The 72089-nt window shown below is 49.2% G+C and overlaps 1 protein-coding gene across 1 annotated transcript; it reads left to right on the top strand.

Annotated features, from left to right (window-relative positions):
• The first annotated feature begins 40034 nt into the window (after positions 1 to 40034).
• Positions 40035 to 43898, top strand: LOC142302774 (E3 ubiquitin/ISG15 ligase TRIM25-like). The gene has a single exon (XM_075343885.1). The coding sequence runs from the start codon at positions 40047 to 40049 to the stop codon at positions 41646 to 41648; it is 1602 nt and encodes a 533-aa protein (XP_075200000.1). The 5' UTR covers positions 40035 to 40046; the 3' UTR covers positions 41649 to 43898.
• The last annotated feature ends 28191 nt before the right edge of the window (positions 43899 to 72089 follow it).

The following is a 72089-nucleotide window of genomic DNA, read 5'->3' as shown; positions in this document are numbered from 1 at the left end:
TCCCTCCTAACAATGTCCCATGCATGCTGCCCCCTCCTCACAATGTCCCATGCATGCTGCCCCCTCCTCACAATGTCCCATGCATGCTGCCCCCTCCTCACAGTGTCCCATGCATGCTGCCCACTCCTCACAATGTCCCATGCATGCTGCTCCCTCCTAACAATGTCCCATGCATGCTGCCCCCTCCTCACAATGTCCCATGCATGCTGCCCCCTCCTCACAGTGTCCCATACATGCTGCCCCCTCCTCACAATGTCCCATGCATGCTGCCCCCTCCTCACAGTGTCCCATGCATGCTGCCCCCTCACAGTGTCCCATGCATGCTGCCCCCTCCTCACAGTGTCCCATGCATGCTGCCCCCTCCTCACAGTGTCCCATGCATGCTGCCCCCTCCTCACAGTGTCCCATGCATGCTGCCCCCTCCTCAGTGTCCCATGCATGCTGCCCCCTCCTCACAGTGTCCCGTGCATGCTGCCCCTCTCCATGAGCTCCTGATGCTGCCTTCCTCTTTTCCATAATGACATCTCCATGCTGCCCCACTCATCATACTAAGACCACCACACTAGCGCTTATGCTGAGACACACACACACACACACACACACACACACACACACACACACACACACACACACACACACACACTACCCCACTCTTGATATTGACTCCCCCTACATTGTTCCACTCCATACTGAGCCCACACATGCTGCCCCTTCTCCATAATGAGCTCCCAATGCTGCCCCCCTCTTATTCTGAGTCCTTACACTCCCCCCCATCGATATTGTCATTGCTCTATCCCTCAACCCTTGTCCTCTGTCTCTAGCATTGGCCCCTCTCTCCCATTCCCCCAGCAGCAGCCTCTCTCCCCCCGCCTCCAGCAGCAGCCTCTCCCCCAGCATCAGCCTCTCTCCCCCCAGCCTCCCCCAGCATCAGCCTCTCTCCCCCCAGCCTCCCTCAGCATCAGCCTCCCTGCTCCCAGCTTACCCCAGCATCAGCCTCTCCTCCCAGCCTCCCCCAGCATGAGCCTCCTCCAGCATCAGCCTCTCTCCTCCCAGCCTCCCCCAGCATGAGCCTCCTCCAGCATCAGCCTCTCTCCTCCCAGCCTCCCCCAGCATGAGCTTCCTCCAGCATCAGCCTCTCTCCTCCCAGCCTCCCCCAGCATCAGCCTCCCTGCTCCCAGCATCAGCCTCCCTCCTCCCAGCCTCCCCCAGCATCAGCCTCCTTCCTCCCAGCCCCCCTCCTCCAAGCCTCCCCCAGCATCAGCCTCCCAGCCTCCCTGAGCATCAGCCTCCCTCCTCCAAGCCTCCCCCTCCCAGCCTCCCCCAGCATCAGCCTCCCTCCTCCCAGCCTCCCCCAGCATCAGCCTCCCTCCTCCCAGCCTCCCCCAGCATCAGCCTCCCTTCTCCCAGCCTCCCCCAGCATCAGCCTCCCTTTTCCCAGCCTCCCCCAGCATCAGCCTCCCTCAGCATCAGCCTCCCCCAGCATCAGCCTCCCAGCCTCCCCCAGCATCAGCCTCCCGCCTCCCCCAGCATCAGCCTCTCTCCTCCCAGCCTCCCCCAGCATCAGCCTCTCGCCTCCCCCAGCATCAGCCTCTCTCCTCCAAGCCTCCCCCAGCATCAGCCTCCCTCCTCCCAGCCTCCCCCAGCATCAGCCTCTCGCCCCCCCCAGCATCAGCCTCTCTCCTCCCAGCCTCCCACAGCATCAGCCTCTCTCCTCCCAGCCTCCCACAGCATCAGCCTCTCTCCTCCCAGCCTCCCACAGCATCAGCCTCTCTCCTCCCTCAGCATCAGCCTCCCTCCTCCCAGCCTCCCCCAGCATCAGCCTCCCTCCTCCCAGCCTCCCCCAGCATCAGCCTCCCTCCTCCCAGCCTCCCCCAGCATCAGCCTCCCTCCTCCCAGCCTCCCCCAGCATCAGCCTCCCTTCTCCCAGCCTCCCCCAGCATCAGCCTCCCTTCTCCCAGCCTCCCCCAGCATCAGCCTCCCTTCTCCCAGCCTCCCCCAGCATCAGCCTCCCTCAGCATCAGCCTCCCTCAGCATCAGCCTCCCTCCTCATCAGCCTCCCTCCTCATCAGCCTGCCTCCTCCAAGCCTCCCCCTCCCAGCCTCCCCAAGCATCAGCCTCCCTCCTCCCAGCCTCCCCCAGCCTCAGCCTCCCTCCTCCCAGCCTCAGCCTCCCTCCTCCCAGCCTCCCCCAGCATCAGCCTCCCTCCTCCCAGCCTCCCCCAGCATCAGCCTTCCTCCTCCCAGCCTCCCCCAGCATCAGCCTCCCTCCTCCCTCAGCATCAGCCCCCCTCCTCTAAGCCTCCCTCAGCATCAGCTTCCCTCCTCCAAGCCTCACCCTCCCAGTTTCCCCCAGCATCAGCCTCTCTCCTCCCAGCCTCCCCCAGCATCAGCCTCCCTTCTCCCAGCCTCCCCCAGCATCAGCCTCCCTTCTCCCAGCATCAGCCTCCCCCAGCCTCAGCCTCCCTCCTCCCCCAGCCTCAGCCTCAGCCTCCCTCCTCCCCCAGCCTCAGCCTCCCTCCTCCCTCAGCCTCCCTCCTCCAAGTCTCCCTCAGCATCAGCTTCCCTCCTCCAAGCCTCACCCTTCCCCTCCCAGCCTCCCCCAGCATCAGCCTCCCTCAGCATCAGCCTCCCCCAGAATCAGCCTCTCTTCTCCCAGCCTCCCCCCCAGCTTCAGCCTCTCTCTCCCCCCAGCCTCAGCCTCTCTCTCCCCCCAGCCTTAGCCTCTCTCTCCCCCCAGCCTTAGCCTCTCTCTCCCCCCAGCCTCCCCCCCAGCCTCAGCCTCTCTCTCCCCCCAGCCTTAGCCTCTGTCTCCCCCCAGCCTCCCCCCCAGCCTCAGCCTCTCTCCCCCCAGCCTCAGCCTCCCTCTCTTCCCAGACTCCCCCCAGCCTCAGCCTCTTTCTCTTCCCAGCCTCTCTCTCTTCCCAGCCTCCCACCAGCCTCAGCCTCTCTCTCTTCCCAGCCTCCCCCCAGCCTCAGCCTCTCTCTTCCCAGCCTCCCCCCAGTCTCAGTCTCTCTCTCCCCCCAGTCTCAGTCTCTCTCTCTTCCCAGCCTCAGCCTCTCTCTCTTCCCAGCCTCCCCTCAGCCTCTCTCTTCCCAGCCTCAGCCTCTCTCTCTCTTCCCAGCCTCCCCCCAGCCTCTCTCTCTCTTCCCAGCCTCCCCCCAGCCTCTCTCTCTCTTCCCAGCCTCCCTCTCTTCCCAGCCTCCCCCCAGCCTCTCTCTCTTCCCAGCCTCCCCCAGCCTCAGCCTCTCTCCCCCCAGCCTCCCCTTGCATGATTACAGTGGACAAAAAGAGGCATCGCAATTTGCAACGATCATCAACTAACCTGTAAGGAGCCCATACATTCTAGGCTCTGCCTTACCTGCTCCGGTGCCCGCCGCCCTGCTCTGGCTGGCTCCTCTTCTGGCTGGCTCCAGCTGCAGACGCGTCCTCCTCCGCGGCGTGTGTCATCTGCAGGATTGGACGCTGCAGCATGGGGCAGTGAGCTGACTGTCGCGCCCGCGCGCCTCTGACCCCGGAAGTGCAGGCCATGGAACTTCCGGGGTTAGTCAGCTCACTATGCCTGGCGCCCGCCATGTATTTAAATAGACAGCAGAAGTGCGCCTGTCCTCCCTTCCCCCCCCCCGGAACACAGCCGAGTGTAACGGAGGGAGGGACGGGGGGCGGGGATGTAAAAAAAAAAAAATTTATTTATATATATATATATATATATATATATATATATATATATATATATATATATATATATATATATATATATATATTTTTTTTTTATTTTTTTTTTTTTTTTGCTGCCAGAAAGTGCCGCCCCCCGCAACGTGCCGCCCTAGGCACGGGACCACGGGTGCCTAGTGGCAAATACGGCCCTGGTCATGACCACATTTTTTAATTAAAAATGTATTTTCCTCCTCTAAAACCAGGGTGCGTGTTATAGTCTGAAAAATACTGTATCAGCAAAGCCAAAACATGCAAATTTTAGCACAAAACCAATACGTATATATCGTATCCAAACATAACCTGAGACTTTACCTTTTCTATTATGTATCTATTGTCCTGTATTGGGCTGGGGTCACACTCATGCACGAGAATAATTATGTTAACGTCACTCTTATCAAACTCAGATCCGATATTGATTGCAGTGTCAGCTTCATTTGATCTGATTCTCACATGCAAAAATCGTAGCACAGGTGAGAGAACGGAGGACAAATTTTCTCCACGTTTTCCATTCTGTGAATCCGCAAATATTGGACTGCACTCACATGTCATCCGAGTGCAGACCAATGATTTCCACGCACCCATGGACTAGAATGGGTGCTAGCCATCCGAATTGCTCTGCAAATCGCAGCATGCTCTGAAGTTTTTCATGCTGCTCGGCACTGCCCTATAATATAACATCCGTTTAAGTGCTATCCAATAAAACATCGGAAAGCACTCGGAAATGTTATACAGTGGTGTGAGCGAGCCCATATAGTACTACGCACATATTCTACTATTAAAATCATCATTTAATATTAGCAATATAATATTAAAATCATCAGTAGATAAAAGGAATTCCACTTATAATTTTTATCTGGTGCATGATAAAAAAATGTACCTAATCTGACAGAGCGGTAAAGTGGTTGTTGCAGATTTTGAATGATTTTATTTTCCCTAAAGGGTTTGTCTGGGACTAAAGGTCCAGTCGCACTTAACGAGATTGTTAACGAGATCGTTACTACGTCACAGTTTCCGGATCGTTGTTAAATCGTTGGTGAGATGTCACACAGTCATTTTCCCAACGACTTTAGTAACGATGCAGCGACCTGTATAACGATCTCGTTGGTCGTTGGGACCCTGTCACACAGCAGCTATGTAACAATTCCGTCCTTGAATAGGGGTGTAGTGTTTGACACTGTAAGCCACGTAGGCGTGCATATGAGTTGCCTTTTCCACACCCCTCCGCTCCGATTGGTGGTCAATACTGCATTCTGATTAGGCGGCCGGCCTAGAAGGCAACTTTGTATCGCTTCGTCCTTTGTCCCTTTTTGAGCCTTGCTTTGAGGATAGAACCTGCGACTCCACGCGGATTCATTCGTACTTTGTTCCTGGTTGCTTGCTTGCTTTTCGGATCAAAGCAGCATCTGCACCCGGATTCATCCCTCTTTCGTTCCCGAGTGTTTGCTTAATGTTCTCAGCGCCAACCAATTGGTGCAGAAGGGACACGGAAAAGGTGACGCAACTACACACACTTTAAGTTCTCATCTAGGTCGTTAACGAGATCGTTGGTAGGTGTCAAACATACAGATCCATCCTGACCAGCAGGACTCCCAACGAGCAAAAAACGGCTCAGTACATTCAGCAACGACCAACGATCTCACAGCAGGGGGCGGATCGTTGGTACGTGTCAACCATAACGAGATCGCCGGTGAAGTCTTTGTTTCGTCACAAAAACTGTGACGTAGCAACGATGTCGTTAGCGATCTCGTTATGTGTAAAGTGGCCTTAAAGGTATTGGTTCCCACAAGAAGGGCCAGCACACACGGCGAGTAAAATGTAGCGAGTGGAATGCATTAAAAAAAAAATCGCATTCCACCTGGACCTATGTTACTCTATGGGGCAGCTCCCAAGAGAGATTTTTTTTTTCTCAGCCCTAATCAACCGTTAAAACAGTCGCAGCATTCTGCAGGTGGAATCCAATTCGGTATCATTCTCACCCGTACAAGTCTATAGTGTAATGCGAGTGCAGTGCGAGAATCGCATCAGCTGACAACGGAAGAGATGTGGAGATTACTCCCACCCTCTCCTCCGGAGCTCCCGCCCTCTCCTCAGAGACTGTGCTGTGATCGCAGGATCGAAGTACAGTGGCATGACACTCGCATAACACTCGGCCTACACTCCAGCAGTGCGGGAGCCGAGTGTTATGCGATTGTGTCGCATTAATGCTGGTGTGGCCCCAGCATTAGGCCGGTTTCAGACGTCTGTGTTTTATCAGGTACAAGCCACGCGCATGGTTATGGTCACACATGTGACATCTGTGTTTGCATACGTGTGACACGTACCGGAGAAAACATATCTTTAAAATAAACAGATGTTCTATATTCATCTGTATCCAGCGATGATGTCTTCGGCTCTGCTGCCTCCCACTTCTGACCCCTGCTAATTATATTCATTGATTATTCACTGCACTAAGGAGCAGGAAGCCGGAACGTCGCGGGGACAGCATCGCCAGGTACATCGCCAGTGACAGGTGAGTATCCAGCAGTATGAGTCCAGGAGGTCATCGGAGTTCCCAATGAACTCTCATGAACCCCTGGAAGTCACCGTCGTGACACACGCTGTAGCGCGGGTGTCATCAGGAGGTTATCAGGGTTCATTGGGAACTCGATGACCTCCTGGACGTCACTGCACTGCACACTGCTGGCAGGATACTCACCTGTCCCCAGCAATGATGTCCCCAGTGATGCTGTCCTCGGCGATGCTGTCTCCAGCGCTGTCCCTGTGGTGCTCCGGCTTCCAGCTCCTCAGTGCAGTGAATAATATAATCAATGACAGCGGGGGTCAGGAGCAGGAGACAGCAGAGCTGAAGACAGCATCGCTGGAGGTGAATATAGAACATCTTTTTATTTCACAGACCGTGTTTTCTCCAGTACGTGTACATCAGTGTGTGATCCGTGTGACACCCGTGCTGCCGGAGACAAAACGGACATATGTGCGTGCAGGGAATAGCGGGGCCACACGGTCCGTGTGAAAACACAGCCGTATGAGTAACACAATAGGATAACATGGGTACGTGTGGCATCCATGTTAAAAACGGATGTCACATGTACCTGCAACATGGACGTGTGAAACCGGCCTTAGTGTTACTCGCGTTCTGGACACACCGTATTTTCATTGCTTCCAAAACACTGCGTTTTACAATACAAGTAAAGAGAATGGTATTAATAGAAATCTTATGTCCACTCTGCTTATTTTTTATGCTGAATAAACTGACCTGTGATGTGTCTTTCCAAGCAGCAGCATTTAAATTTCTCTTGCGGAAAATCAGCAGCAAAAAAAGACACACGTGCACTGGATCTGGGGAGGGTGAGCAAAATGCAGTTTAAAAACTGCAGCTGGAGGACCAGGGTTTTCCACAACTGCAAAACTCCTTGAATATAAGGGTCTGAAAGACAATATCCCCGTTGCTCATCTTATACCTGGAGCTTCAGCCACAGGAGCTGGAACACCACATCTCCATACGCTGTATTGAGGCAGCTCAGATCACATGAACTTCAAGGGAACCTGTCAGGTGCAATAAGCACCCAGAACCACAAGCAGTTCTGTGTGTATATTGTTAATCCATGCATAATGGTGGTGTCACACACAGCGACGGCGACAACGACATCGCTGCTACGTCACCATTTTCTGTGATGTTGCAGCGACGTCCCGTCGCTGTCGCTGTGTGTGACATCCAGCAACGAGCTGGGCCCTGCTGTGAGGTCGCCGCTCGTTGCTGAATGTCCTACTTCATTTTTTGCTCGTCGCTCTCCTGCTGTGAAGCACACATCGCTGTGTGTGACAGCGAGAGAGTGACGAACTGAAGCCAGCAGGGAGCAGGAGCCGGCGTCTGGCAGCTGCGGTAAGCTGTAACCAAGGTAAACATCGGGTAACCAAGAAGCCCTTTCCTTGGTTACCCTGCTCCCTGCACTCCTCGCCAGAGTACACATCGGGTTAATTACCCGATGTGTACTCCAGCTACATGAGCAGGGAGCCGGCACTGGCAGCGTGAGAGCACACCGCATAGCGCTGGCTCCCTGCTCATGTAGCCGGAGCCGGAGTACACATCGGGTAATTAACCCGATGTGTACCCTGGCTAGGAGAGCAGGGAGCCAGCGGGTGTGCGCTGGTAAAGAAGGTAAGTATCAGGTAATGGTTACCCGATATTTACCTTAGGTACCAAGCGCAGCATGGCTTCCACAGCGACGCGTGTCGTTATGATCGCTGCTGTGTCTGCTGTGTTTGACAGCTAAGCAGCGATCATAACAGCGACTTACTAGGTCGCTGTTGCGTCACAGAAAATGGTGACGTAACAGCGACGTCGTTGTCGCAGTCGCTATGTGTGAACCCAGCTTTTAACTGTCCCTGTATACATTAGCATAGATAAAGAGATCTTTAGAAAAAGTATTTCTAAAGATCTTATATTGTATTCTAATGAGCGAGGGCAGAAGCCCCAAGAACATTGCTTCCCTTGCTAGTCGCCCCTATTACCACGTTAGTAAGTCCCAGTGGGAGTGCTAACAAGCTAATGAATGATAGTGTCAGAGGATGGTCGCGCTCACCTCTCCGCCACTATTGCTTCTGACGCTGGCTTTCAGCTCAGCGGGCATGACCCCAGGGTTTGAGTCATGCACACTATGAAGTGTCCCACAGGGACATACTAACATGCTAATAGGGGCGACTAGAAAGGGAAGAGACGCCTTTGGGACTACTGCCCTCGCTCATTAGCATACGATAAAACATATTTAGAAATACTTTTTCTACAGATCTCTTTATCTATGCTGGTGTATACAGGGAGGGTTAGGCAGGGATTAGCAATATGCACCCAGAAGTGCTCGTGGTCTTGGCTACATATTGCACCTGACAGGTTCACTTTCAATGTGAGCTGACTTGCAGTACCCATGAATGACCACTGCATGGTGTATGGAGCTGTGATGTTACAGCTCTGTTCAATGTAAACGTTTGGTGGCCGATGATGTACGATGCATTTTATATGGTAGTTATATCATAAATACAGCTGAAAGTGTCCGTCCTCCGCTAGTGGTGTCTCCTCCTGCTTAGACTCCATAAGGAGGTGAATTACACTTAGGGGCTGTCACTGTATTCAGGGGACACTGTGTGTGTGTGGCTAATGTGGCTGCCATTATTGAGCCCTCCTCATATAAAAGTCAGCCATTTTGTTACCAGACATGGCACCTCGGGGAGTATAACCCTGGGATGTATCACCTCACACACAGCTCTGTGTGGGCCCCGGGATAATAATTACTGACTGTTCTTCCTCATGATCATTTCATCCCTTCAACCTTAACACAGATTTTCCAGATGTAATTGGAGGTGACATAAAGAACCAAACATGGAGGGTGATGAGGATAAAATGGAGGATTTCCTCACCTCTGCCACAAATCACCTCAGGGGCAGCATCACTCAGAAAGACGTCATCTCTCCTCACAGCACAGAGGCCGACTTTTATCCCCTCCTCCCCTCCGGCTTTGCCTCCTGTTTCTCCTCTCTGGCTCCTCCCCTCCCAGATAAGGGGTATAATATAATATCGGGTCCATTCCCTGCAAGATAAAATTACAACTTTACAATTGTGAATATATATTAATCATTACAAAATGAGTAACGTATGTAAACAGTGACTGCACCAGCAGAATAGTGAGTGCAGCTCTGGAGTATAATACAGGGGGTAACTCAGGATCAGTAATGTAATGTATGTACACAGTGACTGCACCAGCAGAATAGGGAGTGCAGCTCTGGAGTATAATACAGGATATAACTCAGGATTAGTGATGAGCGAGTACTAAAAAGCTCGGGTGCTCGAAGCTCGGGCCGAGCCTCCCAAGATACTCGTGTACTCGGCCCGAGCAACGAGCCCAATGTTATCCTATGGGAGACCCGAGTATTTTTGTGAAATGACCCCCCGGCAGCATGGAGAAACCCTAAAAATGTCACAAAAGTCTCAGAAGAGTGCTCAAATGACATGGCAACAGCATGGGGAAGACCCCTTGAAGCATTTATCACTGAAAAGTCACAGCTGTGAACAATTTTGTCCGCGTTTTACGCCATTTTTACGGACTCACCAGAAAACCTTCCAAAATGACCCCAAAATGATTTTTCATGGCGGAAATGTTAAGGGCACATACCCAATAGTGAGATAGAGCTGGTGTATGTTACTTTTTGAGATTAATACATGAAAGATTTTACGTGAAAACATTGTGTGGCACTCCGATGTCCCTGAGAAGAGACGTACATGAAGGCCTCTTGAGTCTAATGTGCCCATTTTGAGGAAGTGAGTCTTTGTAGTATTTTCCTTTGCCAGGGCAGTACAAAATTGTGAGGTTCACCAATGCCCCTGCATACAGACGTGCATGATGGCCTGTAAACCTGAAGTGCCCATTGTAAGGAAGTGGGTCTATTGTAGTATACCCCTTAGGCAGGGCAGCCAAAAATTGGGAGGCTCCACGTTGTCCCTGGATAGAGACGTGCATGAGAGCCTGTAAACCTGAAGTGCCCATTGGAAGGAAGTGGGTCTATTGTAGTATAGCCCTTAGGCAGGGCAGCCAAAAATTGGGAGGCTCCACATTGTCCCTGGATAGAGACGTGCATGATGGCCTGTAAACCTGAAGTGCCCATTGTAAGGAAGTGGGTCTATTGTAGTATAGCCCTTAGGCAGGGCAGCCAAAAATTGGGAGGCTCCACATTGTCCCTGGATAGAGACGTGCATGAGAGCCTGTAAACCTGAAGTGCCCATTGGAAGGAAGTGGGTCTATTGTAGTATAGCCCTTAGGCAGGGCAGCCAAAAATTGGGAGGCTCCACGTTGTCCCTGGATAGAGACGTGCATGAGGGCCTGTAAATCTGAAGTGCCCATTGGAAGGAAGTGGGTCTATTGTAGTATAGCCCTTAGGCAGGGCAGCCAAAAATTGGGAGGCTCCACGTTGTCCCTGGATAGAGACGTGCATGAGGGCCTGTAAACCTGAAGTGCCCATTGGAAGGAAGTGGGTCTATTGTAGTATAGCCCTTAGGCAGGGCAGCCAAAAATTGGGAGGCTCCACATTGTCCCTGGATAGAGACGTGCATGATGGCCTGTAAACCTGAAGTGCCCATTGTAAGGAAGTGGGTCTATTGTAGTATAGCCCTTAGGCAGGGCAGCCAAAAATTGGGAGGCTCCACATTGTCCCTGGATAGAGACGTGCATGATGGCATGTAAACCTGAAGTGCCCATTGTAAGGAAGTGGGTCTATTGTAGTATAGCCCTTAGGCAGGGCAGCCAAAAATTGGGAGGCTCCACATTGTCCCTGGATAGAGACGTGCATGATGGCCTGTAAACCTGAAGTGCCCATTGTAAGGAAGTGGGTCTATTGTAGTATAGCCCTTAGGCAGGGCAGCCAAAAATTGGGAGGCTCCACGTTGTCCCTGGATAGAGACGTGCATGAGGGCCTGTAAACCTGAAGTGCCCATTGGAAGGAAGTGGGTCTATTGTAGTATAGCCCTTAGGCAGGGCAGCCAAAAATTGGGAGGCTCCACGTTGTCCCTGGATAGAGACGTGCATGAGGGCCTGTAAACCTGAAGTGCCCATTGGAAGGAAGTGGGTCTATTGTAGTATAGCCCTTAGGCAGGGCAGCCAAAAATTGGGAGGCTCCACGTTGTCCCTGGATAGAGACCTGTTAGGTTCTTAGTGCCTCCGTGCTTGCATTTAAAAACCGCACGTGTGTGCCTGTTGGTGGCAGCTTTCCGCTGCATTTGTGTGAGTTTTGCAAAAACTTGGATATAACGCACAAGTCTAGTGAATACACATCAGCACAGCATTGCAAAATGCGCAAGGGCGTTGTCAACGAACAAGGAAGTGGACGTGATGGTGGTGCAGGCAGAGACCGAGGTTGTGTGCAAGCTCTAATTTCGCCACAACAAAGGGCCACATCTAGTCGCTCGCACGTCCTGTCCCAAATTCTTGGGGACCGCAGCAGTACACCGCTCTTGAACCAAGACCAGTGTCAACAGGTTGTTAGTTGGATAGCGGATAATGCTTCCAGTCAGATTGGCACCACCACAAACACTCTGTCTTCCACACGGTCAAGTGTCAGTAGCCGTGATACTGCACCGCACATTTCAGAACCTGATCCTCCTTCCTACCACCAGGCCGAGTACACGTCCACGGACATTACAGATCCCACACTTGGACACTCGGAAGAGCTGTTCGTTCACGTTTCCATTCACAAATTCTGGCCTCTCGCCAGCTCCTGTTGAAGTGGGCCATGACGAGATTGTATGTACAGATGCCCAAATATTTGAGCAGCCACGTTCTCACGAAGTTGGCAACGTGTCTCAACAAGGGGTGGACGATGATGAGACACAATTGTCAGGAAGTCAGGAGGAGGAGCAGGGTGCGGAAGAGGAAGACGACGTGGTGGATGATCCAGTAACTGACCCAACCTGGCAGGAGGATATGCAGAGCGAGGACAGCAGTGCACAGGGGGAGGGAGGCGTAGCATCCCAACAGGCAGTAAGAAGCAGAGTGGTGGCCCCAGGCAGACGTCAGGCAACTGTTCCCCGGAACAACACGACACAAGGTGCCTGTACAAATGTTAGGTCTTCCCGAGTCTGGCTGTAATACTATTGTATGTATTGAGGATTTCGATTGCGTTAGGGCAATGACAACCAGAGACGAGTTCTTGGTGCAAGACGTTTATAATATGCAACCAGCAAATATGTACATAAACGGAACAAAAACACAGTAGAACATAAATACAGGAAATACCTTCCAGGGACGGAGCGAAAGGGAATTCCCGGGACCGCGCACCGGACTCCCCCAGGGAGACCACCAAGAGCGAACCCCTATACAGGGACTGTCTGGCAATCACCCCAGAAGCCCTAAATGCGCAGCAGCCGGGACACAAAAGGGCAATAGGTAAGTCCAAAAATGTCCGTACGTGATGTGAGTCCAGAGTGGTATTAAACGGAAGGAACCGGGCAGAAGTGCCGACCAAAGACGGCAAACGGAGTCCGGGCACAGCTAGATGATACCAGATGAAGTCCAGAGTCGGTGTCGGTTGTTTTCCAAGAGGATCCGAATAACAATCAGGAACCAAAAGCAGCAGGGCAGGAGCACACAGGAAGCAGTATACTCAGGCACTGGACTAAGCTTTAGGGGCGGCTTTTAAACAGATGGACAGGAAGTAGGGCAACAGAACAGAAAACTCCATGTTAACAAAGGGCAAGCTCTTTCAAAAGAAAACTGGAAAACCCGGAACTCTGACACTGGCAGTTTTTTAAGTTGGCTCCAGATGATTCTAAAAAGGCCATTTGCAACACCTGCCATGCCAGCATCAGCAGGGGTACCAAAACTAGCAGCCTGACCACCACCAGCATGATCAGGCACATGTCAGCCAAGCACCCGACCTTGTGGGAAGTACAACAGAGTCGAGGAGCAGTGCTTGCTGATGTCACTGCTACGTCTTCACTGGTTGTGCATGCGAGCCAATCCCCTGTCCATGCTGCCTGCGAACAAGCCTCCTCCACTCCTGCACCTGCAGTTGCCTACGCAGAAAGAACACCATCATCAAGCACGTCCTTGTCCCAGCGCAGCGTTCAGTTATCCATTCAGCAAACCTTTGAACGCAGGCGCAAATACACTGCCAACACCCCACATGCCACAGTTCTAAATGCTAACATTTCGCGACTGCTTGCGCTGGAAATGTTGCCTTTTAGGCTGGTTGAGACAGAAGCATTCCGCGACATGATGGTGGCAGCTGTCCCACGTTACTCGGTCCACAGCCGCCACTATTTCTCCCGGTGTGCCGTCCCCGCATTGCATAACCACGTGTCACAAAACATCACACGTGCCCTGAACAACGCTGTTTCAGCCAAAGTCCACCTAACCACAGACACGTGGACAAGTGCATGTGGGCAAGGCCGCTACATCTCGTTGACGTCACACTGGGTTAATATTGTGCAAGCTGGGACCCAGTCTGAGCGAGGGACGGAACACGTCCTTCACACACCAAGTTTTGCAGGCCCTACCTCAGTCAGGGTTTCACACACACTCTACAGCTCCGGAATGTCATGCTCCTCAGCCTCCTCCTCCTCCTGCGCATCCTGATCCACTTTACCCTCCACACCAGTCCCAAGCTGGAAGTGTCGCGGGCGGAGGAGGGGACGGTGCGCTCTCCCACTGCTCGGGTCCGGCTGACGCTGCTCTACGGCTGCTGCTGCTCGTTGGCTCGAGCGATGGCCGGATCCCGGGGACTCGAGCGGCGCTACTCGCCCGTGAGTGAAAAGGGGTGGTTTGGGTTTTGGGGATATTGTCCGTGACGCCACCCACGGTTGTGGTGATTGTGTGGACACCACCGCTGCTCTGGACGGGGATCCCGGGAGCCTGTGACAGGGAGCAGCTTTGTTGTTATTTCTCCCCTCCGTGGGTAGGGGGGTTGGTTGTCCCGGGGCCTGGTGATGGGGTAGAGATGGATGACAGGCGGGTTGCGGGGCCTGATGAGTTGCAGGGTCGCAGGGGCAGCGCTGTGCCGCACGGCACGGAGGTACTCACTCAGCCCAATGATGATGACACAGTTCACGGTAAAACAAGTGGCTGGATGGACGGGTCACTCGGACGGCTGCGGTTGTTCCTCCCTGCAGGTTAGTGATGACTGTCTCTCCCTGCACCTAAGTTAAGTGTTGGTAGTGATGGTTTCCCAACGGTAACCCGCTCCCCGACCTGGATATGGGCCGGAGGAGCCCCTTTTGCCCACAGGCGCTGGCCCTGGGAGACGGTTGCCCTTAGCGGTGGCGGTGTCTCCCCTTCACGGTTGTACGGTTGCCTTCTATCTGGACTTGGCTGTTTGGAAACCCTGAGGTTCCCTTCACTAACGGATTTGGCAAATTCACGGCGACACCAAGCCTTGCCGGGATCCGAAAGTCCTCTGCCAATGGTGCTGGCTTCTCTTTGTATACCGGTCCGGTACGGCCGGGTCACCACCCGTCCACGGTCCTTACGGCAGACTCCAATCGGCCTCCACTGCAGACGGTCACCACATCCTGCCAACCTTGCTGTCCTGTCCGGGCCACACACCCGGACCAACTTCAGGCTCTTTGCTGTCACTTTTCTCCTCTCTACTACTTTCCTCCTTCCACTTCCTTAGCTTAACTCTCACTGCCTGTGTTTTCCCTCCTCCTCGGTGGGTGGAGACCAACCGCCTGGCTCCACACCCTGGTGTGGACAACAGCCCCTGGGGAAGGCAACAAGGATTTTGTGTTTTGACTATGATATGCCTGCAGGGAGTGTGGGGTGTTTAAGTGTTGTGCTCTGTGGCCCCTGGCTTGTCCAGGGCGACACAGAAGCACTGCAGCACTGCCTCGGCGAAGCGGCAACAGGCAGTGCTGAAGCTAATCTGCATAGGTGACAAACCCCACAATGCAGAAGAGGTGTGGACAGCTCTGAAACAGCAGGCAGATCACTGGCTCACAACTCTGAACCTAAAGCCAGGAAAGGTCGTGTGTGACAATGGCCGGAACCTGGTGGCGGCTTTGAGGCGAGGCCAGCTGACACATGTTCCATGCGTGGCCCATGTGCTCAACCTCGTGGTTCAGCGGTTTCTAAAGTCATACTCAGAGCTGTCTGATCTGCTGGTAAAAGTTCGCCGCCTGTCTGCACATTTTCGAAAGTCACCTACTGCTTCAGCCGGCCTTGCCGGCTTAAGACGCCGTTTGCATCTTCCGGCACACAGACTGGTGTGTGATGTCCCCACGCGTTGGAATTCAACTCTGCACAAGTTGGTCAGGATATGTGAGCAGAAGAGGGCAGTTGTTGAGTACCTGCATCACCTAAGCCGTCGGGAAATGGGTCAAACTCCACACATAACACCTGAGGAGTGGAGATGGATGTCCGACCTATGCACCATCCGCCAAAACTTTGAGGACTCCACCAAGATGGTGAGCGGCGATGACGACATTATTAGCGTCACCATACCGCTTCTCTGCCTTCTAAAATGGTCTCTGCTCAAAAAACAACCATGATGCATTGCAGGCGGAGCGCGATGAGTTTGAGCAAGAAACAGTAGTGGGTGTGGGTGATGATAACACACAGCCCAGCCTCGTCTCATGACAACGTGCAGTGGAGGACTATGACGAGGAGGAGGATGAAGACATGGAGCAACTCTCTGGCCAAATTGAGGATATGACATGCAGTCATATCCTCGGTTCAGCGTGGCTGGCCAGAGGACAGGGTAGATGATGAGGAGGAGGAGGAGGAGGACAGCATGTTCAGTCATCGTGTTGGTCAGGATACTGAAGTGATGGCTGTTAAGAGTCTGGCACACATGGCTGACTTTATGGTAAGCTGCCTGTCTCGTGACCCTCGCGTTAAGAACATCTTGGCCGACAATCATTACTGGTTGGTAACACTGTTAGACCCACGCTAAAAGGAGAACTTTATGTCTCTTATTCCCGAGGCGGAGAGGTCAGGCAAAATGCAGCAGTTCCAGAAGGCCATAGTCACGGAAGTAGGCAAAGCATTCCCCTCACAAAACGCTAGCGGCATAGGTCAGGAATCACTGGACAACCAAGGCGTACAGCCGAGAGGGGCACAAGTCCAATCCGCCAGAGGTAGGGGAACAGTCTTTAAGATGTGGGACAGTTTTCTCAGCCCCTCACATACCACAGCCCCTGAGGTGAGGGGTAGTGACACAAGAAATCCTAAGTTTGGCCAGATGCTCAAGGAGTACCTTGCAGATCAAACAACTGTACTCCGACATTCCTCTGTGCCTTACAATTATTGGGTATCCAAGCTGGACATGTGGCATGAATTGGCTCTCTACGCCTTGGAAGTCCTGGCCTGCCCTGCCGCTAGCGTTTTGTCAGAGCGTGTTTTTAGTGCCGCAGGTGGAATCATTACAGATAAACGCACCCGCCTGTCAACTGTAAATGCTGACAGGCTGACTCTGATCAAGATGAACAAGGGTTGGATTTGGCCAGACTTCACCACACACACCAACAGCAAATTACAGCGGAATTTAAAGTTTGTAACGGGAATTTGCCATGTACCTCCACTCACCCATGGTAACACACTTCTGGACTTTGGCTAATCGCTGGACTGCTCCTCCTTCTCCTCATGCGCCATCATGGTGACCGTTACAATAGTTAAGCCGTTGTTTCAGGTATACCCCCAGTGGTAAATTTTTTCGCCCATTCTTTCTGAATGGGCATTACAACGACAGGAGACCCGCTCCTTTGCAATGGGAACAATGTTTTGAGGCCCTCATGCACATCTCTATCCAGGGACAATGTGGAGCCTCCCAATTTTTGGCTGCCCTGCCTAAGGGCTATACTACAATAGACCCACTTCCTTACAATGGGCACTTCATGTTTACAGGCCATCATGCACGTCTCTATCCAGGGACAATATGGAGCCTGACGCTGCCACCGACTGCCACACACGTGCTGTTTTTAAATGCAAGCACGGACGCAATAAGAACCTAACTGGTTTTTAGGAGCGACAATTACTGAGAAGTCTGACACTATCAGACACTGCTGACTGACGTGTATTATACACTAGACTTGTGCGTTATATAATTGTTTGTGCAAAACGCGCACCTGTACGCTGCCACCGACAGACACACACGTGCTGTTTTTAAATGCAAGCACGGACGCAATAAGAACCTAACTGGTTTTTAGGAGCGACAATTACTGAGAAGTCTGACACTATCAGAAACTGCTGACTGACGTGTATTATACACTAGACTTGTGCGTTATATAATTGTTTGTGCAAAACGCGCACCTGTACGCTGCCACCGACAGACACACACGTGCTGTTTTTAAATGCAAGCACGGACGCAATAAGAACCTAACTGGTTTTTAGGAGCGACAATTACTGAGAAGTCTGACACTATCAGACACTGCTGACTGACGTGTATTATACACTAGACTTGTGCGTTATATAATTGTTTGTGCAAAACGCGCACCTGTACGCTGCCACCGACAGACACACACGTGCTGTTTTTAAATGCAAGCACGGACGCAATAAGAACCTAACTGGTTTTTAGGAGCGACAATTACTGAGAAGTCTGACACTATCAGACACTGCTGACTGACGTGTATTATACACTAGACTTGTGCGTTATATAATAGTTTGTGCAAAACGCGCACCTGTACGCTGCCACCGACAGACACACACGTGCTGTTTTTAAATGCAAGCACGGACGCAATAAGAACCTAACTGGTTTTTAGGAGCGACAATTACTGAGAAGTCTGACACTATCAGACACTGCTGACTGACGTGTATTATACACTAGACTTGTGCGTTATATAATAGTTTGTGCAAAACGCGCACCTGTACGCTGCCACCGACAGACACACACGTGCTGTTTTTAAATGCAAGCACGGACGCAATAAGAACCTAACTGGTTTTTAGGAGCGACAATTACTGAGAAGTCTGACACTATCTGGACTGTTTTACACTGTGTACACCAGCCCCAGATATGATGAAGGCTGGTATACGGTCACCACTAGGAATGATTATATACCCTGCCTGCCTGCCTGCCTGCCTGTATACTGCTACAATAGTCCTGACAAGGACTCTTCTGGTCACTAGCCTGTATTCCGACCTGGCTATACCCTGCCTGTATATAGCAACAATAGTCCTGAGAAGGACTCTGCTACTGTACTCCGACCTGGCTATACCCTGCCTGCCTGTATACAACTAGAATAGTCCTGAGAAGGACTTCTGGTCACACTGTTTGCAGCCCTGCTCCGGAACTAACTATAAAGGGCCGCAAAGCTTTCCCTGAATCAGCGACACTCTCCCTGCACTGACTGTCTGGATAGCTGTGAGCAGAGCACAGCGCGCCGGCCGGTATAAAGGCTCGGTCACGCTGTGCAGGCCGGCCAATCACTGCAATTCCACAACTAACAGGGCTGTGGCATTGCAGTGGTCTGCCAGCCAATCCCTGCATGAGGGCTGGCTCTCAAAAGAGCGCCAACATGCAGAAATGAAGACCACGAGTACAGCACGAGTATCGCGAGATTACTCGGTCCCCGCCGAGCAGCCCGAGTACAGCGATACTCGTGCGAGTACCGAGTAGTTACAAGCATGCTCGCTCATCACTACTCAGGATCAGTAATGTATGTACACAATGACTGCACCAGCAGAATAGTGAGTGCAGCTCTGGAGTATAATACAGGAGGTAACTCAGGATCAGTAATGTAATGTATGTACACAGTGACTGCACCAGCAGAATAGTGAGTGCAGCTCTGGAGTATAATACAGGAGGTAACTCAGGATCAGTAATGTAATGTATGTACACAGTGACTGCACCAGCAGAGTAGTGAGTGCAGCTCTGGAGTATAATACAGGATATAACTCAGGATTAGTAATGTAATGCATGTACACAATGACTGCACCAGCAGAATAATGAGTGCAGCTCTGAAGTATAATACAGGCTATAACTCAGGATCAGTACAGGATCAGTAATGTAATGTATGTACACAGTGACTGCACCAGTAGAATAGTGAGTGCAGCTCTGAAGTATAATACAGGCTATAACTCAGGATCAGTACAGGATCAGTAATGTAATGTATGTACACCGTGACTGCACCAGCAAAATACTGAGTTCAGCTCTGAAGGATAATACAGGAGGTAACTCCGGATCAGTACAGGATCAGTAATGTATGTACACAGTGACTGTACTGGCAGAATAGTGAGTGCAGCTCTGAAGGATAATACAATTTTCTTCCTGTTGAAGCCCCTAGATTCCCCTTTCATTGCAGCCATAAAATATGATGGAAACAAAACTTCCCCACAAACACTGTATGATCCCCCACAGTAATTTCTTTCACAGTACCCCCCCCCCCCCCACACACACACACACACACATACACACACTATGATGAACCTACTGTACCCAACTTCAACTACCCCAGCAATGAATGGTAACCCCAAAGTAGTATGATCCCCAACTGTGACCCCCACACAGCCCTCCATGCAGCATAATGGGCCTACATGCAGTATAATGGCCCTTCCTATCCTCCAAATAGTATTAATAGTCCCCACACAGCCCTCCGTACTGTATGATAGACCCCACACAAACCTTCACATTGTATATATGTTTGTATACAGTATAATGGCCCTCAAATAACTGTAAAGTATAGAGGCAATAAGTATTTAATCTGGGACGGTCCCTAAGAATGCATTATCCTATTTGATAGATTTATTATGTTTTTGACCTCATAGAGCTTATGATTAAATTGGGGTCAGTTGTAAGCCCTGCTGATTGCACTTATATCACTTTTTTTGTTGAGCACTGCACTTTTTCTATCTTATTTTTTGCAGGGGTTTACAGGGTAAGTGTAGGGACAGTCGTCAGTGAGGGGGGGCGCCATTTCGTCTGTCTAGGGTGCCGACCTCCGCTGCCAGGTAGTGCACAAAAGGGAGGAATTCATTGTAGGGACTGTACTGCCTTCCTTCTCTACTGTGCACTATAAAATATCACAATAAGCGTGATCATATTTAATTGTGGTCTTAATATTTTAAAGTAATTAATAACATATTATATTTTTAGAGGTAGGGTTTCCATGTTAGACACTTTTACTTACCCTTGGTAGCTATAGTACATTATATTTTGTTTAAACTATAAAGGCTCATTCATAGCCCTCCAAATAACAATGCGCCCCACAAAGCCTTCCATATAGTATAATGGGCCCCACATAGTTCTCCATATCATCTAATGCACCCCATAGTCCAAAATGTATTATAATGCACCTCATAGTTCTCCATATATTATAATGCACACCCCATATTCCTCTGTCTTCTATTATATAAAACTATGTACAGTTAGGTCCAGAAATATTTGGACAGTGACACAAGTTTTGTTATTTTAGCTGTTTACAAACACATGTTCAGAAATACAATTCTATATATAATATGGGCTGAAAGTGCACACTCCCAGCTGCAATATGAGAGTTTTCACATCCAAATCGGAGAAAGGGTTTAGGAATCATAGCTCTGTAATGCATAGCCTCCTCTTTTTCAAGGGACCAAAAGTAATTGGACAAGGGACTCTAAGGGCTGCAATTAACTCTGAAGGCGTCTCCCTCGTTAACCTGTAATCAATGAAGTAGTTAAAAGGTCTGGGGTTATTTACAGGTGTGTGGTTTTGCATTTGGAAGCTGTTGCTGTGACCAGACAACATGCGGTCTAAGGAACTCTCAATTGAGGTGAAGCAGAACATCCTGAGGCTGAAAAAAAAGAAAAAATCCATCAGAGAGATAGCAGACATGCTTGGAGTAGCAAAATCAACAGTCGGGTACATTCTGAGAAAAAAGGAATTGACTGGTGAGCTTGGGAACTCAAAAAGGCCTGGGCGTCCACGGATGACAACAGTGGTGGATCATCACCGCATACTTTTTTTGGTGAAGAAGAACCCGTTCACAACATCAACTGAAGTCCAGAACACTCTCAGTGAAGTAGGTGTATCTGTCTCTAAGTCAACAGTAAAGAGAAGACTCCATGAAAGTAAATACAAAGGGTTCACATCTAGATGCAAACCATTCATCAATTCCAAAAATAGACAGGCCAGAGTTAAATTTGCTGAAAAACACCTCATGAAGCCAGCTCAGTTCTGGAAAAGTATTCTATGGACAGATGAGACCAAGATCAACCTGTACCAGAATGATGGGAAGAAAAAAGTTTGGAGAAGAAAGGGAACGGCACATGATCCAAGGCACACCACATCCTCTGTAAAACATGGTGGAGGCAACGTGATGGCATGGGCATGCATGGCTTTCAATGGCACTGGGTCACTTGTGTTTATTGATGACATAACAGCAGACAAGAGTAGCCGGATGAATTCTGAAGTGTACCGGGATATACTTTCAGCCCAGATTCAGCCAAATGCCGCAAAGTTGATCGGACGGCGCTTCATAGTACAGATGGACAATGACCCCAAGCATACAGCCAAAGCTACCCAGGAGTTCATGAGTGCAAAAAAGTGGAACATTCTGCAATGGCCAAGTCAATCACCAGATCTTAACCCAATTGAGCATGCATTTCACTTGCTTAAATCCAGACTTAAGACGGAAAGACCCACAAACAAGCAAGACCTGAAGGCTGCGGCTGTAAAGGCCTGGCAAAGCATTAAGAAGGAGGAAACCCAGCGTTTGGTGATGTCCATGGGTTCCAGACTTAAGGCAGTGATTGCCTCCAAAGGATTCACGACAAAATAATGAAAATAAAAATATTTTGTTTGGGTTTGGTTTATTTGTCCAATTACTTTTGACCTCCTAAAATGTGGAGTGTTTGTAAAGAAATGTGTACAATTCCTACAATTTCTATCAGATATTTTTGTTCAAACCTTCAAATTAAACGTTACAATCTGCACTTGAATTCTGTTGTAGAGGTTTCATTTCAAATCCAATGTGGTGGCATGCAGAGCCCAACTCGCGAAAATTGTGTCACTGTCCAAATATTTCTGGACCTAACTGTATGTATGTATGTGTATGTCCGATAAAGGAATCCGCACCGTCGCATGTACAATCACAAAATTTTGCAAAGACACCCCACTTGACTATGTTTTGAGGGGAAATTTTAACCCCGCGCTTTACAATTAGGCCTAAGCCACACGGCATGAAAATCGGTGCGAGTGGAGTGCGATAAAAAAAAAATCGCATTCCACTAGGACCAATTCTAGCCTGTGTGTCAGCACACATCAGCGATTATTTTTTCATCCCTAATCGGACCGAGAAAACAATCGCAGCATGCTGTGACTGTAATGCGATCATTGCTTCTCTCGCACCCATTCAAGTGTTTGGGGCGAGAGAAAAATCGCACTGCACTCGCGGTACACTGGTGTACCGCGAGTGCAGTGCGAGAATGGCAAAAGCCGGCTGCGGAGGAGAGAGAGAGAGAAATCCCTCCCTCCCCTCCGCAGCATCGGCCTGCCCCTCCTCAGTGCCGGCCCGCCCCCCGCAGCTGAGGTCCGCTCACACGATCGGACTTCAGTCGCAGGGACACTTGCATGACACCCAGCTTTGCTGTACTGCCAGTGTGAGCCGCATGTCATGCGAGGGGATCGCAGTAATCCCCATGTGGCCCCAGCCTTATTCGCCAAAAAGCCTGCCTCCATTAAAGTCAATGGAGCTAGGAGCCACAATGCAGACAGAACAATGCTCAGCCACACCCTTGAATGGAATGTTGGCGTGTCACAACGCAGCCAGGGAACGAGACAGACAGACAGAGACAGACAGGCAGACAGACACAGACAGGGAAAGAAAAAGAAAGGGAAAGAGACAGACTGAAAGAAACAGGCAAAGACAGACAGGAAAGGGACAGACAGGGAAAGAGACAGACAGACAAAAACAGACACAAATAGGGAAAGAGAGAGACAGACAGGGAAAGAGACAAGACAAGGACATACGAAGAGATAGAGAGACAGACGGAGACTGGGAGAGAGACAGAGAGACTGTTACTATCCCAAGCAACGCCGGGTACTAGAGCTAGTATAATATAATGTAGCTCACATATTCCTCCATATAGTATTATGCAGTCTCCATATTCCTTCATATATTATAATGCAGTCCACATATTCCTCCATATAGTAGTATGCAGTCCCCATATAGTACTATGCAGCCAGCCCCCATATAGTATTATGGACTCCTATGTACTATGGCATACAGGTTACTGAGTGCGGCGAACACATTACGGGAGGCGGCGTACATGTTACTGGGGGCCGCGTACATGTTACTGGGGGCCGCGTACATGTTACTGGGGGCCACGTACATGTTACTGGGGGCGGCGTACACATTTCTGGGGACGGCGTACACGTTCCTGGGGGCGGCGTACACGTTCCTGGGGGCGGCGTACATGTTAATGGGGGTGGCATACATGTTAATGGGGATGGCATACACATTACGGGGGTGGCATACACATTACTGGGGCAGCATACCAGTTACTGGGGGTGGCATACACGTTACTTGGGGCGGCGTACATGTTACTGGGGGCAGCTTAGACGTTACTGGGGGCACCGTACACATGTTACTGGGGGCAGCATAGACATTACTGAGGGGCTGATATGTTACTTGGGTCGGCTTACATGTTACTGGGGGGGGGGACATACACATTACTGGGGGCAACATACACGATACTGGGGGCAGCATACCCGTTCCTGGGGGTGGCATACACATTACTGGAGGCAGCATAAACATTACTGGGGCAGTGTACACGTTACTGGGGCAGTGTACACGTTACTGGGGGTGGCGTACACGTTACTGGGGTGGCGTACACATTACTGGGGGCAGCATACACGTTACTGGGGGCGGAATACATGTTACTGGGGGGACATACACGTTACTAGGGGCCAGTGGGGTGCATAAAAGTTACTGGGAAGCCAGTAGGGGGCATATAAGTTACTGGAGGCCAGTGGGGGAGCACACAAGTTAGTAGTGTACTCTTACTGGCTTCATTTGCAGAGAACCAGGCTAGGCAGTGCTGTGCGCGTTGCCAGGTGCTGACTTCGTGTTGAGCTGCCCACAAGCAGTACAACCACTAATGGCTACCGTCTGACTCCAAAGAGAGGAGCAACAGAGCAGGAGGAGCTTCTGTGCATGTACACGGTGTGCCACCACTGAGTTATAGATGCTTACAGTCTTACAATCAGCCTCGCTGCCAGGAATGATGAAAGCACATACACTGGGGGCAGCCGCCGGGGCTCCCCGGGTTTCGGGCCCCATAGCAGTGGCATGGCCTGCCTCTATTGGTGGTACGACACTGGCCACATAATCAGACATGGCCCATACATCGTTCATCGCTGTAACTCCTCCACATAATAGTACCATCCAATTAGGTCACAGTCTTTTGAGTTCTCCAAGAACACGTACAGTTGAAACCAGAAGCTTACATACACACTCTAAAAAAAGACACATCTGCAAGTTTTTCCCTCTGCTCTCTATAAAGACACATCTGCATGGTGTTCTCACTATCTGACATGAAAACCGAATAAACCTGTCCCGCTTTAGTTCAATTAGCAACCAATATTACTTATGTTTGCCAAATGCCAGAATAATGAAAGAGAGGACAGAATGTTTTAAGGCATTTTTATTTCTTTTTGCAAAGTCAGAAGTTTCCATACACTAAGAGTATTATGCCTTTAAACAATATGGGACAGCCCATATGATGATGTGATGCCTTTGGAAGCTTCTGATAGATTTATTGACAATATTTAGGTTAATTAGAGTCACACCTGTGGATGTATTTTAATGCACACCTGAAACACACTGCTTCTTTGTGTAGCATTATGGGAAAGTCAAAAGACATCAGCCAAGATCTCAGGAAGAGACTTGTAGACGTGTACAAGTCTGGTTTGTCCTTGGATACAATTTCCACACACCTGAAGGTGCCTCGTTCATCGGTATAAACAATTATACACAAGTACAAATAAGATTGGAATGTTCAGCCATCATACCGCTCAGGAAGGAGATGGGTTCTGTGTACCAGAGATGAATGTGCTTTGGTCAGACATGTGCATATCAATCCAAGAATGAAAGGAAAGACCTTGTGACGATGCTGGCGGAAGCTGGTAAGATTGTGTCATTATCCACAGTGAAACGAGTACTGAATAAACATGGCGTGAAAGGCCACTCGGCCAGGGAGAAGCCATTACTCCAACAGAAATATAAAAAAGCCAGATTAAAGATTGAGGACATGGTAATATCCGATCATGCGCCAGTCTCTCTTGACTTAGCTGACCAGTATCCCAGGGGTACTGATTTTATCTGGAGATTACCCTCCTTCCTTCTTATGGACCAGCAGTTTCTACCAGTATTATAGGAATGGTGGAGTGACTTTGAAAACCATAATGCATCAGATGAGATGAAGCCGCAGCTCTATTGGGAGGCTGGGAAGTTGGTTATGAGAGGGCACTGATGGCACGAGTGTTTGGGCTCAAAAAGCAAGAAAATGCAAAGTTTAACAGAACAAGTGCCCAACTGCGTATAGCATACACAGACCTCTTGAGGGATGCTTCAGTACAAAATAGAGAAAAGTGGAAACAAGCAAAAAGGGACTTTGACATGTGGGCAGAAAAACGGGAACTCATGAGGAAAACACAACTGGACATAGATCTTAGGCATTTTGGGGACAAGGCTGGCAAACTCCTTGCTAATTTAGCCAAAGGGAGACAAACTAGGAGCACTATCTTAAAGCTAAAAGGAAAAGGTGGGAGTATCGTCACTAACCCAGTTGAGATAGTTAATGAGTTACAAGGCTATTACTCAAAACTTTATGCTCAGGAGGCGGGCGGGTTGCGTGACGGTAATGCCTTCCTAGAGAAAATAAACCTTCCTAGACTAAGGGTACCGTCTCACTAAACGACGTACTAGCGATTCCGACCACGATATGACCTGGTCAGGATCGCTGGTGTGTCGCTACATGGTCGCTGGTGAGCTGTCAATCAGGCAGATCTCACCAGTGACCAGCCAGCAGCGACTCGTGGAAACAATGCTGCGCTTGGTAAAAAAAAAGGTAAATATCGGGTAACTAAGCAAAATGCTTTGCTTGGTTACCCGATTTTACACTGGTTACCAGCGCACACCGCTTAGCGCTGGCTCCCTGCACTCGTAGCCAGGGTACACATCGGGTTACTAAAGCAAAGCGCTTCGCTTAGTTACCTGATGTGTGCTCTGGCTACGTGTGCAGGGAGCCAGTACTGGCAGCATGAGAGCGGCGTACGCTAGTAACCAAGGTAAATATCGGGTAACTAAGCAAAGCGCTTTGCTTGGTTACCCAATGTGTACCTTGGTTACAAGCGTCCGCAGAAGCCGGCTCCCTACACATTCAGATCGTTGCTCTCTCACTGTCAAACACAGCGATGTGTGCTTCACAGCGGGAGAGCAAAGAGCAAAAAATGAACCAGAGCTGTGTGTAACGATCAGCGATTTCACAACAGGGGCCAGGTCGCTGCTGAGTGTCACACACAGCGAGATCGCTGATGAGGTCACTGGTATGTCACAAAACCTGTGATTCAGCAGCGATCTCGCTATGTGAGAAGTACCCCTAACAGCGACTCAACTGAGCGACTTAAATAGACCTGTTACAGAGGAAGAGGTTCAAGCGGTCATAAAATCTCTGCCGTCGGGTAAAACGCCGGGACCGGATGGGTATACGAGGGACTTTATAAAGTCCTGGCCCAGCAGATAACCCCTACATTAACAAAGGCGTACAATGATCTATTACAGGGTAGCACTTTAATAGAAGGGATAAACCTAGCACATATTAGCCTCATACCAAAAGATGGGAAAAATCTGGATACCCAGCATCATATAGGCCAATTTCCCTCATCAACCAAGATGTCAAAATAATTTCCAAAATTATGGCAAATAGACTGGCAGAGGTTCTGCCAGCAAGAGTAGCCCTGGCGCAGGTGGGTTTCATTAAAGGTAGAAGCACAGTCACAAATATCAGGTGCACGTTGCTAGCAATTGACGCAATAAGCAAGGAAGTGGAGGAGAGGGGGAGGCCAGCCTTGGTGACTCTAGATGCGGAGAAGGCGTTCGACAATGTGCAATGACAAGCTGGATGGAACAAATACTGGACAAGGTGGGATTGGAAGGCCAGCTCAGAATTTATATACTGTAAGAGCGATATACACCAACCCACTGGCAAGAGTACAAATACTAGGGCACTTGTCGACGGCTTTCTGGCTGCAAAAGGGAACACGTCAGGGGTGCCCATTATCTCCACTACTCTTTGACCTGGCACTGGAGCCTCTGGCACGATTCCTGGAGCAATATGGGCCATTTAAAGGGATATCGATCGGAAACAAAACCCAAAAAGCTGCATACTTTGCGGATGATATTATAATTAATTTGGCTGAAGTAGACAGGGATCTGCCGAGGGCACTTGGCCTCTTTGAGGAATTTGGAGTCTTCTCAGGTGCGAGGTTCTTTATCTCAAGGAAAAAGATGGGCAGAAAAATAAAGGTGAAAAGATACGGTATGTGATATCTCCTTAGCCACAAAAAGTATATATTATCTGGGTATAAAATTAGGGCGGAAAATAGAGAGATGGCAGAACTTAATCCTCAGCCTCCTGGGGAGGATACACTAATTATAGATGATGAGTATTTCAAAACTATTGTACCCCCTGCAAACAATCCCAATGCATACTGATGTAAGGAAAATAGACGCAGCAATTAGAAAGTTCATCTGGAACGGTCGTCATTCCCGAATAAAATTGCAAACCCTTATGATGGTCAAGGAGGAGGGAGGCACTAATTTAACAAATGTACGGGGATACAATCTAGTATGTGTACCGCCCCGCGCTCGGCTGCAACCGAGCCGCTCGGGTCCGGACCTACCGGGTGGTGGCTCGAGCGTCTCCGGACCCGGGGGCCCCGTGCTCCACTTCGATCTGAAGGGGAACTGGCGCTTTAAGGGGACGTAGGTGTACGGCCGGATCCGTGTTTGAGTTCGTGATGCCACCCACGGGTTGTGGTGAAGGTGGGCACCACCGCTGCAGTTACTGGGCACCCGGGGGAGATGTTGCGCAGCATAGGGTGGGATTGGTATCCTGCGTTTGCAGAGGAACAAGCGAGACCCACGGAGCTTGTTCCTCTGCAAACGCGCGCTTTGTTACACACCCATTGTGGACCTCCCCTTCATAACAGCCGATGGTGGTTTGTATCAGTATTATACAGGAGCACTGAAGCTGTATACCATTAGAGCTCATACACCCGGCATATACTCACCGTCCCTCATATGGCTGCCTGCCATTTAAAGCCATATTGAAGCAACAATGATTACCTTACTTACCAACAAAGTTTATGATACCAATCCCACCCTATGACATTAGGCCTCTATCCTAATAGCTCTTTGGCGTTTTCTTCTGGCCACATAGGACACTTGTAGTTGATTGTCCAATTGTCCATTAGTACTAAATAATGTGAGCCACTTCACGATGATAAGTATTTGATGGCCCTTCCTCGTATCAGTAGGATAACACTAATATATCCAGAAAAGGACCCACTTTCATCTACTGTGCTGCATCTCTAACTGTATACCCACCTATACCTTACGCATTGAGATTAGTCCCGATTGAGGATGACTGAGTTTGGTCGAAACGTCTCATGTGGACTTTTTTTTATTTTCCTATCACCAATTTTGAAATAAATGAACAACTGATTGAATATATATTTTTGAAGTCTTCACGTTATTTGGGGTAGTGTGCCTGAGTTCCCTCCCTCTTAATTAGTGAGGGACTGGTGTTGTGCGGGGCACTATCTGTGACTACCTGGCTAGTCCAGGGCGTCACATATGCATGGCCAGGCATATAGTGGACTGGTTAAAAGATACTACCTGGTATTCGGATGTGGAGTTAGAAAAATAACATATGCTCTCACGGGGAACATAGTTGCACTCTTACATACGCCACAGGGCTTCCTTCCCACTAAAATTAAGCCAACAGTGATCTTTCGAGACACAATTGCTGCATGGGAAGAAATTAGGAGGAAATTAAAGTTATCATGGCGAATCTCCAAGCATCTGCCATTATTGGGGAAGCCCACCTTCCCAACTCTGGGGGTAAACAGCTTGTTGCAAGAGTGGATCGGAAAAGGAGTACAAAAGGTGGCGCACTTGCTACATAAGGAGGAAAATAGGTGGATGAGGCAGGAAAAGATAGTGGACATGTTTGCGCTGAAGAGCCACCAAGCGTTACTTTACGGGCAAATAAAGAGTTTCGTGATGTCCTTATTGACACGGGTGGAAGAAGAAACGCGTAATAATGTCATGGACGACTTTGTTCTTCCTATTGGAGAAAAACCCACTATAACGACTCTATATAAAAGGTTCAAAAGGATTTTTATCCAAAAAGAGCCAGACCAAATTTTTGCAAGTTGGGTGCGGCAACTGGGTGGGCCAGGCATGGAGATAGGAGAAAAAATATTAAGTGGTTGGAGGGTCTCGCAGTTCCGGATCATGCACAAGACAATTATAGCTTTTAACATTCCGATATCAGCCGCTTTGTGAGAGCGCAAAATCCATTGCCCAAAATGCAAAGTCTTTGGGACTGCCCAACAGTAAGGGGCACTTTGCACACTGCGACATCGCAGGTGCGATGTCGGTGGGGTCAAATTGAAAATGACGCACTTCCGGCATCGCATGCGACATCGCAGTGTGTAAAGGCTGGATGATACGATTAACGAGCGCAAAAGCGTCGTAATCGTATCACCGGTACAGCGTCGGCGTAATCCATAATTACGCTGACGCAATGGTCCGATGTTGTTCCTCGCTCCTGCGGCAGCACACATCGCTGTGTGTGAAGTCGCAGGAGCGAGGAACGTCTCCTACCGGCCTCACTGCGGCTTCCGTAGGATATGCGGAAGGAAGGAGGTGGGCAGGATGTTTACATCCTGCTCATCTCCGCCCCTCCGCTCTGATTGGCCGCCTGCCGTGTGACGTCGCAGTGACGCCGCACGACCCGCCCCCGGCCACAGGGATGTCGCACGGCAGGTGAGTGTGTGTGTGAAGCTGGCGTAGAGATAACTTTCGCTACGCCAGCTATCACCACATATCGCTGCTGCGACGGGGGCGGGCACTATCGCACTCGGCATCGCAGCATCGGCCTGCGATGTCGTAGTGTGCAAAGCCCGCCTAAGAGTTCTCTGGGAAAGCATTAGGCGGATGATGGGCAGATTATGGAAAGAGAAATACTCCTCTGTATGGCTGGTTTCACACTACGTCTTTTTAACATCCGTCCTTAACGTTATTTTAGCGGACAAGTGGATCCAGTGCAAATGCGTTTTCATTTCAATGCATTTGCAATGGACTCGCGTTAACATCCGTTCACCTGCGTTTGCCTGCGTTATAGTGCGGATCCGGTGACTTGCAGTTTTTTAACATGTTTCAAAAACGCTACTTGTAGCGTTTTTGAGCTCCGTCCAAATACTGCAAATTGCTGGATCCTGACTATAACGCACGCAAACGCAGGTGAACGCTGGCGTGCTGATAGACAGGATCCTGCTTTTGTACTGAGCATGCCCAGAAAGTACTGAGCATGCCCAGAACCAGTCGCTCGTGATCTGTCTCTCCCTCCTCTTCCCTCCCTCACCCTCTCTCTCTATCTATGTCTTTCCCCCTTCCTCCCCTGTCTCTCTCTCCCCTGCCTGAGAGCTGCGGACACTCGTAACCAAGGTAAATATCGCATAACCACTTCTCTTAGTTACCCGATGTTTACGTTGGTTACGCGTGCAGGCAGCCCGGCTCCTAGCAGCTGCAGACACTCGTAACCAAGATAAATATCGGGTATCCAAGGCCGATGTTTACCTTGGTTACCAGCGTCTGCAGCTGTCAGAAGCCTCCTCCCAGTCTAGTTCCCCTCACTCCCGATCACATGACTCCAATGCCCGCCCCTAAACATCCAGTGCAGGATCCTGCAAAATAACATATGCGTTTGCATACGTTATTTGCTGTAAAAGCAGGATCCGTACTTCCGCTAAAAAAACGTTTTCAGCGGATGTTAAAAAGACGTAGTGTGAAACTAGCCTATCCTCTGATGTACCTGTTTCATTGTGTGCAGGGTGATGATGAGAGATCTGCAGAAGGGGGTGGGTCTATTCAGATTCTGTTCCACTCTATACAGTTAGGTCCAGAAATATTTGGACAGTGACACAAGTTTTGTTATTTTAGCTGTTTACAAAAACATGTTCAGAAATACAATTATACAGTAAAGAGAAGACTCCATGAAAGTAAATACAAAGGGTTCACATCTAGATGCAAACCATTCATCAATTCCAAAAATAGACAGGCCAGAGTTACATTTGCTGAAAAACACCTCATGAAGCCAGCTCAGTTCTGGAAAAGTATTCTATGGACAGATGAGACAAAGATCAACCTGTACCAGAATGATGGGAAGAAAAAAGTTTGGAGAAGAAAGGGAACGGCACATGATCCAAGGCACACCACATCCTCTGTAAAACATGGTGGAGGCAACGTGATGGCATGGGCATGCATAGCTTTCAATGGCACTGGGTCACTTGTGTTTATTGATGACATAACAGCAGACAAGAGTAGCCGGATGAATTCTGAAGTGTACCGGGATATACTTTCATCCCAGATTCAGCCAAATGCCGCAAAGTTGATCGGACGGCGCTTCATAGTACAGATGGACAATGACCCCAAGCATACAGCCAAAGCTACCCAGGAGTTCATGAGTGCAAAAAAGTGGAACATTCTGCAATGGCCAAGTCAATCATCAGATCTTAACCCAATTGAGCAAGCATTTCACTTGCTCAAATCCAGACTTAAGACGGAAAGACCCACAAACAAGCAAGACCTGAAGGCTGCGGCTGTAAAGGCCTGGCAAAGCATTAAGAAGAGGGAAACCCAGCATTTGGTGATGTCCATGGGTTCCAGACTTAAGGCAGTGATTGCCTCCAAAGGATTCGCAACAAAATATTGAAAATAAAAATATTTTGTTTGGGTTTGGTTTATTTGTCCAATTACTTTTGACCTCATAAAATGTGGAGTGTTTGTAAAGAAATGTGTACAATTCCTACAATTTCTATCAGATATTTTTGTTCAAACCTACAAATTAAACGTTACAATCTGCACTTGAATTCTGTTGTAGAGGTTTCATTTCAAATCCAATGTGGTGGCATGCAGAGCCCAACTCGCGAAAATTGTGTCACTGTCCAAATATTTCTGGACCTAACTGTATGTCTCATAGTTAAATGAACCATACTAAGCACTGGCTAGATGACTTATTACCTGGAATTGGCGAGATTATTGGGCAGCTTAAAGCCCTACTCACTTTGGATTAGCAGGAGGCAGAATGCAGCAAGGAGCAAGGAATTAAACCATTCATAATAAAATGGAAGGCATTTTTGCTGCGTTATCATAATGAAGCAGAAATAATCAACTACATGAAAACTTTCAGATGAACGACATGGTATTTATTGGAGGACATAAGTGGCTTGCTGGAAAAGTTGAAAGTACCCAAGGACAATTAGAGGGTAGGGGAACCAGACTGGAAAAAGGTAATAGAAAGCAAAGTTGGTACTTCCAATGTCAAAGTGGACCACTTCCATAGTGAGAGAGAAGGATTTAGCTGCGTGAGTTGGGGGAGGAGGGGGCAGGGAATGGCATACAATGCCAATAGGATCTTGTTGTGATCTCTGTTTATCTCTTACGCATGTTATATTATATAAAACAATAAAAATTATTGGTTAAAAAAAAGCCAGATTAATTTTTGCAAATGCACACAGGCACACAAACCTTAATTTTTGAAGACATGTCCTGTGGTCTGATGAAACTAAAATTTAACTGTTTGGCCATAATGACCATTGTTAACTTTGGAGGAAAAAGGGAGAAGCTTTAAAGCCTAAGAAAACCATCCCTACTGTGAAACACGGGGGCGGCAGCATCATGTTGTGGAATTGATTTTCTGCAGGAGGGACTGGTGCTCGTCACAAAATAGATGGTATCATGAGGAAAGATGATTATTTGGCAATACTGAAGCAACATATCAAGACATCAGCCAGAAACTTAAAGCTTGGGTGGAAATGTATCTTCCAAATGAACAATAACCCAAAGCATACTGCCAAACTGGTTGCAAAGTGACTTAAGGATAACAAAGTCAATCTTTTGGAGTGGTCATCATAAAGCCCTGATCTCAATCCTATTGAAAATTTATGGGCAAAGCTGAAAAGGAAAGTGCGAGCGGCGACCTACAACCATGGCTCAGTTACACCAGTTCTGTCAGAAGGAATGGGACCAAATTCCTACCAACTGTTGTGAGAAGCTTGTGAAAGGAGATCTAAAACGTTAACCCATGTCATACAGTTTAAGGGCAATGGTACGATTATTCTATCTCATTATTCTGGCATTTGACAAATATAAATACTTTTGGTTCCTAATTGACCTAAAATGAGAAATTATTCTGATTTCATGTCAGATAGTGAGAAAAACCTGCAGACGTGTCTTTATAGAGAGTGGATGGAAACTGCTGGTATCAACTGTATGTGGCTGTTGATGTTGACATTCTCCTGATTGTGGCGCTTTTAGCTCTAGAATGGATTAGAGGGTCAAAGGGTCTTTACAAATTTGGTTGCAGTGGTTATCTTCATATGGAAGGTGTTCTGGCAAGAATTACAAAAGGTCCTTGTGTCAAAAAAGGGAAAAGTCTGGCTCAACCACCTAGAGACGGGTGCTCTAGAGTAAACTAAACAGTCCAGCAATATCTCTAAACTCTGGCACACTAAATGGTAATGGAAACATTTTTTGAAAAATGAGAATTGCTTTCTTTTGCAATGCTTTTTAATGTGGTCTTGTGGCAACAAAGTAAATACAGATACAGTCCATCCGACATTTCAGCCTACAAATCGGCCTTCATCAAGGAATCATTATCTGTTGATACAAAAATAAGTGAAATAAGTGGAGTGAAAATAATATATAGAGTGTACACGAACAATATATATAGATATAGGCTCAGCCTACAAGACACTCAGACAAAGAACACTCTGTACCCCTCGTAAGAGTAATTTCCCGTGCCTGCACTGTGTCCAGTGCTCAAATTTGACTAAAGGGGATACATTCTCTCACGCACACACAGGAAGAATTTTTAAGAGTTTAAGGAGTATTTTACTTGCGATTCAAGCTTTGTACCTTATGAAGTGTCCTTGCGGTCTCGGATATGTAGGCAAAACCATGCAGCATATCCAGGACCGCATTAGTAAACCTAAATTTACCATCAAATGTAGGCACAAATTATTACAAATTCCCGCACACTTTATCTCACATGGGCATACCATCTCCCAACTTAAATACAAAGTGATTGAGCATGTTCCTCCAAGCAGAAGAGGCGGAAACCGTATACAGAGATTGAAAGAATGCAAGTCCTTCTGGATTTTTACTCTAATGACTCTTGAACCATTTGGCCTCAACCTATGAATATAAGACATGTAATGTAAGACATGTAATATGAGGTATGTAACGTCTTATTCCACACTACAGCGGTATTATTTGAAGCTCTCACCTTCTCCCTTGTACTATCAATTATAGGTTCACACTCAGACTTGTAGCTGCTACCCCTGACTATCTAAAAATAGTCCTCAGGACCCATACGGATCCACCATGTTTCTCTCCTTCCTCCTAATAGTTAACTGGTATGTACTTTACATTATTTTCCATGTTGCTTATGTACTCATATTCCATATTTTACACTCTGGGTATTACGCCTTTCTGTTGTTGTATATTTAATTACAACACTGACTGTGGGATCATTAATATCCGTGAAATATGAGGACCATTGATGTGAAGCCCCACAAGTGCAGTGTCGGTGCATTACCTTCAGGGACTCCACTCGGCTGGATCCTGTCACTGGTAGGAAATCTTCTATTTGTCGTGACGCCACTCTCAGAATTGCGGTCAGTGGGGACCGCCACTGCAGGTTAAGGGATGCCTGGGGCTGATGGTGGGTGCAGTCGGGTGTAGTAGCCTCCTGAGAGTGAGGCAAGCCCCAGGGCCCTGTGTAGGTGCGTAGAACCACAAGGCGCAGAATAACTCCACACGAGCAGAATGTCTTTCAGGGGTTTTACTCACAGAAGGTGGCAGAGTGAGTAACCCGGGCGTAGCTGGGATGAACCAGGCTGGAACCAGGTATCCTTCAGGCTGACTGATGATGGTGACTACCGACTCGCCTTCCTTAGCCCTTGGTGGTTTGGGGTAACCCCGACTTTTAGTCCCTATGGGGGGTCACCCAGGGAAGTAACTGCTCCCCTCGTTTGTTTGCCGTTTGCTTGTCGCCTGGACCAGATCACTCCAGCTGCTTGCCTCCTGTGAACTATGGGCCCTAACTGTGGCTACGTGGCTGCGGCTTTTGGGTGTTGTGGTGTGGGCTTTGAGGGCCCCACACCGGCAGGTTTAGCAAGGAAAGGTGAATCTATCCCCGCTCCGGGATCTGCCGCCCGTTTGGGCCTGGTACTCCCTAGCAGTCTCCTTACTTCCCACTCCGTGCTCTCTCTTTAGCTGAAGATGGATTTCGGGTAGCACTCCTAGGTGACCGTTCTCCCCCGTCGGTAGCCACTGCGCGGGCGCCGTTAGACTGCAACAGCCCCAGGGGTCTGCTCCTCTCTGAGCTCCCTGGACTCTGCACTAAACCGGCTCACTTAAGGGACCTGCGCTTCTGCTCCTGTCAGAGCTCCACTTCATGCTCCTCACTCCTCCACACTCTGCTTCAGACTGTTCTCTTCCTTCTTTTCCCTCTTGTGCCTGCCTACGCCACCTAGCAACCAGGCTCTCCACCACACCCCTTGATTGGAGATGGAGGCTTTTGGCCCCCTCCACTATTCCAGTGGAGGTGAAGGCTTTGCCCCCTCCTGGGATCCCCAGGGGTCCTCTCAAAGGTACATGTGTGAGACCTGATCACTATGCGCCTGTGTAGTCACACCTCGGTCAGCCTTCTGGATTACCTGTATTGTACTGTCCCCAGCATGGGTGCAGTACTCAGTGGTGCCTGACCAGGTCAGGGGCGCCACATTACGACAGTCAACGGACTTAAAGAGAACCAATCACCAGGATGTTCGCATATAACCTAAAGCCAGTGCTATACTGGCACTATCAGGCTGATTCTCTACATACCTTTAGTGGTCAGCTCGGATGTTTAGGTTTTGAAATCCAAGAAAGTAAAGTTTATAAAATCGGCAGCTTCTTGAGTGAGAGCAGCTGAGGATCAGATAATATCTGGGGGAGTTATGCATAGCTATCTCCTCCTCCTGTTACAATTAGCATAAGTATTATACAATTGATTTACTTTGAATTGCAGGACCTGTGGTGAGGTCATACCCATGTGACCAGAAGGGGCAGGGCCTCAGCCAACAGAAAAATGTTGCTTCCTTATATCAGCTTTGATGGCTGAGGTCCCGCCCCTTCTGGTCACATTGGTATGACCTCACTACAGGTAATGTAATGTATGTACACAGTGACTGCAGCAGCAGAATAGTGAGTGCAGCTCTGTAGTATAATACAGGAGGTAACTCAGGATCAGTAATGTATGTACACAGTGACTGCACCAGCAGAATAGTGAGTGCAGCTCTGGGGTATAGTACTGCATGTAACACAGGATCAGCACAGGATAAGTAATGAATTGTAAAATTAGAGAACAATATATGATCACTTACTCTTTTCATAAATAATGTAAGCTACATTGATGAACATTTGAAGATTTTTTGTAGGGGGTGCACCATGCCACTATAACAGTGTTTTACAAAAGATCCAAAGTTTATCACCATAAACCCTTTATTTTGCCCAAAACGTGATGAGCATGATCGTGATTAAATGCCTGACCTCTGCTACATTCATTTACTAATAAGCTGTGGAAAAGACCTCATGAACAGCGCACAGGTCGCACATGCACACTGCTGTTCCATTCTAATAGAGATAAAAGTTCCACGTTTTTTCGATCGAGGTCTGAACACTGACCCACACTATCAACAAGCTATCACCAATCCCGTACATAGGTAATAAGGTGTTTTCACCAGGCAACACCTTTAAAAAGAAATAAATGAGTTCTGCCATCTTTTTTGACTTGTGGACACTAAAAGCTTTCCATGTGAAGAAGGTTTTCATGAACATGGTGTCATTGCAGACTAATTCTGTGGGATTCATGTCAAGTGACTAAATGGTCCATGAAATCTTGCGGTCACCTGCCAATCTTGAGTCCTTTTTAACAGTTTGGTAAAAAGATTCATCTTCAGTGGAGACAATGGATCAGCAGTCCACCTAAAAATATTGGAAAAAGAACCATCTCTAAATCTCTAACATGACTATATGCTCTTCGGCATTAATATTGCCCACACATTCCACAACATCTGGTCCACCTTTAAAGGTGTTGTCCACTACTTGGACAACCCGTTCTCATTCCCCATGTGCGCCCCCATAAAAATAACAATGTATATACTCACCTCCGGTTCCAGAGATATCAGAACCCGCGTTTCTGGGGCCCAAGTAACATTATTATGACCCTTGTGCCCCACGACCAGGCTCCGCCGGCTTCTGTCTCCTTGCCTTCATATGGTTCAATAATTACTAGGTGAGTCCTGCACTCACTTCCTGTTGATTTCTTATTTGCTCCGAAGATGGGGAGACAGAAGTCAGTGCTGACTAGATGGTGGGTTCCCAAGATGTCACAAGATCACGTGAGAACGAATCATGGCACCGCTGGAACGCCACTGGTACGGGAGGTGAGTATAGGCTATTTTATTTTACTTGGGGGAAACAAGGAATCAGGAGGGGTTGCCTAGTAGTGGACAACCCCTTTAAGCCAGTAATGCTCATTTATGTTACCATTTCTCTTATTTTCTACTGATCATTCCTGAGTTTCACTTTAAAAACCTTAACTGTAAGTAATAACCTCTCTCCTTATATGTGACCACAATGTAGACCCTACATTTACAGCAGCTAGAAGATGTGATTTTTCACAAGTATCCAATAAGGCTAGTTTCACACTTGCGCTGGACGTGATCCGTAGCATTGCGTTGTGTGACGCATGCAACGGATGCGTTGCATATAGTGGCACAACGCAATGCTACGGATCGTACAAAATAACGGAAAGCTTTTTTTTTTTTCTTTTCTTCTTCTAACAGTTTACCGGCAGCCGACTATTGTGAACGATCAGCTGATCGCTCTTAATAGCCGGCGGCCGAGCGCTCTCACATGCCGGCGGCCGAGCGCTCAGCTGGGCGCCCTGACATGCCGGCGGCCGAGCGCTCAGCTGGGCGCACAGACATGCCAGCGGCCAAGCGCTCAGCTGGGCGCCCTGACATGCCGGCGGCCGAGCGCTCAGCTGGGCGCACAGACATGCCGGCGGCCGAGCGCTCAGCTGGGCGCACAGACATGCCGGCGGCCGAGCGCTCAGCTGGGCGCCCTAACATGCCGGCGGCCGAGCGCTCAGCTGGGCGCCCTGAGATGCCGGCGGCCGAGCGCTCAGCTGGGCGCCCTGAGATGCCGGCGGCCGAGCGCTCAGCTGGGCGCCCTGAGATGCCGGCGGCCGAGCGCTCAGCTGGACGCCCTGAGATGCCGGCGGCCGAGCGCTCAGTTGGGCGCCCTGAGATGCCGGCGGCCGAGCGCTCAGCTGGGCGCCCTGAGATGCCGGCGGCCGAACGCTCAGCTGGGCGCCCTGACATGCCGGCGGCCGAGCGCTCAGCTGGGCGCACAGACATGCCGACGGCCGAGCGCTCAGCTGAGCGCCCTGACATGCCGGTGGCCGAGCGCTCAGCTGGGCACACAGACATGCCGGCGGCCGAGCGCTCAGCTGGGCGCCCTGACATGCCGGTGGCCGAGCGCTCAGCTGGGCGCACAGACATGCCGGCGGCCGAGCGCTCAGCTGGGCGCACAGACATGCCGACGGCCGAGCGCTCAGCTGAGCGCCCTGACATGCCGGTGGCCGAGCGCTCAGCTGGGCGCACAGACATGCCGGCGGCCGAGCGCTCAGCTGGGCACCCTGACATGCCGGTGGCCGAGCGCTCAGCTGGGCGCACAGACATGCCGGCGGCCGAGCGCTCAGCTGGGCGCACAGACATGCCGGCGGCCGAGCGCTCAGCTGGGCGCCCTGACATGACAGCGGCCGAGCGCTCAGCTGGGCGCCCTGACATGCCGGCGGCCGAGCGCTCAGCTGGGCGCCCTGAGATGCCGGCGGCCGAGCGCGCAGCTGGGCGCCCTGACATGCCGGCGGCCGAGCGCTCAGCTGGACGCCCTGACATGCCGGCGGCCGAGCGCTCAGCTGGGCGCCCTGAAATGTCGGCGGCCGAGCGCTCAGCTGGGCGCACAGACATGCCGACGGCCGAGCGCTCAGCTGGGCGCCCTGACATGCCGGCGGCCGAGCGCTCAGCTGGGCGCCCTGACATGCCGGCGGCCGAGCGCTCAGCTGAACGTTCGGCCACCGAGAAATAAAATAAAGTTTGTGATAAACAAAAAAAAAAAAGAGCATGCGCAGTGAAAAATAAAGGTTTCCGCTGCTCAAAAAAACGTTACATGTAGCGTTCCATCCGCCCAACGCTCACTGACGGTCAGCGTCAAAACAACTGATGCACTGTGGGGCGGATGCAATTCAAGACCATCCGTAGCTAATAGAAGTCTATGAGGAATATAACGGTTTCCTGTAACGGTTACCATAATTCCTCAAGGCTGCGGATAGCAACGGATCCCGTCCAACGCAAGTGTGAAACTAGCCTAACAGGTTAATAGTAACTGATGTGCTCTTCAGCCCTCCCCCACTGTGTACACCCTCCCCGCCCTTTTGAGCGGGAGAGCATTGTAGTTTTGTTTCTCTCTTCCAGTGTCAGCCATGGCGTCTGCTGATCTGAGAGACGAGCTGCTCTGCTCCATCTGTCTGAGCACTTATACAGATCCTGTAATGCTGAGATGTGGACACAACTTCTGCCGGGTCTGTATTGATCGTGTGCTGGATACACAGGACGAGTCTGGAGTTTATTCCTGTCCTGAATGCAGAGAAGAGTTTCAGGAGCGGCCGGCGCTGATGAGGAACATAGCTCTGCGTAACATAATGGAAAATTTCCTGATTACTCCACCAACACAGACGGAAACCGGGATCTGCTGCACTTACTGTGTGGACTCTCCTGTACCTGCTGTTAGATCCTGTCTACACTGTGAGGCTTCTCTGTGTGATAAACACCTGAGGGTTCACAGCAAATCACCAGAACACGTCTTATCTGATCCCAGCACTTCTCTGGAGAAAAGGAAATGTTCTATCCATAAAGAAATTTTTAGGTATTATTGTACTCAGGATTCTGTCTGTATCTGTGTGTCATGCAGTTTGGCTGGAGAACATTGGGGACACCGGGTGGAGATGCTGGATGATGCCTCTAAGAAAAAGACGAAGAAACTGAGAAATGTTCTTCAGAAACTGAACACAAAGAGAGAAGAGACTGAGGAAAGAGTCCGGAATCTAGAAAAGCGCAGGAGAAAAGCTCAAGAAAAAGCATCTGGAGAAGCCGAGAGAGTCACTGCCCTGTGCACGGACATCAAGAGACGGGTGGACGACCTGGAGAAGAAGGTCCTGAGTGAGATCTCCAGGCAGGAAAAGGAAGAGTCACTGTCATTGTCTGCTCTGATCCATCAGCTGGAAATAAAGAAGGACGAGCTGTCCAGGAAGATGAGGCACATTGAGGAGCTGTGTAACATGACTGATCCACTGACCGTCTTACAGGAACCAGACACCGGGGACTTGTGTGATCCTGAGGAGGAGGGAGGTGATGAGGACACAGGGGGACATGATAAACAGCTCCATGATGGAGATGACCTGGATGTGGCTGTGATCTCACACACATTGCACACATTATGTGAGGTAATATCAGGTATAAGGAGGGGGATCTATGTGGAGGGTCCTGCAGACATATTACTGGGTGTAAACACAGCTGGTAATTATGTCCTTATATCAGACGACCTGAAAACAGCCACCGTTACACAATATTACCGGCATCGTCCAGAAACAGCAGAGAGATTCCAGTATAACCAGGTGATGAGCAGGAGGGGATTTACCTCAGGACGACATTACTGGGATGTGGAGGGCAGTAGATCAGGGGAGTGGAGGGTGGGGATGTGTTATCCCAGTATAGACAGGAGGGGGGATCAGTCACTGATTGGCGATAATAACAAGTCCTGGAGTTTGTGGAGATCTAATGATCAGTATTTAGTGAGACATAATAGTAAGGAGATCCGTTTAAGCAACAAGATCTCCAGTGATAGATTCAGGATCTGTCTGGATTATGAGGCCGGGCAGTTGTCCTTTTATGAGCTCTGTGACCCCATCAGACACTTACACACCTTCACTGCCATCTTCTCCGAGCCTCTTCATGCTGCATTATATGTATATAATGGTTCTATAAAGATATTAGGGGGAAACAAAAACTTGAAGAAACCATCATGATCTCAGATTTCCACTGGAGATTGCTGGATCATTCTGCCTAAAGCCCGCTTTATACGCTGCAATGTATCTTACAATGTGTCGGCGGGGTCACGTCGTAAGTGAATCACATCCGGCATCATAAGGTACATTGCAGTGTGCAACAGCTACGTGCGATTGCGTTTGAACGGTAAAGCGTTCATCGCACGCACGTCGTTCATTCCTCATGAATTGAACGTTAGATTGTTCATCGTACCCGGGGTAGCACACATCGCAGTGTGTGACACACCGGGAACGATGAACAGATCTTACCTGCGTCCTGCGGCTCCCGGCCGGTAATGCGGAAGGAAGGAGGTGGGCGGGATGTTTACGTCCCGCTCAGCTCCGCCCCTCTGCATCTATTGGCCGGCTGCCGCGTGACGTCGCTGTGACGCCGAATGTCCCTCCCACTCCAGGAAGTGGACGTTCGCCACCCACAGCGAGGTCGTATGGAAGGTAAGTACGTGTGATGGGGGTTAATCGTTTGTGCGGCACATTCAAAAAAATTGAACAAGCCGCAATACGATGGGGGCGGTTACGTTCGCATACGATATCGTATGCGAAATCGTAACTTGTAAAGAAGGCTTAAGGGATTATTAATATGAAGTCAGGGTTACAGGTGATGATCCCTATATGATTGATGTCCCTATAACTACAGCACATGGGTGGATAATCTACTGTGTAGGTACCTGGTGATTACTATTAATGCAGTTGTGTATTAGAGATGATAATGGAAATTTGGGGAACGCGGTCAATATGTGTCACTATAATGCTTATCGTAATCCACCCAATGTGTCGTAGCCATAATTTCTAGTAATGCCCCAGCTACTACTCAAACTATGTTGGAAACATGTTTCAGATGGGTAAATAAATGTACAAATTGAGTAGATTTTCCTGAAGTAAATATGCATGAAAATCGAAAATCTAATTGAAAAATGAAGAATTAAATTTGCATGTGTTATTTGATAGATTTTGTAAAAGGTATGGCAGCGCATTGCACTCTTTTCATAGTAATCAGTAAAAACTGTCGTGAAAATGTGACATTTTGATTTGTATTCGCTGCAGATGTTTTACGCTGTGAGTAAATTGTGATTGGTAATATGCTGTTCTATACACACCCGACGTGTGAGTAAAGGCCCCTTTACACACTGCAACATCGCTAACGACATCGCTGTAACGTCACCGGTTTTATGACGTAATAGCGACCTCCCCAGCGACATTGCAGTGTGTGAAACGCATCAGCGACCTGTCCCCCGCTGTGAGGTCGCTGATTGCTACAAATCTTTCAGGACCATTTTTTGGTCCTTTGTTTCCCGCTGTGCAGCATGTATCGGTGTGTTTGACACCGTTACAACGACTTCGTTAGCGACTTCCCTTTCAAAAAGCTGCTTTGACACGTCCCCAATGAGTTGCTACTGTAGGTCGTTCTGCAGGTCCGTATCACTGCTGCGTCGTTAGCCAGGTATGCCTGTTTGATAGCTCACCAGCGACTCACCAGAGACTTTGTAGCGATCCCGGCCAGGTTGGGATCGCTGGTGGGATCGCTAGAAAGTCTCAGTGTGTAAAGGGGCCTTAACATTTCACACTCAAAGAGAATGTTTATTATTTCTTATTTGCTAATGTGGAGACTTAAAGGGGTGGTCCACCCATTTTTTTTTTTCCCCCAATGATTTTCACTTACCATTGTCTGCATCTTCTTCAATAGCCTCTATTTCCATTTCTGGCACTGAGCGGCGCTATCCTGCACGCTCAGTGCCAGTCACATGACCGCCTGGAGCTGTGGCCGCCGGCATCCTCTGACGTCCCGGCATTTCCGGGCTCTCAAACAAGACGGGTACGTCACAGGAGGCCGGCGCCACTCACAGTGACTGACAGGGCTGTGGGCGGTGACTACCGCACGTCACAGCACAGCATCGAGGGGAGGAGCCGGAGAACTTTACTGTGGAGCGGTGAAAGCAGACGCTTACCAGCATTCAGCTGTGGCAGGTACGGGCTCCAGTGTGGAGTACAGGGGGGGTTTCCTCCACTGAAATCCCCCCTGTCACGCAAGTATCTGATCACACTGTCCACCCGCCCGCTCTGCTCAGCTGTCAGGAGAACTGGCGGTGTCGGCAGTGTGATCATATACTCCCACCAGCAGCACAGCTGCATGGGACCAATCTGCTCCACTCTGTCACCTGCACTACAAGTCCCAGAGTGGAGACAGTGACATGCTCTGCTCTGACACATAGTTTGCTGCATGTCACTAATTGTCTCCACTATGGGACTTGTAGTGCAGGTGACCGGATGATACATGTCACTAACTGCCCCTCTCTGTGATTTCTGCTGCATACTACCAACTGTATACACTCTCACCTGCACTACAAGTCCCACAGTGGAGACAGTGACATGCAGCACACTATGTGTCAGAGCAGAGCATGTCACTGTCTCCACTATGGGACTTGTAGTGCAGGTGAGAGTGTATACAGTTGGTACTATGCAGCAGAAATCACAGAGAGGGGCAGTTAGTGACATGTATCATCCGGTCACCTGCACTACAAGTCCCAGAGTGGAGACAGATAGTGACATGCAGCACAGAAAGACCAAAGGATAAAAGCTCTATTACCATGATTAGGCAGTGCACACAGGAAGGAGGGGAGGGAACTGTTGTGGTGGAGATCTGAGGGGAGGGAACAGTCAGAATGGGTTGGGAGATAGATTGCTAGTTACTGCAAAGGATTATGGAAGTTGTAGTAACTGAACACAGGAAGAAGTTAAGAGAGAGATTAACTCCATCAGAGCTGGAGCCAGAAATGAAGATGTTATGCTAGACCATGATAAAAGATAATATTGGTAAAATAACATGATAGATGTGTTTAGAGGCACATAATAGCAAGATTTATCAAAAAAAAAACAAACAGTTTTGGTAACTGGACAACTTCTTTAATTCTCTGGCACAGGATAAAGTTATTATTTTGATAATGATCCATCACATAAAATTTGCCTTACTTTACACCAGTTTGTATCACTTTTTTGGGACACCTGATCTATGTATGTAATTGCTTGTTGAGCCTTTTTAATCCTACTGGATTTGTCGATATAAACTCTGAGAAGACTCTATTGCACGTCCTTTGTCTTTCCAGTTTTCTCACTAGCCTTCTGTTTGATATTAGGGATTTAAACTAAAATATTTAATAATATAATCAACGTGTTCCTGTGTCTTTATTTCTTCTATAGTTCTTAACTCTTATATTATGTTGTTTCTACTAGTGATGGGCGGACCTGTAATGTAAAAGTCAGGATCCGCACGGTTTCAAACGTACCCGGGTGCCAGACCAGAGCCCGAAATTCTCAGGGAATTCGGATAATACAAAGAAAATAAAGGAAAAACAAAAGAAAATAAGAATGAAGCAAGCCCTTCATACTTAAAGGGGTTATCCGGCTTATTTTGACTTTTTTTTTATTACCGTATTTCCATATTGGGCTACATTGGGGCAGGTAAGTAGATAGAGACCACTTACCTGCCCTGCTGTCAGCCCCTCTTCCCCGGCACAGAGTGGTCATGTGACCGCTCCTGTCGCGATTTTGCTGCTTCCGGTCATTTTATGTCAACATGGGCAGGACCATGTTGACATGCAAATCTGGAAAAGCATGAGTCCGCGCCCCCCTTCCCTGCACCCTCCCACACATTCCCCCGCACCCCGTACTCTCCCCGCCCACGGTGTCACCGCCAGCACCGAGCCCCCTGCTCAGGATAGCAGGAGTGCCCGTGCAGTCTGTGTCCCACTCCAGCCCCGCGGCTGCCTTCATTGCAGTGTGTGTCTGCCCGCATGCAGATTCTCACCCTGCAGTGCGTGCAGCCGCGGGGATGGAGGCAGGAGGCAGATGAGATCATTACCTGCAGTGACGATCTCCTCTTCACTCCTGTCAGCGCGGTCACTGCCGCCTATGCCCGCTGCGTTCTCACGTCACTAGCGGTGACGTCACGGGCGATACTGCTGAGAACGCGGCGGGCATAGAAGTCAGTGACATCGCTGAGTGGAGGAGTGAAGAGGAGATCATCACTGCAGGTAATGATCTCATCTAACCTCCTGGCAGCACCACTCGTCATCCCCTGCAGTGACCTGGGCTATTGATGTTAGCTCAGGTCACTGCATTACTCTCCCAGCCACTGGGGAACATTCTGTTCTTCATTGACTATGGTATGGATAGTCATGTGTCCCCCTTATTGGATTACGCCGGACCCGGATTTGATTGTGCTTTTCAATAAATTGGTGAAAGAGGGAATGTTTTGGGCAGTGTTTTTTCAAATAAAACTTGTTTTGTTGTCTATTTTTTTTTTATTACTGACTGGGTTTGTGATGTCGGGTATCTGATAGACGCGTGACATCACTAACCCCAGGGCTTGATGTCAGGTGACATTACACATCTGGCATCAACCCCATATATTACCCTGTTTGCACCAGGGCAACGGGATGAGTTGGGGCAAAGCGCCAGGATTGGCACGTCTAATGGATGCGCCACTTCTGGGGCGGCTAAAGCCTGCTATTTTTAGGCTGGGGAGTGTCCAATAACAGTGGACCTCCCTAGTCTCAGAATACCAGACCATAGCTGTCCACTTTACCTCGGCTGGTGATCCAATTTGGGGGGGACCCCACGTTTTTTGTTTTAAATTATTTATTTAATTTAAAATAACAGCGTAGGGTGCCCTCTGTTTTGGATTATCAGCCAAGGTGAAGCTGCCAGTTGTGGTCTGCAACCGTCTGCTTTACCCTAGCTGGCTACAAAAGATATGGGGGCCCTCACGTCGGTTTTTGTTTTTATTTATTACTTATTTTTTTGGCTAAATACAAGGCTAAGCACCCTTTAGTGCCACATGGAAGTCACTAAAGGGTGCCAGCTTAGAATATGCAGGGAGGTGGGACATTATATGTCTTTCTCATCTATCTATCTATCCATTATCTATCTATCCATTCATTCATCCCTCTCTCTGTCTCTATATCTATCTATTCATCTCTAGATCTACTCATCTATTTATCTTTCTTGCTGCTTCCGTTTTTTGCGGTCCGCAAAAAAAACAAAACGGAAGGCACACAGATGACACACGGATGCATCCGGGAAAAATTGGACCGTTTTTGCGGACCGCAAAAATGAAACGGTCATGTGAATGTAGCCCACATGTGTTTCCTACAGGGGTAGGGGTCGGTACAGAACAATGGTGAGGGGGGGGGGTCAGTACAGAGCGCCGTGTGTGTGTTTGTGTGTGTGGGGGGAGGGTTGCAGAGCCTGATGTGATATGGGGCACAGAGCCCGATGTGTGTATGTGTATGTGTGTGTGTGGGGCACAGAGCCCGATGTGGGGCTGTTATTTCCATTGCTAGAGTGATAACAGGTCAGGTGCTGGGCAGAATACTGACAGGGAATGTGTATGGAGGGGGCGGGCAGGGGGCGAGGCTGGACACTGAGGCCGGGTGGTGGCAGCTCTGACTGAGGTTTTGCACAGGAAGTGGTCAGTTTGCTTGTGCTGAATGTAAACAAAAAGCTGCAGAGAATAAAGGGATAATTCAAGAGGAACAAAAGTCAGAAAACCAAAAATAACAATGTAGGGGTGTTTTATATGACAATACAGCACAGATAAACTCAAAATGTTTTGGTAAGCTGATGTCGGACAAAAAAAAAAAAAAAAAAATCCCTTTAATGAGTCTATGGCGCTGCTGTAATTGCTTCCAGATCACTCATTCTTCTTCCAGAGCTGCTCATTATGGCTCATCCATATGACTGCTTTTCCCTCCCACCAGCCGTGGGATCCATGGTTATTGGGGCCCCCCAGCCTAAAAATAGTAGCCTGCAGCTACCCGGGATTGCTATATCCAGTAGATGCGACAGTCTCAGTACTTTACCCGGCTCTTCCCAATTGCCCTGGTGCGGTGGCAATCGGGATAATAAGGGGTTAATGTCAGCTCACAGCTGCCACTAAGCCCTAGATTAGTAATGGGAGGCATCTATGAGACACCCACATTACTAATCTGTAAGTATAAAGAAATAAACACAAACGTCCCAAAAATCCTTTATTAGAAATAAAATACAAAAACTCCCATCCTCTTTCACCCCTTTATTAACCCCCAAAACACCCAGGTCCGATGTAATCCACAGGAGGTGCCACAACAATCTCAGCTCTGCTACATCTGAAGTCACAACGAGCGCCATAGAGAATAATACCCGCCCACTGTTAGCTTCAGGCAGAAAATCTCTGAGCCGCGCAATGAGTGGTGACGTAACTCAGGTTATTTAAGGTCACAACTGGAGGTTCCCACGGTCCTCTACCTGTGATTGCAGGTAATCTGATCTCAGTAAACTCAGGTTCATAGACCTACATCTCCTGGCAGAAAACCGTGAGTTTTTTTTGCCAAGAAATGCAAATTTGGTGATGAAATTTTGACACCATTTTCATGCATCCAATCTACACCTCCTGGCAAAAAAACGCATGTGGTTTTGATGCGGTTTGTGTTTTTGTTTTGTTTTTTTTGCCAGGAGGTGTAGATCAGGTGCATGAATATGGTGTAAAAATTTAATCATCAAATTTGCATCTCTGGGCCCAAAAATGCAAAAAAAAAAGTTCTTTCTGCCAGGAGGTGCCAACTTGGTGCTGAAATCTGGTGCAGACATTTCAGCATACCTCTTGGCAGAAAACTGGACTGAAACTGCTTCAAAACCTTTTTTTTAATTTTTGGGCCAAGATATGTAAACTTGGTGATGTGACCTCAGGTGACCTCATCTCAGGGGAGACCTGCATCTCCTGGCAGAAAACCGTAATTTTTTGCCAGGACATGTAGATTTGGTGCTGACATTTTTACAACATATTTCTGCACCCAACCTACACCTCCTGGCAAAAAAAACTGCATCAAAACTGCATGCAGTATGATATGATAGTGATGAGGTTTTTTGCCAGGAGGTGTAGATTGGGTGCAGAAATATGGTGTAAAAAATTCAGCACCAAATCTACATGTCCTGGCAAAAAATCACGGTTTTCTGCCAGGAGATGCAGGTCTCACCTGAGATGAGGTCACCTGAGGTCAGGTTACCTGTGATCACAGATGGAGGAAAATGGGAACCTTTTTTAAGAGACGGATTATGATCCCCATAGACTTATATGGGCCCCAGTAACCGGCCAGATACCCAGACTTATATGGGCTGTAACCATTTTTTTTTTAACTCGGTTAGACACGCCGATCCCGTTTATCTGGAAGTCTGCCCATCACTACTCTGAAGTGTAATTTTAGGTCACTTTTATTTTGCAAACTGCTCCAGAACTTTTATATTTGAAGGGTGCATTCTCCCAACAGCAATTTTAAGATCTCTCCACAGGTGTTCAATGGGATTAAGATCTAGACACATTCCTAGCCACTCCAGATGTCTCCAGTGCTCTGTTTCCATCTACCCGAGCATCCCCAATGCTCAATCGAGTATCGAGCAGTGGCGAGCATGCTCTCTCATCATTATTATAGATAACTGTGCACCCCGCACCTCAAACCTCATATATAGATCCAGGCCTTGAAATCTTAGTATCTGGAATGGACCATTTGTTTACACTGGTTACAAAGTGATAGGTCACAAGTGAAAAGCAAACAGACCAATATAATTAATCTGTTTACATAGACATATTTCTCACATGGACCAACAGTCTATGAATAAAAACAAAGAAATCACTGCATATAGTACTATCATCCTTTTTTGGGGAGGTCAAGATTCACCTACACGTCAAGGGATACTCAAATAAAAAGTTTGCAACCACCTGAAGCTGACTAAAGGCCGCTTAAAGCCCCCGTCACATTTAACGACTAACCAATCATCCCGAAAACGATGTGACCTGATAAGGATCGCTGGTAAGTCGCTGCGAGGTCGCTGGTGAGATGTCATACAGTCAGATCTTACCAACAACGCAGTAACGATCAACGACCTGTATAACCACCTCGGTGGGCGTTGGGATTGTGTTAGGAGGTCGTTGGTAGGTGTCAAACACAGCGATGTGTCCTGCCCAGCAGGACATCGCCTTTGAAGAAAATGGTCCCAACCATGCAGCAACGACTAGAGATCTCACAGCAGGGGCCTGATCGCTGGTAGATGTCACACATTACAAGATCGTTGCTGCGTCACAGAAACGGTGATGCAGCAACGATCTCGGTAGCGATCTCGTTGTGTGTGACGGGGCCTTTACACATAGCAACATCGCTAACGAGATGTCGTTGGTGTCATGGAATTCGTGACTCACATCCGGCCTCGTTAGCGTTGTCGTTGCGTCTGAAACGCACGAACGACCGTTAACGATCAAAATTACTTATCTAATCATTGATGCGTCGTTCCTTTCCCGATTATCGTTGCTGTTGCAGGACGCAAGTTGTTCGTCGTTCCTGCAGCAGCACACATCGCTACGTGTGACACCACAGGAACAACGAACAACACTGTACCTCGGCCGCCCGCAATGAGGAAGGAAGGAGGTGGGCGGGATGTTCGGCCCGCTCATCTCCGCCCCTCCGCTTCTATTGGGCGGCCGCTTAATGACGCCGCTGTGACGCCGAACGAACCGCCCCCTTAGAAAGGAGGCGGTTCGCCGGTCACAGCAACGTCACTAGGCAGGTAAGTATGTGTGATGTGAACTAACGATATTGTGCGCCACGGGCAGCGATTTGCCCGTGATGCACAAACAACGGGGGCGGGTACGATCGGCAGTAACATCGCTAGCGATGTCGCTGTGTGTAAAATGGCCTTAGGGATATATCAGCAAAGCCAAAACATGCAAATTGTAGCACAGAACCAATCCATATATACCGTATCCAAGCATAACCTGACACTTTACCTTTTTTAATATGTATCTATTGTCCTGCATTTGGTTGGGGTTACACTCATGCAAGAGAATAAATTATGTTAATGTCACTCTTATCAACCTCAGATCCGAGTTTGATTACAGTGTCAGATTAATTTGATCTGATTCTCACATGCAAGAATGTAGCACAGATGAGAGGATGGAGGATGAATTTTCTCCATCTTCTCCATTCTATGAATTCACAAATATTGGACTGCACTCAGATGTCATCCGGGACCTAGCTGTCTCTGCTCAGAGTGGTGCTTGCGCCACTCCAGGCAATTTAACCTCCTGAAGTCTGCGATCAGTGTGATTGCAGCAGTCAGAAGGCAGGAAAAGGGATCTCTTACCTCTGTCTGGCGAACAGGTCCCTGGAAAGTGATCACGGGGGCCTTATCGCTACCATAGTAACCCTGGGTCATTACCAAGATGACCTATGCTTACTGAACGATGGATCGCCTCACAGACCAGGGCACCTATGTCACCTGCCTTTCCTCCAGCAAGGTCCCGCGGTAAAGACCGCGAGGCGTAGGTGCAGGGAAACCCGTTGATGTCACAAGGTGAATCGTGTTCATGCCGGTGGATCTGCAGGAAACCCCGGTGATCCATTGGCATGAATGCAATTCAGCTTGTGACGTCGCTCAGCTTACCTACAGTCACTTGTGACTGTGTCACTAATCGGAGTGACGTCACTGCAGATCACGGCTCACTGTCTGCCTGCAGTTACAGCATTCGGTTATGTTCCATGATCACACACTGTAGGTTCAGATGTATCAGTGCTGGAATCTTCGTGGGAACTTATGTCGATTATGTCAGACCTTCAGGGGTGTTTTGGGGGTTAATAAAGTGGTGAAAGAGGGTGCTTTTTTGTCTTTTATTTCAAATAAAGGATTTTTCCGGTGTTTATGTTTATTTCCTTTCACTTACAGATTAGTGATGGGGTATGTCATAGACGCCTGCCATCACTAATCTAGATCTTAGTGACAGCTGTGGACTGTTATTAACCTCTTATATTACCCTGATTGCCACTGCACCAGGGCAATTGGGAAGAGCCAGGTAAAGCGCTGGGCTTGTCACATCTACTAGATGAGACAATTTCTGCCGGCTGCAGGTTGCTATTCTTAGTCTGGGGGGCGGCCTAATAACCATAGGACTCCCCAGGCTGAGAATACCAGCCTCCAGCATGTCGGGCTTTATCATGGCTGGGTATCAAAACTAGGGGGGACCGCACATTGGTTTTATCTAAATTATTTATTTAAATAATTAAAAAAAAGCCACATGTGGTTCCTCTTAGTTTGATACACAGCCAAGATAAGCACAGGGCTGGGGCCTGCAGCCTGTAGCTGGCTTTATCTGTGCTGGTATAAATATAGGGAGGACTGTACACCAATTGTTTTATGTATTTTATACCATGATATAGACCCGGAGACAGTGCCTGTGATTCCAACCAATCAACAGATACTGTCTGTGGGAGGGGTCTGACTGCAGCAATCAAGACACATCACTGGGCAGGGAAAGCAGTGAATATTGATTAGTTATTCATTAATTGTTTGGCCCAGAAGTAATGCTGCAGCCACGGGAACTCTGTAAGTATATACTGCTTTAACCCTTTTGCTTTCTTTTTTTTTACTGTGGCCAATCTCAGCCATGCCAATACTTGACATGGGAGAGGAAGGTGTTAGGTTGACCTAACGGTCACAGCTGTTGCCAGCGATGTCCGAATGCAGAGAGGGTACCGGTGTGTCGTCCCCCCCCCCACCCCCTCTGCTATTCCGTCTCAATGAAAACAAGCAGACGTTGTTATACACATAAGACTGGAGATGTGTGGCTCCGAATAGAAGAGTATATTATTTTGTTTACATTACAAGGTTATACAGAGTTGATTAGGGCGTAACTATGCAGCATACATATTCATTAAAGGCGTGAATTACATATTCCCAGCAAGAGAAATTAACATAATGACTTATACTCCAATAATATGATGTTTTTCAGTCGTCTCTAAGTCAAAACATTCTGCGTCCTTGAGGTTGGTCTCACAGTTTATTACGTAAATAAGTCTGGTTTGGTCTTGCCAGGGAGAATGAATTTCTATTATTTTCCAAGTCAGTGAAAAAGGTTAACTCTTTCCTCACAATGGTTTTTGCCATCCGATCATTTACCGATCCTTGGAAAGATCTTTTGCGGTAAATGATCGGATCCCGATCCGGCCAAAGATCGTACGATTTTTTTCCCAATCTTTGCTTATCAGGATCGCTCATCTCTATTGCAGGGAACCCCAGTGACGTAAAGAAGGACAAAAAAAGCAATGTGGCCATTACACATGCATTTTTTCCTGCTTTTTCACTTACTCCATTGAAGTAAATTGGGTGAAAAAGCAGGAAAAAACGCTAAAACAATTGACATGTTGCTTCTTTTTTCAGTGTAGAAATTTGCTGAGTTTTAGGGTGCCAGTTAATAATAATTAATAAGAGTTACTGGATCTTTTAAAGGGGAGTTATTACAAATATTTACAATGACATACATAAGGGAAACCTAGCAGGGTTTGGGAACCTATGGCTCTCGAGCCAGATGTGGCTCTTTTGATGGCTGCATCTGGCTTGCAGACAAATCTTTAATAAAAAAAAATGTATTTTTCAGTTTGTAAAACGCACTTTTTTCCCCCCAAAACTGGGGAAAATGGGATTGCATCTTACAAACTGCATATGGCTTACCAGGGTGGCAAAGGTGGCGCAGGGTCGGCGATACTGCGGCTCGTGGGGTGTCGCGGTGGACTGCGGGCTGCTTTGAATCTCCCGCAGTTGACGAGATCGACTTCAAGAAAATGGCTGTGGAGGCGGTGCGTGTGCAGATAGGACTCTGCGGACATTTTCTTGAAGTCCATTGCGTCGATCTGCGCATTCGCAGCGGCCATTTTCTTGAAATCCACTGCGTTGATCTGCGCACGCGCCGCAGCTATTTTTTTTAAGTCAATCTCGTCATCTGCGGGAGGTTAAAAGCATCCCGTCGGTGGATCAATGGCACCCGCTGCCGTGACACCCCACAAGTCCGCAGCAGTATCGCCGACCCTCCGCACACTGACCCTCTTGAGCCGCGACACCCCCTCCTCCATGCCTGCAGCATCATCTACCCTGCCTCCTGGGACCTTCTGAGCTGCTCCACCACCGCCGCTCCCTGTGGTGAGTATGGCTCTCACGGAATTATATTTTAAAATATGTGGCGTTCGTGGCTATCTCAGCCAAAAAGGTTCCCGACCCTGGGTTAGAGGGTCCAGTCTTGACAAATGTATGTGCAATGTTTTCAATTTCATGTGGGTGGCATCTTGCTATATAGGTGAAGATCTTCATATCAAGAGGCCTGAGGACAGGTTTACACTCTATTTGGGTTGGAGTCTTGATGTCCATTGCAAGAACAATGGTTTGTATTCCAGTTGAACAAGGGATTGTTTATCAATGTACATTACAATAAGCCACAAACAGGACATTCAAATCATAAACACCACAGGCGTTATGTATCTTCAAAGAGGCTAAAGGCTCCTGTTCAATTCACATGAAGATGCAACCTTTATCCATTGATAGAACAAAGGTCAGATCACCATAGAATCCACAATGGCCTTCTTGCCTCACAGGTTATGCAACTCTTCACTGTGAATGGAGTCACTGTCTGATCTTTCGTGTATTTTTTTCAGCTGTATCACCTAACACATTTAGCTGTCCGCCTCCGTATGCACCATTGTATTTAATTGCTCCAATCGCGCATACGCCCAAATCTAGATGGAAGTGCAGCACCCTGGAGTTACAGGTGCCACAGAGGACTGTATTACCCCGGGTTCCTGGAAGACCAATGCTGGTAACTGCACTACACACACATAAACTGCCCTCTTCCCAAGCTGAACAACAGGTTAGCAACGGGTTTAGAGGGGTAGCTGCCCATTGGCTGGTGCCTGCCGACTCCAGTAGCCAGAAGCTCAGGGTAGGGGAGTGGTCAGTTTGACAGTTGAGAGTAGTCTGAGAGGATGGTGAGAGGTGAAAAAAGTGTCGGTTGGAGAAGATGGTCGGTGTGTGTGGGGTCAGAAGGACATCCCAGTGAACTACAGAGGAGATCGGTCGCCTGAAGGGGAATAGAGCCAGTACCTTAAGGGACCGAGCACAGCGGTGTACAGGACCCTTGTTCGGACGGAATCCTGCAGGTGATCGGGGACTTTCACGGTCCGTCACCACCAAAGAGTACGGGGCACAGTAGCACAGTGGGAACCCGGAAACAGGGACAGGAGTCCAGCCCTTAAATTGTTTCAAGCTGCCTGTCAGACGTACTCAGGGAAGAGACAGACGGAAAGACCAGGGAGGGACCCTAAGATGCTCCAGGCCACAGGGACCCTGAACTTAATAAAATGCAAAGGAGGAAGAGTTCATTGGGTCGCCATACCAGCACTGGGACTAAGGGAACCTGGGACCCAAAGAACCAGCACGAACCGGGTTGCTGTACCAGGCAACTGTAAGTAAAGAACAAGTTGCACTGCAGTCCCTGTGTACGTCTGAATTCTTTCTGCACCCCTACAACAGTCAACATCCACACTGGGGCTCAGCCCTACTTGCGGAGGGCCTTGTCACCTAAGCTGCTTATTAACACCAGCCCCAGCAGTGAGCGACTATGCAGCGGCGGCTTCTACACATTGCCGCATACCGCAAGTGGCGTCACAGACATTAAAAACTATCTATCCCCTGTAAATATAACCCCTTTTATTAGCGGCCCCTAGGGTCACGAAATCGGGAACAGGCCACCGCTGACATAGACTCTGAGAACCGGACGCCTAGGTCCGATTAGCTCCCATGCAGGCCCTGGGGAACTGTAACACCCCTTGAATATAAGATCAAAGGGTCTGAAACCCAAGATCCCTGTTGCTCAGTTTATACCTGGAGCCTCGGCCACAGGAGCTAGAACACCACATCTCCATATGCTGTATTGGGGCAGCTCAGATCACATACACTTCAATGCTACCTGAGTTAAAGGCAACCTTTCACCAGGTTTTTCCTTTATGAGCTGCGGCCACCAACAGAGAGCCCTTATATATGGCATTCTAGAATACTGTATATATGAGCCCAGGCCGCTCTGTAGGACGTAAAAAACCACCTTTATAATACTCACCTAGGGGGCTGTCCGGCGCCTCTTCCATCTTGTGGGATCGCCGTCCTCCTGCCTAGACCCGTGTGCATGACGCAGTTTGCGTCATTCACAGAGAGGTCTCCATTTTGCTCCTGCGCATGCGCACTTTTATCTGCCTTGCTGAAGGCAGATCAAAGTACTGTAGTGCACATGCAAGTCCGATCTTTGACCATTTCTCGCACATGCGCATTACAGTACTTTGCTAGGAGCGCAATAGAGGCCTCTCTGTAAAATTAAGCAGTATGCGTCATGCTCACAGGGCAGGGCAGGAGGATGGCGATCCCAGACGATTGAGGGAGTGCCAGACTGAGAGCAGCGACACCCATCGGACCGGACCGCCCCCTAGGTGAGTATTATAAGGCTATGTGCGCAAACTGCAGAAAATTTCTGCACCTCAAAACTACACCTTGTGGCAGAAAAATGCACCTCTGGCTGAAAAACGAATAAACAAAACACATGCGTTTTTGCTACGTTTTCGATGCGTTTGTGCCATGTTTTGGTGCGTTTTTGCTCCTGTGGTTTTTTTTAACATTGTCAATGGCAAAACGCAGGGAAAAATGCAGAAAAGAAGTGACATGCTGATTCTTTTTTCTGCAACTAGGCAAAAAAAGGAAGCATCATGCGCACAGTCTTTCTGAAATCTCAAAGACTTTGCTGGGCAAGGACAGCATGCGGTTTAGGGCCAAACTGCACCCAAAAACGCCTCGAAAACGCAGCAAAAAATGCAGCAAGAAACGCACTTTGCACACAGGACCTAAAGATGGGGTTTTTTTTACATCAGGGGGAAGGGAGAACAGGTGTATGCCACGCTGTCACTAGAAAATCCAGATGTTGATTATTTAAAATTTCTTTTATTCACGTCGACGCGTTTCAGAGTGCTCAGTCTCCTTCTTCAGGACATTCAAGAAAAATTCAAGATGTCCTGATGAAGGAGACTTAACTCTCTGAAACCCGTCAACCTGAATAAAAGAAATTTGAAATAATCAACATCTGGATTTTCTGGTGACAGCGCGGCATACATCTGTTCTCTCTTCCCCCTGATGTTTGATTCAGCTACCCGGGGCTGCGGCGGTTGCCATCTTTGATACATATTTAAGAGTTGTGACTGGCATAACCCTAATAGGTGAGTGCAATCGGCTTGTTTTACCTATTAGCTTACCTGGTAAGACCCTATTCTGCGCTTTCTTCCACAGTTTATTGTATAAAGCAGTTTTTTACGTTATACAGAGCGTCCTGGGCTCTTAAACACAGTACAGTGGAACCTTGCTTAACGAGAACAATCCGATCTGGGACTGTGCTTGTTAACCAAGTTACTCGTTCAGCAAAGCAAGATTTCCCATAGGAAATCATTGCAATGCAGGCAATTCGTTCCACAACGTGTTAAATGTCCCATCCTGGTCCCCTATTCTGTCATTCCACACATGCACAAACACACACAAACACGTACAAACACACAAACACACACAAACACACATGCACACACGCACACGCACATATTATATGCTCACCTTACCTTCCGTTCCATCGCCAATCTCCTGGGACTTGCTGTTCTCTAGTACGGGGCCTGGCTGTGTATCGCGTTACCATAACGACGAGGGAGGAACCCCCCGGCCAGAGTGCTGACGTCAAAGGCAGAGCCACTTGCCTCTGATTGGCCAGCGCGCTGCCTTTCAGTAGAGCCGACAGGAAGTTCCTCCCTCGTCGCTATGGATGCCAATACACAGCCTGGAGTAAAGCGGCGAACTACAGGACCCAGGAGGCCGGCGATGAAACGAAGGTACACTATATTATATTATATGCTCACCTTATCTTCCGTACCATCGCAGGCCTCCTGGGTCTTGTAGTTCACCGCAAGGACGTCACGATGTACCTGGGAACTACAAGAACCATGAGACCGGCGGTGGAACGGAAGGTAAGGTGAGCATAATACTGTATGTGAGTGCGTGTGTGTTTGTGCGTACATGTGTGTGTTTGTGTGGACTGCAAGTGCGGGTCAGAGCGCGGTGGATGTATGGAACCGGAAGTGTGTGCGGTGAGGATTTCGCTCGTACAGCAAAGCTTTCTCGTAAAGCGGGTTACAAATTTACAGAAAGCTTTGCTTGTTAAGCGAAATTCTCGTTAAGTGGGTTACTCGTTAAGCGAGGTACCACTGTATTCTGGAATCCTATATATAGGGACTTACTGGTGGTAGCCGCAGCTCATAAGGGTAAAATCCTGGTGACAGGTTCCCGTTAAAGTACCAGTGAATGGCCACTGCAAGGTGTATGGAGCTGTTATGTTACAGCTCTGTTCAATGTAAACCTTTGGTGGCCGATGCTGTACGATACATTATATATGGTAGTTATATCATAAATACAGCTGGCGGCAGCACCGAAAAGTGTCCGTACTCCGCTAGTGGTGTCTCCTCCTGCTCAGACTTCATAAGGATGTGAATTATACGGAGGGGCTGTCACTGTATTCGCGGGGAGAGGGGTGGGGTGTCACCGAGCGTGTGTCACTGTCCCTGTTTTTGCATTGATTTTCTCCAGGGTCTCCAGTTTCCTCCCACACTCCAAAGACATACTGATAGGGAATTTAGATTGTGAGCCCCAATGGGGAAAGTGTTGCTGAGGTATCTAAAGCGCTGAAGAATTAATGGCGCTATCAAAATGAATAAATATTATTATGTGTGGCTAATGTGGCTGCCATTATTAAGCCCTCCTCATATAAAAGTCAGCCATTATCTTATCAGACATGGTACCTCGGGGAGTATAACCCTGGGATGTATCACCTCACACACAGCTCTGTGTGGGCCCCGGGCTAATAATTACCGAATCTTCTTCCTCATGATCATTTCATCCCTTCAAACTTAACACAGATTTTCCAGATGTAACTAAAGGTGACATTAAGAACCAAACATGGAGGGTGATGAGGATAAAATGGAGGATTTCCTCACCTCTGCCACAAATCACCTCAGGGGCAGCATCACTCAGAAAGACGTCATCTCTCCTCACAGCACAGAGGCCGACTGACATTTTATCCCCTCCCCTCCGGCTCCTCCCCTCCTGTTTCTCCTCTCTGGCTCCTCCCCTCCCAGCTCATGGGTATAATATAATATGAGGTCCATTCCTTGCAAGATAAAAAGAAGAAAATATAATTTTACAAATGGAATAGATATTAATCATTATAGAATGAATAACGTATGTAAACAGTGACTGTGTAAGGGGTGGGCAGACCCCTTAAAAAGTGGTGTAGTGTTACAGTTAACATAGATGTTGTTTAATAAAAATGTTTTATCACATACACTGTTTTTAGGGGTTCCCCTAGTGGCCGGGTGGGACGGCTGTCCCCATAGGAACAGGGTAGAGAGAAGGAGGAGCCGGCAGAGGAAAGGGGAGGGAAAAAAAGTTGTTTTAAAAAAAAAAAAAAAAGGTTAGAACCAGCAGTTGAGTCCGGGACGGGAGAGAAGAAGCAGAAGGGGCAGAGTGTGGGAACTGGGTGAACAGGAAAGCCGGAGAGAAGAAGAGAAAGAGTAGCCTCAAGTGCGAAGCAAGACTGGTGTGGGTCCAGTCTGTGTTAGCCGGAGTGGGAGCCAGGTGAAGTGGATTAGCCGGGCACATCCCCACTGGAGGAGACGTCAGGAACAGGTTTTTTTCCCCTAGCAAAAGTGTGAAGTCATCTACTGTGTTTTGCCTCTGTGATGGAGAAGTGCTCAATAAACAAGCCTGCTGGTTCAATTGATCCACATCTACAGAGTCTTTGTGCAACTGACGGCGGCATCTACACCACCGCACTCTGCCCCACCATGTTATCTCCTGTCCCTAAAGTGACGGCGGAGCCAGGGGTAAGCCTGAGCGAACCCGGGGCCACGACAATCCCCGAGGCACCCCTGGCACCCCGTTACAACTGCACCAGCAGAATAGTGAGTGCAGCTCTGGAGTAAAATACAGGAGGTAACTCAGGATCAGTACAGGATCAGTAATGTAATGTATGTACACAGTGACTGCACCAGCAGAATAGTGAGTGCAGCTCTGGGGTATAATACAGGATGTAACTCAGGATCAGTAATGTAATGTATATAAACAGTGACTCCACCAGAAGAATAGTGAGTGCAGCTCTGGGGTATAATACAGGATCGGTAATGTAATGTATGTACACAGTGACTCCACCAGCAGAATAGTGAGTGCAGCTCTGGGGTATAATACAGGATCAGTAATGTATGTACACAGTGACTCCACCAGCAGAATAGTGAGTGCAGCTCTGGGGTATAATACAGGATCAGTAATGTAATGTATGTACACAGTGACTCCACCAGCAGAATAGTGAGTGCAGGTCTGGGGTATAATACAGGATCAGTAATGTAATGTATGTACACAGTGACTCCACCAGCAGAATAGTGAGTACAGCTCTGGGGTATAATACAGGATCAGTAATGTAATGTATGTACACAGTGACTCCACCAGCAGAATAGTGAGTGCAGGTCTGGCGTATAATACAGGATGTAACTATATGATCAGTACAGGTTATGTAATGTATGTACATTGCTCATCCCTGCAACTCTTCCACATAACAGTACCATCCAATTAGATCACCGTCTTCTGAGATCTCCAGGAGCATGTACATGGCTGCTGATGTTGACACTCTCTTCATTGTGGGGCTCTTGCTCCAGAATGGATTAGAGGGTCAAATCTGTAGTGTGCGCACATGGCCTTAAGGACAATGGTTTATATTTCAGAGCCACAGGGGTTGTGTGCAGATATACAATACACAAGGCCAGAGATACAATCTCCATTTCACATGTAGTTCAACTCTATACTCCATCAACAATACAAAGGGCAATATACCAAAGGGCACAAAACTGCCTTCCTGCTTCACAGGTTTTGTGACCCCCACAGCACGTCTATCTCTGATGAAATTTGTGGATCAAGTAGTGAGTTCAGTGATTCATGTTGGGCTGCTTTCATATCAGTGTTTTTTAACTGGATTTTTTTTGCCGCAAAACCGGATCCTTTACAACTGCGTTGTCATTTCAATTGATTTGCAATGGAATTGCGGCAAGATGCAGTCACATGCGGTTGCGTGCGTCATACACTGGATCCGTTGTTTTGCGGTATTTTAACTTTTTTCAAAACAGTTACTTGTAGCGGGTTTGACCTCGGTCAAAATACTGCATGTGACTGGATCCGTGATATTGCTGCGGTAGATGCAATGCAGTTCAATAAGCGCCGGATTCTGCTGTTCCGGAAGACACCGCATTGTGATAGGCAGGATCCTGTTTTCTATACTGAGCATGCCCAGTACAGAAAACTGTTCATCTCTCTCTCTATCTTCTCGCTCTCTTTTCTTTCTCTCTCACAAAAAAACGTTGATGTGAAAGTAGCCTTACACATATTATGGATATTGTCCATGTTAACTTCCAACACACTCCACCAGCAGAATACTGAGTGCAGCTCTGGAGTATAATACAGGATGTGTGGCGCCCTGGACAAGCCAGGACGTCACAAGCACTACACCAACACACCCCACACTCCCGGTCAGGCACACCGAAGTCAGACAAAAACCCTTGTTGCCTTCCTCCAGGGGCTGATGTCCACGCCAGGGGGTGGAGCCAGGCAGTTGGTCTCCGCCCACCGAGGAGTTCACAGTCCTGGAGGCGGGAAAACAGTGAGATAGAGTTTGTAGGAGGAAGTGAGAGGAAGGGAAGTGGCAGTAGAGCAGACTGAAGTTGGTCCGGGTGTGTGGCCCGGACAGAGCAGCAAGGTTGGCAGACGGTGGTGACCGTCTGCAGGAGAGGCCGATTGGAGCAGACCATAAGGACCGTGGATGGGCGGTGGCCCGGCGGTACCGGACCGGTACGCAAAGATAAGCCAGCACCACCCGGCAGGGGTTTACGGACCCTGACAAGGCTAGGAGTTGCCGTGAATTTGTCAAATCCGTTAGCGAAGGGAACCTCCTGGGTTTCCCAGCAGCCAAGTCCCGACAGAAGGCAATAGTCCAACCAAGAGAGGGAAACACAGCCACCGCCAAGGCTACCGTTCCCAGGGACAGAGCCTGCGGGCAAAAGGGGCTCCTCCAGCCCATATCTAAGCTGGGGAGCGGGTTACCGGTGGGAACCCATTGGAACCAAACATTACACAGGTGCAGGGAAAGGCAGTCACCATCAACCTGCCGGGAGCAGAAACACCGCAGCCGTCTGTGGGACCCGTCCATCCAGCTGTGTGTTTTACCGAGAACTGTGTCTTCATCATTGGCTGAGTGAGTACCACCGTGCCGTGTGGCACAGCGCTGCCCCCGCGACCCTGCACCTCACCAGGTCCCGCAACCCGCCTGCCATCCATCCCTACCTACCCCATCTCCGGGCCCCGGGACAACCAACCCCCTACCCACGGAGAGGAGAACTAACATCCAGGCTGCTCCCTGTCATCGCTCCCGGGATCCCCGTCCAGAGCAGCGGTGGTGTCACCAATCTCACCACAACCGTGGGTGGCGTCACGGACAATATCAAAACCCCCACAATCAACCCCCTTTTCACTCACGGGCGAGGAACGCCGCTCGAGTCCCCGGGATCCGGCCCACCGCTCGAGCCACCACCGAGCAGCAGCAGCCGGACCCGAGCAGTGGGTGAGCGCAGCGTTCCCTCCTCCGCCCGCGACAACTTGGCGTCACGAACAGGATCTTACCGCTCTGCCGTCTGGTAGAGGTGCGCCTTGTGACCGCCGGAGGTGTCCGGCCGAAAATTTGGAGAAGCCGCCATCTTGGGCGCGAAAAAAATTCCAGCTCGAGCGTCTCCTCGAGCAGTGGAGGCGCGAAGGCATAAACCCCGCCCCTGTAGAGGAGGAGCCGGAAAGGGACTAAGGGGGATGGAAACAAGATGTCTGCGCCCGACGAAGCCGCTGGAGGAGCGGCGGACGCAGTCGTGGGAGCACCCGTAGATGGGAATGGGCCTGCCCAGGTCCCGGCCGTGCTGGCGGGGGGCGCCGCGGCCCCAGCTCTCGCTCAGGTGATGCCGTTCTCTTTGCCCTATGTGCCCGGAGCTGCCTGGCTACCACAGTACGATGGGAAACCTGATGCCTTGCAGGTTTTCCAGAAGAAGCTTAGTCCGCTACTAGAACTGTACCCCCTGACTGATAAGCAACGTGCAGCGCTAGTGCTGGGGCAGCTAACCGGCGTGGCTGAGCAAGAGGCGGAGACCTGGGCCGAGGGGGACCGGTCCTCTGTAGCCACCATCTTTGAGAAGCTGCAGACTGCCTTTGAGACCCGTACCGAGGCAGAGTTGCGGATGCAGTTCTATCAATGCCGGCAACGGCCCGCAGATAGCATTCGGGACTATGCCTTGCGCCTGCAAACCGCACTCCGCACACTGAAGCAGGTGGACACCATCAACAGTGTGGATAGTAACAAAATGTTAAGTGAGCAGTTTGTGCAGGGAATGAGGTCCTCAGAGGACTGCAAACAACTTCGGCTGTGGGCCCTTGAACACCCTGATGTGGACTTTGCCGTATTAAAGGAACGGGCCATCAAAGCTCTGCAACCCCCCGAATCTGAAGCCCCTGAGCCAGCCGCGTGGCCGATTGAGACTGCTCCAGTCGTGGTGGCCCCTACCCCACCAGCACCTCCAGTGCCTGCAGCCCCAAGCAGAATGATGGAAGAACTCGCTGCTCAGGTTTGCCGCATGGATGGGGACCTCGCTAAGATCCTCGCCGCACTCCAGCCTCCGACCAGATCCCAGGCCCCGGTGAAGATGCAGCTCGCCGACAGCCCTGAGGACGTCCCCTGGATGCAGAGGAGAAGGGCCAATGACTCACGGTATGGACCCCCAATCTGTTACAGGTGCAGCAAACCTGGCCACTACTCCCGACGGTGTCCGTTAAACGAGCAACCCCTGGGGCCAATCCTCAGGAGTAGAACCCCATGGCCCCCCAGACTGGCGGGACCGGTACATCGGGGCCCGGCCCATCATCCCCGTGGCTGTGGACGGCATACCAGTGATGGCTCTCCTGGACACTGGATCACAGGTAACCACTATACCATACACACTGTATCAACGGTATTGGGGAAAAGACAAACTGGCTCCCCCAGACGCCAGTATGACACTGATTGCTGCTGATGGACTCCCATTGACCCAAGTGGGGTACAAACAAGTGGCCATGATTGTGGGACGAGCTGAACTGCAACACCAGGGTATGATTGTGATAATGAATGAACCCAGTGATCATAACCCGAAGGTAGTGCTAGGGACTAACGTGATGGAGCACTGTATGAGTAACGTGCTGACCCTACTGCAGCAGCTGGCCGCCACGGCGGCGGGGAGCCGACAGAGAGCTGTGCAGCGTGAGATCCGAGCCCTGATGTACCGCCAACATGTGAACTCGACAGGAGGAGAGATTGGTGGGGTGAGAGTGATGGATGTTGCCCCTTTGATTATACCTCCAAGAAGCGAGATGATGATTTGGTGTAGGGCAGCGGTAGGGCCCCAGGGGCGTGACTACCACGTCATGATAGAGCCCATGCCCTCTGAACACTGGCCCACAGTAATGGCCGCCCGAGGGGTGGTAGATGTAAAGAAGGGGAGAGTGCCCGTAAGGGTGCTGAACTGCGGGGAGGAAGAAGTCAGGCTTCCCCGGTACGCTACCCTTGCCAAGTTGTTCACCCTGGATCCCCACACCATCCGCGAGGCCATTCCCCCAACCTCACCACCTACTGCCAGCACTGACCTATCCCAAGGGGAGTTAGACGAGTGGTGTCGACAGCTACACGTAGGCACTGACGATACCCCTACACATCACAAAGAAGGGGTATACCGGGTGGTACGGGAGTATGAGCGAGTTTTTAGCAAACATCCCCTAGACTTTGGGCAGATTAAAGGGGTCCAACACCATATCCCCACCGGTGAGCACCCCCCTATCAAAGAGAGGTACAGGCCTATTCCCCCTGCACACTACCAATGTGCCAAGGACATGTTGAGGAACATGAAGGAGGCAGGGGTTATTAGGGACAGCTGTAGTCCCTGGGCCGCCCCGTTGGTACTGGTTAAGAAGAAGAATGGCTCCATGCGGATGTGTGTGGATTACCGGAAAATTAACCAGATAACACATAAGGACGCTTACCCTCTGCCCCGCATTGAGGAATCTCTGGCTGCGCTGAGAACCGCTAATTACTTTTCCACCCTTGACCTCACCAGTGGGTACTGGCAGGTGGCTGTGGCGCCAGAAGACCGAGAGAAGACTGCATTTGCCACCCCTATGGGACTCTGCGAGTTTAATAGCATGCCGTTCGGGTTCTGCAATGCCCCTGGAACCTTCCAACGGCTGATGGAATGCTGTCTGGGGCATCTAAATTTTGAGACCGTCCTGCTGTACCTGGATGATGTGATTGTGTACTCCCAGACATATGAAGCCCACCTGGAGCACCTAGCCGAGGTGTTCGCGTCCCTTGCCAAATATGGGATGAAGTTGAAGCCCTCAAAGTGTCATCTGCTGAAACCCAGAGTGCAGTACCTAGGGCATGTGGTCGGTGCAGAGGGTGTCGCCCCTGACCTGAGAAAATTACCGCCATACAGGACTGGCCGAGGCCGACCACGGTGAAGGAGGTGAGGCAGTTCCTGGGCCTGGTGGGGTATTACCGTCGCTTCATCAATGGGTACACGAACATGGCTGCCCCCATGCAAGACCTCCTCGTGGGACAGACCAAAGGTGGTAGACCCCTAGGAGCCCCATTGGTGTGGGAAGAAAGGCATGAGGAATCCTTCCGTCAGCTGAGAGCGCCCCTGACCAGAGAAGAAATCCTAGCATACCCTGATTACAACCACCCCTTCATCCTTTACACCGATGCCAGCAATGTAGGCTTGGGGGCAGTCCTATCCCAGGTCCAAGACGGAAAAGAAAAAGTGATTGCTTATGCCAGCCGGAAGCTCCGACCGACTGAGAGGAACCCTGAGAACTACAGCTCTTTCAAGCTTGAATTCCTGGCACTGATGTGGGCTATCACCGAGCGGTTCTGCCATTACCTGGCAGCAGCTAAGTTTGCCGCTTTCACGGATAATAACCCGCTGACCCACCTGGACACAGCCAATCTGGGTGCCTTGGAACAGCGGTGGGTGGCAAGGCTAGCCAACTACGATTTCACCATCAAGTACAGGGCCAGCCGTGTCAACGTTAATGCCGATGCACTCTCTCGGATGCCCCACCTGTCGGAAGGAGGGCCCGAGGATGACGACCTCGAAGAGATTGAGTTGCCCGCATTTCATCGGCCGCCAACTGAAAAGGTGCATGTCCATCAACAACGGGTAAACCTGGACCCGCTGCCCAGCCAGGAGTGGCAAGAAGCTCAGGACCAGGCACCCGCTGTCCGCCTGGTCAAGATCCTGGTGGAACAAGGTGCTGCTGGGATAGACCCTGCCGCCCCAGCCGAAGCCCAAACGCCTGTGGCGAGAGCGGACCCGGCTGTATCTATACCAAGGGAAGTTGTACCATAAGCTGATTAACCCAAAGACCCATGAGAAGATCCGCCAGTTGGTGATTCCCCAAGCTAATGTGCCCACCGTCCTGCAAGCATACCATGATGGTGCCGGACACTTCGGATGGAAGAAACTAGAGATGCTGTTGAGAGAGCGGTTCTATTGGAGTGGAATGCGGGAATCTGTAGAGGCCTGGTGCCGAGAGTGTGGCCCTTGCACGCTGAGAAGGAAGGACGCGGCCAGCCAGAAGGCGCCCTTACACCCGATCGTTACACATCAACCGCTAGAGCTGTTTGCCCTGGACCATGTAAAGCTCACCCCCAGCCGAAGTGGGTACACCTACGCTCTAACCATTGTAGACCACTATTAAAGGTTCATGGTGGTTGTCCCAGTCAAAGACCTAACCGGCCGTACCGCGGCTAGAGCATTCCAGGCTTATTTCTGCTGACCACATGGATACCCTGAGAAGGTGCTTACTGACCAAGGCCCGGCCTTTGAAGCGGAGGTATTCCATGAATTTTGTCAGTTGTACGGCTGCAAGAAAATCCGGACCACGCCTTACCATGCCCAAACCAACGGCATGTGTGAAAAGATGAACCACCTGGTCCTGGGCCTCCTCAAGACGTTGCCGCTGGAAGAGCGGAACCTGTGGCCGGAGAAGCTACTTGACCTGGTCGATATGTACAACAATATCCTTTCCAGCTCAACAAAATGCACCCCAGCATACCTGATGAGGGCTCGCCCTGGCCAGCTACCGGTGGATCTGGACATGGGATTGGAAGCCCCAGAAGCACTCCCTTCGACAGCTGAATGGGACAGGTAGACCCCCACTTAGGTACAAGGAAACTACTCTTTAGGGGGGGGAACTGTGTCTGTGTGTGTTGAAAGTACCGTTGTAAAAGTTTAAAGAATGATAAGTAAATGATTGATGAGAAGTTTACCTGATTTGAACCCTAATTTGAACTGGTCGTTGCTGGCAACTGGTCCCCGTTGGGACCCCTTACAACCACTGCGTAGGAACTACTACGGACAAGCCTGAGAACTAGCAGGGCAACCACGAACTTGTGGTTTGTAAATAAAAATGTTTTTATGGCTAAACCGTTACCGCCTCCGGAGAGGCTGATTTGGAGGATGGGCCTGGAGGGAAGTGATGGCCCAGGCCCGCCACTACCGCAACCGATGGCGATCCTCCGGGGGTTTCAGGGGTTCCCCATGGACGTGGGTCCCCATGAAAAGGACAGAACCCGCTCGGGTAACTTGTGCTGGACTGGGGTCAAGGGGTGCTGCCCATTTGCTTAGGGGCAGCATCAGGGCCAGGTTACTTGGGTGGGAGAGAGCGGAAGCCATTACCGTTTAGTAACGTTTAAGTGAATATGCCTCCCGATGTGGGAAGAAGTTATTATGCTTGTAATCTGTTTACCGTTTATCTTTTTCAGTTTGTGAAAATAAAACCGGTGATGGACGGGCAGCCTAGGGACGGTCTGCATTTTACTAAGGGGTAATGTGGCGCTCTGTACAAGCCATGTTAACTTCCAACACACTCCACCAGCAGAATACTGAGTGCAGCTCTGGAGTATAATACAGGATGTGTGGCACCCTGGACAAGCCAGGACATCACAAGCACTACACTAACACACCCCACACTCCCGGTCAGGCACACCGAAGTCAGACAAAAACCCTTGTTGCCTTCCTCCAGGGGCTGATGTCCACACCAGGGGGTGGAGCCAGGCAGTTGGTCTCCGCCCACCGAGGAGTTCACAGTCCTGGAGGCGGGAAAACAGTGAGATAGAGTTTGTAGGAGGAAGTGAGAGGAAGGGAAGTAGCAGTAGAGCAGACTGATGTTGGTCCGGGTGTGTGGCCCGGACGGAGCAGCAAGGTTGGGAGACGGTGGTGACCGTCTGCAGGAGAGGCCGATTGGAGCAGACCGTAAGGACCGTGGACGGGCGGTGGCCCGGCGGTACCGGACCGGTACGCAAAGAGAAGCCAGCACCACCCGGCAGGGGTTTACGGACCCTGACAAGGCTAGGAGTTGCCGTGAATTTGTCAAATCCGTTAGCGAAGGGAACCTCCTGGGTTTCCCAGCAGCCAAGTCCCGACAGAAGGCAACAGTCCAACCAAGAGAGGGAAACACAGCCACCGCCAAGGCTACCGTTCCCAGGGACAGAGCCTGCGGGCAAAAGGGGCTCCTCCAGCCCATATCTAAGCTGGGGAGCGGGTTACCGGTGGGAACCCATTGGAACCAAACATTACACAGGTGCAGGGAAAGGCAGTCACCATCAACCTGCCGTGAGCAGAAACACCGCAGCCGTCTGTGGGACCCGTCCATCCAGCCGTGTGTTTTACCGAGAACTGTGTCTTCATCATTGGCTGAGTGAATACTACCGTGCCGTGCGGCACAGCGCTGCCCCCGCGACCCTGCACCTCACCAGGCCCCGCAACCCGCCTGCCATCCATCCCTACCTACCCCATCTCCGGGCCCCGGGACAAGCAACCCCCTACCCACGGAGGGGAGAACTAACATCCAGGCTGCTCCCTGTCATCGCTCCCGGGATCCCCGTCCAGAGCAGCGGTGGTGTCACCAATCTCACCACAACCGTGAGTGGCGTCACGGACAATATCAAAACCCCCACAATCAACCCCCTTTTCACTTACGGGCGAGGAACGCCGCTCGAGTCCCCGGGATCCGGCCCACTGCTCGAGCCACCACCGAGCAGCAGCAGCAGCCGGACCCGAGCAGTGGGTGAGCGCAGCGTCCCCTCCTCCGCCCGCGACAGATGTAACTTGGAATCCTTATAGGATAAGTAATGTAATATATGTACACAGTGACTGCACCAGCAGAATAGTGAGTGCAGCTCTGGTGTAAAATACAGAATGATAGTCAGGATCAGTATAGAAAAAGTAATGTAATGTATGTACACAGTGACTTCACCAGCTGAATAGTGAGTGCAGCTCTTGAGTATAATAAAGGATGTAACTCGGGATCAATAGTGGATAAGAAATGTAATGTATGTACACAATGAATGTGACAGGGTCTCTGGGGTTACTTGTCGTCGGGCCGGTGTCGATTTGGGTTGTCACAGCGGCCAGGCCCAGTTCCATGACCCCGGCGGTATCAATAAAGATAGGAATGGAGATGATGGGAGTTGTTATTCGTAATGCCACCTGTGGTGTGCGGCCAGTGTTTAGCCGCCGCTGCGAGAAGTCTCTCTTGTGGGGTAGATGGTGACGCAGCTCGGGTGTTGCAGCTCTCCACAGGTAGAGCCAGGTCCCAGGGAGGATGGTGAGAGTAGTAGGCAATGATGTGACGACACAGAGGGTGCAGTTCAAGTTCTTTACTCACTGAAGTCACACTGCCTTTGGAGTGCCGTGTCTTGCTGTGATGGGCTCCAGCCGATCCCGGATAGTTCAGAAGTCAAGTCCGGTGTTTCCTTCTGTGTGTCCTCTGAAATGGTCTTCCCTCCACCCCAGCTCCTGGGCCGTGGAACGGGTCCCGGGTGCCTGCTGCACTCCGCGCTAACCCTGGGATCCCTCTTCTTCCTAAGAACCCGGGTCGAGCCTCCAGCTCCTGACCACGGGCCCCTTTCTATTCTGTGTCCTTTTCCTGACGTCTGTTCCTGATGCCTTCTCGACACCCAGTCCTGGGTGCCAATATGGCACTAGCTCCGGTCTGGTGGTAACTGAATTCTATGTGTGATGGCTCCTTACTTAGGATGACGCTGGTGAGGTCATGCACAGCAAACACCCCACCAGCGTCATCCTAGTACCTGTCCATAATCTCGCGCCTGCGCATTTAGCTCAACGGAGCTCTGCCCAAGATATGGCAGAGTGAACTGCACCTGCGCGAGAAGACCTAAGGCGCAAGATTTGAAAATGTGACGAGGAGGATGACAGAGGGTGTCATCCCATCACTCAAGGAAGGAGGCCGGCAATCAGAGGCAGGAGGGAGGAAACGGAGCAGAAAATGAGCCAGCCCCTGTGGCCCACAAAGGTAATTAGCATACCTAAGGGCCAAGTTTTTTAAAGTTATTTTTGGGGTCTAAACGGGGAGTCAGGGCCAAGGTGCACCTTCCTAGAATGCAGCCCAAGAGCTGCAGAAGGTGATTATTTTCGTTTCATAGGGAAAAATCTGGTGACAGGTTCCTTTTAAGCCAGTAATGCTCATTTATGTTAGCATTTCTCTTATTTTCTACTGATCAATCCTGAGTTTCATTTTAAAAACCTTAACTGTAAGTAACAACCTCTCTCCTTATATGTGACGACAATGTAAACCCTAAATTTACAGCAGATAGAAGATGTGATTTCCACAAGTGTCCATTAACAGGTTACTAGTAGTGATGAGCGAGTACTAAAAAGCTCGGGTGCTCGAAGCTCGGGCCGAGCCTCCCAAGATACTCGTGTACTCGGCCCGAGCAACGAGCCCAATGTTATCCTATGGGAGACCCGAGTATTTTTGTGAAATGACCCCCCGGCAGCATGTAGAAACCCTAAAAATGTCACAAAAGTCTCAGAAGAGTGCTCAAATGACATGGCAACAGCATGGGGAAGACCCCTTGAAGCATTTATCACTCAAAAGTCACAGCTGTGAACAATTTTGTCCGCGTTTTACGCCATTTTTACGGACTCACCAGAAAACCTTCCAAAATGACACCAAAATGAATTTTCATGGCGGAAATGTTAAGGGCACATACCCAATAGTGGGATAGAGCTGGTGTATGTTACTTTTTGAGATTAATACATGAAAGATTTTACGTAAAACATTGTGTGGCACTCCGATGTCCAAAACGCACGTTTTGTGCTTTTTACTAACGATGTCGGTCATTTTTTTTTTTCATTCTATCTCCCGTCGGTCGGTCTCTGTTAAAAAATATACTCTTAAATATATTTTTCTTCAAATACGTAAAGCCGCATGAAAGAAAAGACCTCAAAAATGTAAAAAATAAATGTATTTTATCTATTTAAAAATGGTTGCCAAGGTTCAGTTACAGAAAGGAAAAAAATAATATACTTTGATAGCTTATGTAAAAAGAGTTCATTTAGTCCATATTGAACAATGGGAAGTCTTTACCCATCTCTCTTTGGCTCCTGAACGGCAATGCTGGGGATGTCATCTCTTAGCCTGGACAACGTGTCATATCTTGCAGCACTGGAGTCTTCTCACCGCAGGCAGTGTGGAGAGCGCCCCGTAGCCCCCTCCATCGTGTATTATATACCAGCTGTTCAAACCATATAGGGCATTCTAGTGTAACACAGTTGAATATAGTTCCATATTACGTAAGCTTCTAGAAGCTTCGAGAAGCTTCGGGAAGGATTTAAATATATCCCTCCATGCTCAGCACTCAAGTATTTTCAATATGGGCATATTTACCCTTATAAACTTTATTAATAACCTATGCCCTCCAACATAAACAGAACTATGAACGTATATGTCTTACTATGAAATATTTGATAACTAGATGTATTAATTTTAATCATTTTACAATTCCCCCTTGAAGTGGGTGGAGCAACCCCGAAAATTAATTAATACATCATTAAAACAACAAATCTTCTTTCCTTATTTGGCGATAATGGATTAATATCAATAATAATGATGAAGAATAATTAATTTGTAAATTCAATAATATAATAATGTGGATTTATGTTATGACAGGCTGTGACTGATCAATCATATAAAAATGTATATAACTATACTTCGCTAGACCTAAAAAGAAATGCAAAAACCAAATCCGGTCACCATATGATGTCCTCTGAGTTGATGTCTTCTTATCTCCGATGTAATCCGGCATAAACACAGTCTCTTAGAAATAAATCCTTTGATAAAAATGAATGGTTACCGATTTAGTACAGTCCCGTATTGCGTTTATCATTGTTAGATCAAAGTCCATAAACTTTATTCTTTATTACAAAGTCCATAGCCAATGTTGATAAACCACAGTTCATGAGTGTAGAAGAAGAATAGCAAAAGTCTTTGATGTCTGTGCAGTGCAATTTACAT

The sequence above is a fragment of the Anomaloglossus baeobatrachus genome, chromosome 4, assembly GCF_048569485.1.
Source record: "Anomaloglossus baeobatrachus isolate aAnoBae1 chromosome 4, aAnoBae1.hap1, whole genome shotgun sequence".
Lineage (NCBI taxonomy): Eukaryota > Metazoa > Chordata > Amphibia > Anura > Aromobatidae > Anomaloglossus > Anomaloglossus baeobatrachus.
Note: the sequence above shows the minus strand (reverse complement) of the source record. Positions and strands in the feature narration are given on the sequence as shown.

Excerpts from the sequence above, each read along its gene's own strand:
- LOC142302774 (XM_075343885.1), top strand. The coding sequence starts at position 40,047 with ATGGCGTCTGCTGATCTGAGAGACGAGCTGCTCTGCTCCATCTGTCTG.